Source organism: Lactuca sativa, chromosome 7 (assembly GCF_002870075.4).
Source record: "Lactuca sativa cultivar Salinas chromosome 7, Lsat_Salinas_v11, whole genome shotgun sequence".
Taxonomy (NCBI): domain Eukaryota; kingdom Viridiplantae; phylum Streptophyta; class Magnoliopsida; order Asterales; family Asteraceae; genus Lactuca; species Lactuca sativa.
This window is the reverse complement of record NC_056629.2, coordinates 51247745-51318771: the sequence shown is the minus strand read 5'-3', so window position 1 is coordinate 51318771 and position 71027 is coordinate 51247745. Positions and strand designations below refer to the sequence as shown.

At 37.0% G+C, this 71027-nt stretch overlaps 8 protein-coding genes across 12 annotated transcripts; 3 read left to right on the top strand and 5 right to left on the bottom strand.

The window, feature by feature from the left end:
- Positions 1-35731: 35731 nt before the first annotated feature.
- LOC111905313 (transcription factor MYB1) lies at positions 35732-36904 on the top strand. Its single transcript, XM_023901007.3, has 3 exons — positions 35732-35867; positions 35933-36062; positions 36147-36904. Exons 1-3 carry the CDS (start codon positions 35735-35737, stop codon positions 36631-36633), a joined length of 750 nt encoding a protein of 249 aa, XP_023756775.2. The 5' UTR covers positions 35732-35734; the 3' UTR covers positions 36634-36904.
- On the bottom strand, positions 36678-38053 carry LOC111905293 (mediator of RNA polymerase II transcription subunit 20a). Its single transcript, XM_023900986.3, has 5 exons — positions 37886-38053; positions 37504-37646; positions 37248-37426; positions 37073-37162; positions 36678-36974 (listed from the first exon to the last, which is right to left on the bottom strand). The coding sequence occupies exons 1-5, from the start codon at positions 37897-37899 to the stop codon at positions 36741-36743; spliced, it is 660 nt and encodes a 219-aa protein (XP_023756754.1). The 5' UTR covers positions 37900-38053; the 3' UTR covers positions 36678-36740.
- Positions 38054-45563: 7510 nt separating this feature from the next.
- LOC111905282 (uncharacterized) lies at positions 45564-48783 on the top strand. The gene is made up of 6 exons (XM_023900977.3): positions 45564-47234; positions 47307-47734; positions 47814-47975; positions 48059-48134; positions 48216-48371; positions 48440-48783. The coding sequence occupies exons 1-6, from the start codon at positions 45783-45785 to the stop codon at positions 48566-48568; spliced, it is 2403 nt and encodes an 800-aa protein (XP_023756745.1). The 5' UTR covers positions 45564-45782; the 3' UTR covers positions 48569-48783.
- Positions 48784-52443: 3660 nt separating this feature from the next.
- Positions 52444-54487, top strand: LOC111905257 (pentatricopeptide repeat-containing protein At3g12770). Its single transcript, XM_023900944.3, has one exon. The coding sequence runs from the start codon at positions 52633-52635 to the stop codon at positions 54322-54324; it is 1692 nt and encodes a 563-aa protein (XP_023756712.1). The 5' UTR covers positions 52444-52632; the 3' UTR covers positions 54325-54487.
- Positions 54284-55721, bottom strand: LOC111905262 (uncharacterized). Its single transcript, XM_023900956.3, has 7 exons — positions 55589-55721; positions 55261-55515; positions 55141-55177; positions 55007-55072; positions 54826-54930; positions 54590-54746; positions 54284-54509 (listed from the first exon to the last, which is right to left on the bottom strand). Exons 1-7 carry the CDS (start codon positions 55684-55686, stop codon positions 54367-54369), a joined length of 861 nt encoding a protein of 286 aa, XP_023756724.1. The 5' UTR covers positions 55687-55721; the 3' UTR covers positions 54284-54366.
- Positions 55722-56289: 568 nt separating this feature from the next.
- On the bottom strand, positions 56290-57017 carry LOC111905273 (uncharacterized). Its single transcript, XM_023900967.3, has one exon. The coding sequence runs from the start codon at positions 56981-56983 to the stop codon at positions 56423-56425; it is 561 nt and encodes a 186-aa protein (XP_023756735.1). The 5' UTR covers positions 56984-57017; the 3' UTR covers positions 56290-56422.
- Positions 57018-58724: 1707 nt separating this feature from the next.
- LOC111905235 (uncharacterized) lies at positions 58725-60405 on the bottom strand. Of its 2 annotated transcripts, XM_023900929.3 has the most exons (6): positions 60264-60405; positions 59923-60054; positions 59671-59823; positions 59419-59594; positions 59217-59322; positions 58725-59124 (listed from the first exon to the last, which is right to left on the bottom strand). In XM_023900929.3, the coding sequence occupies exons 2-6, from the start codon at positions 60052-60054 to the stop codon at positions 59062-59064; spliced, it is 630 nt and encodes a 209-aa protein (XP_023756697.1). In that variant the 5' UTR covers positions 60264-60405; the 3' UTR covers positions 58725-59061. The 2 variants fall into 2 exon arrangements, with proteins under 2 accessions (XP_023756697.1, XP_023756704.1); XM_023900936.3 differs by lacking the exon at positions 60264-60405 and having other exon boundaries at positions 58725-59132.
- LOC111905216 (protein FIP1) lies at positions 60281-63432 on the bottom strand. 4 transcript variants are annotated; one of them, XM_052765572.1, is made up of 13 exons: positions 63140-63432; positions 62699-62790; positions 62515-62619; positions 62386-62435; positions 62171-62310; positions 62022-62077; positions 61854-61950; positions 61683-61767; positions 61517-61579; positions 61376-61435; positions 61169-61261; positions 61011-61073; positions 60281-60419 (listed from the first exon to the last, which is right to left on the bottom strand). In XM_052765572.1, the coding sequence occupies exons 1-13, from the start codon at positions 63193-63195 to the stop codon at positions 60390-60392; spliced, it is 990 nt and encodes a 329-aa protein (XP_052621532.1). In that variant the 5' UTR covers positions 63196-63432; the 3' UTR covers positions 60281-60389. The 4 variants fall into 4 exon arrangements, with proteins under 4 accessions (XP_052621532.1, XP_042752245.1, XP_023756682.1 ...); XM_042896311.2 differs by lacking the exon at positions 60281-60419 and adding an exon at positions 60683-60904 and having other exon boundaries at positions 62515-62623; positions 63140-63431; XM_023900914.3 differs by lacking the exon at positions 60281-60419 and adding an exon at positions 60683-60904 and having other exon boundaries at positions 62515-62623; positions 62729-62790; positions 63140-63431.
- Positions 63433-71027: the final 7595 nt, after the last annotated feature.

Here is a 71027-nt window from a genome sequence, read left to right as displayed (position 1 = left end):
TAACAATACACTATCTTAGTTGCAATATCACAATAAGAAAACCCAACTCCAATTACTATAAGTAAAAATCATAACTTTAAGAATGAAACAATAATTGAAATTGACTAGAATAAAAGTAATAATCAAAACGTGCTCATGCTAACATCCTACAACGTTCCCGAAAGTAACCTTGGTGGTTTAGCCTTCCATATGATTAACAAAACACACAACTTCAATATAAACAATGGAAATAATGCTAAAATTCACAAACCAACTTGGAATCATAAAATCAATGAAGTCTAATGATCAATCAACTATGGAACGATGAAACCTTGGGGATGAAGTAATCAAATCTGGAGCTTGATGGAATTGATGTCGATTCGTTGGTTGAACAATCTTCAAACGTTGAATGATAATGAATTTGATGATTTCTTGGCTTTGATTCGGAAATTGATGATCAAAAACGTGTTTGGAGAAGCTTTGAATGTGTTTGGAACCCTCCAAAACTGTGGAAAATCGCAGGGAATAAGTCCTAAGTCGATTAGGGTTTAATCTCCCTTAAATAGGTGCTAAAAACTTATTTCCGGAGCTGTTTTCCGCGTCGGCGTCCTAGTAGGCGTCTTAGACGTCAGGTAGGACGTATGGGCGTCCTTCAGGACGTTTTAAATGCCTTCTTCCGTCCTTGATTTGCACTTGAAAATGGCCTAAAACGGGTAGGCATCCTAGGGGGCGTCTTAGACGCGTTCTAGGACGTCTCTCATCTTTGTTGCCCCTTTTTAGTGATGAAACCGGTAGAATCAGTAAAAATGCAAAACATGAAAGTTGTAGGAAATTTCGTGTAGTTTCTAGATCTTCTTCATTCATGTCAATCGGAGCTCCAGATCTTGAGATATGATCAAAACATTGAAGAGTGGTCAAATTTCTCAACACCATTTTTCTTCATTCCTTTAGCAATTCGTCTCCCATGCGTGTTAGCTTCATTTTGCTCGTTTATCTTGTGGGTTCCACCCACTTTAGCACTAAGTATTTACCTGCATATAAAGTTCAACAACTCATCAAAGTAGTGCCATTCTTGGACAACTATGCATCAATTCAACATATTTAGTATAATTTATTATGTTCGTGAAATAGACTTGTCACTAGTGTCCCTTGAGTAGTATAGTTGCTAGGTCTGGAATATGATTGAGTTTTAAGACTCTTGCATGAGATTTGGTGTCATATCCTTCTTTTGTGCCCTAGTTCGTGTTTGGGACGTGCATTGGACATGCATTTCCAAAATGACACGATTTTTATGATATTCTGGAGTAAATAAGACACTATTGAGGATTTGGTTGCTTGGACAAAAAGGGATTAAGAGCTTCATTAAGAACTGATGATTATAGCGTTCTCAGGACGTGCGCACAAGGGGTGTCATGACGTGAGGAAGGCATTCCTCGACTGTTTTGGACTTATTAGGTCACGCCGTGACCATTAGGGGTCACGACATGACTAGTGGATTGTGGGACTTTTGAGTGTGGATTGATTTTGACTTTGAATAGGGTTTGAACAAGTTTGACATAAGGGTATTTTTGGGTATTTTGAATTGTATTTGAGATTGGTCACTAATTGATGAATAGGTAACCGATAGATCTGATATTCGAACAAGTGTCTTGTTCAGCGATCTTTTCGGATCGAGAGGTGAGTTTTCCTCACTGTACTTGTGGGTCGAAGGCACCAAGGACGGCCCACTGGGTTTGATATCCTGGAAATATTGGATGATGATATGTTGAATATGTAGTAGATCTATATGTTTATTTGATGACTTCTAATAAGCGTTAGATGATTAACTATTTGCTGAAAATGTTTGTTATATGTTATATGTCGACATGGTATGTTTGGGGTTGAGAATGTACTGCTTTGCACTCTCATTCAATAGACCGGACAATCCAACCGGGAGGTTGTGGGTCAAGGTAATCCAACCAAGAGGTTGTGGACCCGGTATGTTATACGTAGGGCAATCCAACTGGGAGGTTGTGGGTCAGGGTAAGCCAACCGGGAGGTTATGGACCTAACATGCAGTATTGTATATGTTATATGTTTGTGTGGTGCTACCCTAGGGTAACACACTAAGCTGTGGCTTACAGTTTCAGTTTATTGTTTCAGGTACTTCAGATGACCGTGGCAAGAAGAAGGCATGATCGTACACATCCTTCGGTGACATGTTTTTGGAGATTTTGTGTTACACGGATCTTGGGAATATTTGTATTGGACACGTAATGGATATGGTTTTGATTTGAAAACAACGATTTCCTTTAAATTAAAAATGAAAAACTTTATCGTGTTTTTGGGATGTTACAAATTGCATCAGAGCCCTAGTTTAAGAGAATTGCACGAGCATTCGTGTGAATCCAGACTCAAACTAAGGATCTGTAAAGTTTTCAAAATAATTTCCAAAAATAAATTCCAAAGTAGTTTTTAAAAGTTGTATTCAAAATTGTTTTCGAAGATAACTAAAGAAGAACGCGATGTGTATGATCAGCCAGAGCAAAAAGTATACCCCAAGTTACCCACACTACTATTTGCTTATGGTAATTATGATATAACTGCATGTTAGTGATAGGTTATGGATCTTCAGGAATTGTATGACAGAATTTCCTGATGTATGATGTCTGATAGCCTAGGAAGACATCTTGTATGAAATTGACATCATTATTGTGGTTTCTTAGTGTATACATCATAGTTGTACATAACTAAGATTCTATAGCCTAAGAATGTTTGATTGTGGCCTTACTTCCTGTTCCTTATCTATACGATCCAATGTTATGTATGATTAGAATGCATGAGTGGCTATAGGGTTGGTGGAAGTTTCATGGGTGGGTAGATGTGTGAGCAGCTGGCTAGATAAAGAATGATTAACCACTCTTGGTAGAGTGAGCATAAGATGTATGTGTATTCTAGTTGAGTACTTGTTCTGGTGATATGATGATCCTTGAGACAAACACATGTAGGTGCGGAAGGTAGTATGGGCTCGTACTTCTGAAAGCACAAGACCCGTACATGTAGCAAGGAAGTCACAAACCCCAAGGGTTTCATTTTTCTAGGATGGTTTTATGGTTTGAATTATGGCAATTCAGATATATTTTGGTGTATTTTTCAGTATGGTGTTTACGAGAGGATCTGGTTCCAAAATTGGAGCGAGTGGTCGAGATAGGTCAACGTTGACTGATAACCAGATACGTGAGATGATTGTCGCTGAAGTGGTTACTGCTATCTCGTGATCGATTCCAGGGTTGTTTGGTTCTATCAAGACTGCCATGATTGAGCTATTTAACGATCGCTACGCTGCTCCTACTGAGGTTGTTGTTATTGCAGCTACCATAATAGTTGCTGATGTGGGGATTCGAGGGGAGAGGGTTTTCCAGTACCGGGACTTCGAAAAAACAAAGCCCCCAGAGTTTAATGGGGTCAGGGACCCGATTATGGTGATGAGGTGGCTGTCTGATGTGGAGGTTTGTTTCTTCACATGTTATTGCCCTATTGACTAGAAAGTCAAATGTGCCCTAAACCTTCTTAGGTTAGGGCAAAGGATTGATGGAGATTGAAGACTAGTGTTTACACTCCTGAGCAGAGATACGTTCCCTTGGTAGAGCGGGAGAGGTTGGCTTAGGAGTATTTGGATATGAGACAGACTACTGAGTCGGTGATGGAGATCACCAAGATGTTTCCCATTTGCGTTTCCTAATCCTCTTTGAGTTCTCACCATGTCGATCCATACACCAAAGCAGGCGAATTTAGATCTTTATTTACGATAGACGTTTATATTCTCCTTGTCTCTCTGAAAAGTTACATGCCAGTTCTAATACCGTAATTGAAAATTTAGAATTTTGTACACATAAAGTTTCCAGATTCGGTCGGCGACAGACCATAGATCCGATCAAATAATAACATATAAGGGATCTTTATAGCTATAACATAAATCACTTAGCACATAAAATCAATTTAGGAATCCTTCCTAAGATAAGCTAGTGCTCGTGTCTAAAATATTGCAGACACTTATCTCACAATCATTGCTTAACATTCTAAGTTAAGTCAAGAAATCCTAAAAATTCCTAGTTCGCTTAAACTAATGCTTTGATACCAACTATGACATCCCCAATTTCATGGCTAGAAAAGATTGGTTTCTTTATGCTTTATTTGAAAAGCAGAGTATTCTTTTGAAGAAATATGTTGCGGAATTTGTTCCCAGAAATATGATAAGTAACTTATCAAAGAATTTCTGAAGAAATGGATTTTTATAATATTAAAAACGTTGGGATGTCATTGTCAATATAGTACATAAGCATAAACAGAAATAATATAGGCCTTACAATATCTATAATTCTAATAGCCTATAATCCATAGATATCTCATTAGATCAACACTCTTGTGCTCTTTTGCCACTACCTGTAATACAAGAAACTGAGTGGATCAAGCTTGGGAGCCTGGTGAGCACATAGGGTTTTCAATCCACAATAATTAAGTTTATTAATTTCATCAAATCAATCAACCCGATTACCCATTCCCGGTATCCTCACTTTATGTCCCTAAAGCATCTAATTCAAGGGACCTAGCCAGATGATCATCATCGGGAAGACAATACTGCTTAGGGGATTCCTCATAAATATATTTCAGTAAGGCAACCAAGATAGGGATGGAGTACACCGGGTGAACACATCATTCACAAAAACCTACAGGTTGCGAGCCTGTCAGCATTCCACTAAACTGTCTAGAATAATCTACGGTCATCATCTATACTCCACTAGGTGACTAAATCAGCTTAAACATCGAGGCCTCTCATCATTTATTTCATCATCTATATCATCTACCCATCTTTACCCGTCATAATTATAGATATAAAATACATATACATTTTAAATCGAATAAAACATGTATATTTTGTTCATCCAGCATAAATATCAAGAATATAGGTAATATGCACACATAGCACATAATTTATATTAAATACTTCATATCTATATGTAAGATGAAAGTAACTATGCACTCACTTGTTAAAGTGACGACTCATAATTCGGGTAGCGCTTCGCTTTTAACAATTTTATTTTCCTTCGTCGAAACCTAGTATCATTATTAATAGATTTTAGTCTAATATTTATTGCGACTAATTATTAGTCAAGATTCATCATTAAATCAGAGTCTACGTCATGATCTATCAAGTAAGGATCAGCCAGGCAGGACAGTTGGGAGGCAGGACCATTTCGGTATATAGTTTTTCTGAAATCCAACAACCAAACCCAACGTGACCATTTTAGACACCTCTCACGTAAGTAGTTCAATCAGTATAACGACTTTGAATCACTTATAAATCTTGTTTATAGGTTCATAATACTAATAATGAACTTAAACATAAGTTATACTTACAGAAGGGTAAGTATAACTCACTTACAAGGTGGTTTAGCTAGGAGTTAGGCTCTACAGGGGTGGAACTTCTTGTGACATCCCCAAAATCACGGCCAGAAAAGACCGATTTTCATTTATGCTTTTAAATAATTTCAGAGTAAATCCTTTTGATTTTGAAAGAGTTGCGGAATTTGTTCCCAAAACAAAACATGATAAAATAATATTTATCAAAGCATTTCATCAAGAGATGCATTTTCATTATATAATCAAAACTCGGGATGTCATGTTCCGATACAGACCATAAAACATAAACGATAACATTACAAGTCATTCAAAAAATATATACATATACAGACTTGTAAACAAAACAACTTGATGATTCAACCATCTTATGCCCTCGCGCCACTACCTGTAATACAAGTAAAACTGAGTGGGTCAGGCTTGGGAGCCTGGTGAGCATATAGGGCTTTCAACCCACAATAAATAAGTTATATTTAATTTCACCAACCAATCACTATCCCGATTACCCATTCCCATTATCCTCACTTTACGTCCCTAAAATAACATCTATCTCAAGGGACCTAATCTAGGATTTTCATCGGGACGGACATCACTGCTAAGGGGTTTCCTCACCAATAGATATCCTAAAGGCAACCATGAGGGGGATAGAGTACACCGGTGAACACATCGTTCACAACACCTACAGGTTATGAACCTGCTAGCGTTCCACTGGACTGTCTAGAAAGAGTCCGTGGTCGTTATCCATACTCCGTTGAATAACTAGATCAACAACAACAACAACATCGAGGCCTCTCATCTGTTTATTACACACCAACTATCTACCCATGTTCTACCCAACATATTAGTAGATAATATATATTTTCATACATAGTTTAAAACCTGTATATCATTTTCATTCAATATATATTCCACATAACAGACGAGGCATACCACATAACACGTATTTCATAGAAAGCAATTCAGATCTATGAGATGAAATAAAGTGAATATCCATTCACGCATACAATCACAAAATATACACATAATAAGTATATCGCATAAAATACTTCATAGTTACTTGTTAGAAGAAAGTAACTGCACCCTTACACATATAAACCACAATTTACTTAATACATTCGAACCATACTTGTATTATTATCGTGTTTATGAAAGGTGGTATACACTCACTTGATCAAAAGACGATCGGACAGCACTACGACTTGCAGAAGTAGTAATCCTCAGCAGATCTGGAAGATCTTCACAAAAATCGAACTTCTCGCGGGCAGAGCTTCGACTCGGGAACCGCAATTCTCGGGATCTTCGAGATCTCGGGACTTGCCTCGGGGCTCGAGAATAATACCGGGGCTTCGGGGTATTTCTGGCACGCAAAACGATGCAAAACGGGAGAGAGAAGAGAAGAAATTGGCAAAAGACTCGGCTGCCTTCGGATTCCTTTTGTAGAGGCTGACCCTCGCCCGTACGCGGGGCGTACAGGTCCGAAAAACGTCACTGCTTACGTATCCGAAGCCACTTGCTGTGATGTCGACACCTTCGGAGTACGCAGGGCGTACACGAGTACGCGGCGCGTACCTCGGATCAAATCGGTGACTACTCTTCGGATAAGGCTTCACATTTTTCAATTAAAAATAAATACAATTTATTTATCAAACTTCGGAAATTCATATCTTCTTCATACGAACTCCGTTTTCGACGTTCTTTATATCCACGCGAAGGTGAGACTACGCTCTACAACTTTCGCTTAGACTCCGTCGGCTAATTTCGAATTTATTTCTATTATTTATTTTTAATAGGCCGCGACAGAAAAACTTCGTTATGAATTCATAACTTCTTCGTTTGACGTCCGTTCTCGCCTAACTTTTATCGCTTCGATACCAACAACGAGACCTTCGATCCTCGTTTAGAATGCTTTGGCTAAAAACCGCTCGATCTCAAATCGAGTATTTCAAGCTGCATACCGCTAAGTCGAAACTTTGATAAATCATAACTTCCTCATACGAAGTCAGATTTGGGCGTTCTATATATATTCGGAAACCTCGTTTCAACTACTACAACATTAACCAAAGATATTAAGTTCATTTTACACTTAAATTTTGACGCTTATTTTTATTCTTAATTAACCAGACCACATAATTAAGCAATTAAGCACAAAACACATAATACTCAAATAATACATTCTTATTATTTCAAAACGGGTTACAAAGGTTAACCTAGACTATTACATTGCTAAAAATGGCAAGCCCGGAAACACTGGCGTTACACTTCTGAGCTGAAAGCTCTTCTTCTTGGAGTTTTCTGGCACTCTGGGCTTCGGCTCTAACACTTGGTATGTGCTACAGAAAGGGAGGGGCTAAGGAGGGTATTTGAGAGAGAAATAATGGTTTTGGTGTGAAGAAATGAGGTGATTTACGCCTTTATTTATAGGCTGGAAATGATGCATATGCGAGGCGTAATTCTCATGTAAGTTGGGCGTACATGGTAAGCGAGGCGTACCAAGCGTGGTACGATGGGCGTATTGGATACGTGTCGCAATCCGGTGGCAAGGCGTGGGGAGGAAGCAACGGTCGTGATTTAGCCACGTGTCACCTCCGAAGTTAATTAAGAAAACTAATTATTTTCTAAAATCCGTAACTTTTGCATCCGAGCTCCATTTTTGACGTTCTTTATATTCATACGTAGGTAACGATGTGATCTACAACTTTCGTTTAGACCCTGTCAGCTAATTTAACTGTATTTTTAAAGTTATGTTTTTAACAGGCTTAGACAGTTAAGGTCCGTTAAAAATTCATAAATTTGTCATCCGACGTCCGTTTTCATCTGTATTTATATTGTTGAGTTCCTATTAACGAGATCTTTAATTCTCGTTTGGGTAGTGTCAGCTAAAAATTGATCAATCTAAACTTCGATTTTCGGGCTGCATACCGATATGCCAAATCATACAAAAATCATAACTTCATCCAACGAAGTCAGATTTGGACATTCTTTTTATGTATGTTCTGGGTTTAACGTATACTACGACTTTCTTTTAGGTTACTAAGGATAAAAAGTATTTTATCGCAAACTCACTTTTTACGATACACAGCGTTGTGCCGGTTTTGTCTCAAAACTTTGACGGATCATAACTTCTTTGTTATAAGTCGGATTTCAACATTCCTTATATCCCCAAAATCCTTGTTAACACTACTTCAACTTTCTTCATAGATATTGGGTCTATCTATTATTTTCTTTTTGATGTATATTTTTATTATTATTTTATTACATAGTTATAAGCACGTACATTGCACATAAATCACATAATACTCAAATAATTTCTCTTCATTACTTCAAAATAGGTTACAATTGTTGACCCTAACTATTACATCATCATACTAATGCTAAGCCAAAAGTGTGGGTGTTACAATTTGATATGACCCGTTGCGGGTTTCTATCGCCAACGAACACGAAATCTCTACATCGAGTGTTTATTAGGGTTGTGTCTTGGAGATTTTTGGGGTGCCTTATCCAATTTATATTATTCCTATCCCTATGGGGGATGTGTGTGTGTGATAGTGGAATGGATTGGTTGAGCATATTTTGTGTGATGATTAACTACGAGGGTCAGTGGGTGATAGTTCGAACCCCAAGTGGGGGGGGGGGGGCTGGTTATTTACAGAAAGGGTACGTGGTACCAAATCAACTTTTTGTTTCGATGCCAGGGCTCGACTATATATTCAGCATGGTTGTTTGGGCTATCTTGCATATGTGTTTGATACTCAGATTGGGAAGGAGGTTTCAGTTTCGGATGTACCTGTTGTTAGAGAGTTTGTTGATGTGTTCCCAGAGTAGTTACCCGATGTGCCTTTAAGAGGCAGGTTGAGTTCAAGAACGATTTGCTTCCAAGTGTGGCTCTTATTGCTAAGGTGACGTACCGATAGGCACCACATGAGATGCATGAGTTGTCCTCATAGCTTCAGGAGTTGTTGGGCAAGCAGTTTATCAAACCGAGAAGTTCGTCGTGGGGAGCACCGATTTTTTTCGTCAAGAAGAAGGATGGTTCACACCGAATGTGAATTGATTACCAGGAGTTGAACAAATTAAAGATGAGTTTTCCTCACTGTACTTGTGGGCCGAAGGCACCAAGGCCGTCCCACCGGGTTTGATATCCTAGAAGTATAGAATGATGTTATGCTGAATATGTAGTAGATATGTATGATTATTTGATGACTGCTTATACGTGTTAGACTGGTAGATCTATAGGACTACCTGTAATTACTGGCTATATGATTAATTGTCTATTGAAAATGTTTGTTATCTATTATATGTCGAGATGCTATGCTTGGTGTTGAGATTGTATTGCTTTGTGCTCGTAGTCAAAAGATCGAGCAATCTAACCAGGAGGTTGTGGACCAGGTAATCCAACCGGGAGGTTGCGAACCTTATACATTATCTGTAAGGCAATCCAACTAGGAGGTTGTGGGCCAGGGTAATCCAACCGGGAGGTTGTGGACCCACCATGGAGTATTGTATATGTTATATGTATGTGTGGTGGTACCTTGGGGGTACTCACTAAGCTTTGGATTATAGATTTAGTTATTTTGGGTACTTCAGATGATCGTGGCAAGGAGAATGTGTGATCGTACACATCCTTCGGTGACATGTTTTTGGAGATTTTATGTTACACGAATCTTGGGAATATTTGTATTGGACATTTAATGTATATGGTTTTAATTTGAAAACAACGATTTCCTTTAAATTAAAAATGAAAATTTTTATTGTGTTTTTGGGATGTTATACCCAATATACCACATATTCCACCATACATTTAGTGCATAGACATAAAGCCCTCGGCTCTAGTGTCGACCTATCAACATGCGTACAACATACATATCAGTATAGAACGTGTGAATGTTGTGGTCCTCCCACAGTCTTATGTATGGTTTCCATGGTCTTTCATACAAGTGTCATGGTCCTCTCATGGTCTTTCAAGCAATTTCCAGGGACCAAATCCTCATCTTTCATACATTACATAAACTTAAACGTAGTCATGGATCAAATAGACAGTCGAACAGATGACCCACTCAAGTGTGAACAATCAGATAAGAACATCGCAATCGGGCATTAGACCAAGAGTTCTGAGGCTAGCTTTCCCTAGTTACCCTGCCATTGACCGCTTCTGAATTAAGTCATTCGCTGGTTAACCATCCATAATACTGATAACTAGCCTTCCCCAGTTTCCCTTCCAACATAACTCCTAACAGCATCATACAATCAACATGCAAGACCCTATCAATCTAGCATATCAAAGTGTTTTTGTTTTTTCTAAGGCAAAATGTATGCAGTCTGCGAACCACATATGCACACCTCTGCAGTAGAAAAGGTAGACCAAACGTCTGTTGTATGAAATAAGAATACTATTTGTTTTTTAACATCTGCAATCTATTAAAATAAATGCAAATCATAATAAACTAGTTTTTTAAAAACTTAAAAAAGTTTTTCAATACCTTTTGACTTTATTATAGATATTAACAAATCGACATCAAATTCTATGTATTATTGTATAAATTGTGAAAATAAAATGATATGAATTAACGTATATATTTAATAAAATCCAACAATCTTTTGTCACAAAGTTATACCTAAATATTGTAACTATGATTCAAAAAATTTAACATATAAAATGGAAGAAATAAACTTTGATATTAAAATGAAATTTTCAAAATTTTTATTTTACAGTTTCAATTAATTCAATTAAACTTTAACCATAAGTATTTTTCCCAAGAACTGGAAATACTGCATTAAATAATTTTTATAAATTTGGCATAAAAAATATAAGACAATATTAATATTTTTTTTCATATCCATATAAACATCTCTAAGACTTAAGCGATCATTATTGTAATTAAATATTTATTTATTTCATATAAAGGTCATGTTTGTGTCATTGGACCATTTTTTCTTGAAGTATTGTAACTTTATTTTTTCCAAATTGTTTATCATAGATGATGTTGGAATAAATCTAAGTTTAAAAAACATAATAAAAAAACCAATATATATGTGTTTTTTAGGCTATAAGATGTATGAAGAGGTTAGAAAACTATGGTCCACATCTGCGCCAAGAAGAGGACACGCAGACCTTTTTAGGTCTGCAGTCTTCAAAAAAAAATAGTCTGCGAATGCTAATGTCTGTGCGTGGTCTGCGACGCACAGACAAAAGAGGCCAATAAAATGTCCAGACAAAAAACTAACAACACCCAAGACACCAAGTGTTCTAACTACACATGCATAAAAGGTAGTTATCCTAGTTAACTAGCATACGTGTAATCTAACAGTATCTCTATCCTACCATGCAAAATATATACAATGGGATACGAGGCACAGTGAAAAACTCACCTAAACTAAAGAATCGTAGAAGCACAACAACACTCTTACACCTTGTACTGCTCAATCCTGTGAACCGACTAACACCAAAAGATTTGAATCCTCAATCAACAACTTAAATCCTCCAAGTTTGACCCCAAGTTAAACTTGTCAAAAGTCAACGGTCAACGGTAAACAAAAGTTAACAGTCAATCAAGTCAACAGCCACCATGACGTGGAGACCTCTTGACCACGTCATGGGCATGAAAGGACATTGTCACGTCGTGGAGCCTCCTTGGCCACATTGTGGGCATGTTCGGACAAAACAATCGTGAGACTAGACTCTACTGCTTCGTGGTCACTCCTTGGTCATGTCGTGAGACTTACAGATCTAAGCCCAAAACTTTAGTCATTCTTAATGACTTAATGGATAAAGTTTTCAACTTTATCCATTAGGACCTCACCCCAAAAGAAGATCCATAATCCTACGTCCAAAATGACATAAATCCTTCACAAAACAAGCATGGCTCTAAGGACAAGATCAAGCTACCAACTTTCCAACAAGACAAGGTCCATAAGACAATCCTTAGTACTTAGAAGGGGCTGGAGTCATCTCAACTCTAAGCATATCGCCAAAAAGGGACCAAAAGATAGATCTAACAAACTAGAAGCAAATATTAAAGCTTATACACACAATGGTCTAGAAATAAAGTCACTTTGCTAGATCTACACTTGAGCTTTTCACTAAAACACCTTGCAAGCAACTTTATCTTCAAGCTCCACACCAAAACATGATAAATGAGCCTTGAAGTGTCCAAGGACACCAAGAACACCTCAATAATAACCAATGGGGATAGGGTTTAGAGATAGGATAGTGGAGGATGAAGAGAATGGCCTGACCCTAAAGTTAAGATCCTTAAATATGGGAAAAACCCTAAAAAAACCATGGGCTTGGGTTGCATCATCTGTCATTTCATGTCCATCAACCCTCCATGTCGTGGCATGTGGTTTTCCCCAAAAATCATAGCTTAGACTCCATTAATCCTTTAATTGATCCGTTCTGGAAAATGGGTGTTACAACAAGAACATAGAGATTAAACCCTTAATGAAAAAACAAAAAGAGCCAAAGTAAAAACAACAAAAAGAAAAAGTGAAGAGACCTCGAGGTTTAACACAATTGGACCCTAATAATTCCACCATAAAGATTCATATGCAATAGAAATCATGTTCGCTTGACCAAAACATATTCATCCTCTTGATTTCCATTTTTATTCTTCCTTAACGATGGATATAACCATCCGCTCACTACCAAGTCAGTGTATACAAAATCATTATTTAATTAAGTGAGTTTGGAAACTCATTTATCTGATTAAGTTCCTCTAATGCAATTTCCATAGAAGAAGATGAAAAGTCAATATTTTTCATGGACACTTTAGCCATAGTAGCTTGCATGTATCTCAAGGAACAAAAAACGTGTTTGTAGCACTAATCTAATGAGTTTTAGAAAATTAATGGTGGAGTTGCCTTTGATGCCAACTGCAGCCACATTGTGTGCCCGGGCAACCATTTATGGTGTAGGGAAATTTTTTAGTGTTTTATTGGATTATAGATAATTGAATAGAATGCATGGATTCGTGTAGGTTGGGTTGCGATTCAGTCGTGGTACTGATGGTACAACCAATAACACCATTTTACCACCGGTTGGTACTGTATAACTAGAGAGTTGTATGATAGATGATTGTCTCTGTGATACTCATCTAAGGTTGCTACTATCTGTAACATGTTTACGTGTTAGTATGATGTGATTATGTGCTATGTGTTATGTGGTAGTAGTAGGGGGTGAAATAGTTCCCAGTGTCCGGTCGTAAGGACCGAAGGGGTAGGTCAGGCACCCAGATATGCCTGGCAGTATCCGGTCGTAAGGACCGAAGGGGTAGGTCGGGCACCCAGATATGCCCGACAGTGTCTGGTCGTAAGGACCGAAGGGGAGACCAGCACCCAGATATGTTAGTCAGTATCCGGTTGAGAGGACCGAAAGGGTAGGTCGGGCACCCAGATATGCCCGACAGTATATGTTTGTTATGTGATTATTTGGTATGTGGTACAGTGGGGGAACTCACTAAGCTTCGTGCTTACAGTTTTCAGTTTTGGTTTCAGGTACCTCTTCTTCGAAGGGGAAGGAGCTGGCGCGGTAGCGGTACATCACACACAGGCTTTATATTCCGCATTATGATATCACCGGGGGATTTGTACTATGACACTTTTATGTTTTATAAAAAATGTTTTCCAAACATGCAATATCTTTTGTGAAATGATATGATCGTTGGACGTTTTATTCTTAATGTTTTGCTAAGTGCATGTTTTAAAAATGAAATTTTTGGCTCGTATTTTTGGGACGTTACAAGTTGGTATCAGAGCCCTGGTTTGAGGGATTCGGACACACCTTCGGGGGTGTTTGAACTCAAATCGAGGGATTAAAAGATTATGGAAAAAGAAAATGTTTTCTAAAAGGCTAAGTAAAGGGTTTTAAGAAAGAACAAAGTGTGTGATGTGCGCGACCGGCCGAGCTCAAGTAAATATTCCCCAAAGTACCCATACAAGCTTATGTTATGTTTATCAGTTTCAGTAGAACAGCATGCTAGAATAGGACTAAGGATCTAGGAGTGATGCCTTATGTGCCTACTTATGTGCTTCAGTGTATGAAAAGTTGCATGCTAGAACTGAGTAGACAGCAGTAGGATAGCCTGTTTAGGTTATGCCTGATAGTACGAGTTTAGCATTGTATGCTAGTTCAGTTTTTCTCTACGAGGATAGAGTTGCTTGAGATTGTTTCCTTTTGTCCAAATGTTGTTTGCTTTTCGCTATGTGGGCTTTGAGTGATGGGAGTTAGCTGTTAGGTGAATACGTTAAGGTCACATGTGATCAGGGTTGAATAATCTCAGAGTGTTGGATTTGACCCTATTGCGTAGCTCTTGTTTGAGTCCTAACTGTTGTAGGGATGAGTCCCTTACTCGAAGGATTATCCGAGCCTCGTCACATGTGATTGTATTCAGGTAATAACTAATTGGCATCACCAAGAGACCTTCAGCAGCTGAGGACTGGGTTGGGTGGAGTCAGAGGTTTCCTAGGGTAAGCCTAGGATAAGAGTAGCAGAGATCAGCGGTAGTGAAAGGGACCTGGTGGAGTCAAGGCAGTCCTTGGAGAAGGTACGGATAGATATGGAAGGTAGTATGGGCCCGTACTACTGAAAGCAGAGGATCCGTACCCGAATCGAGGAAAGCCAAGATAAGACTAGGGAACTTGTAGTAGGTGTGATCCCTCCAGAAGTATCAGTATCGCTAACAATTGTTATTTCTTTTGTATTTCAGAATGGTGGTACTACGCTCGAGGCCAGCAGTTGGCAGTACAGGAGAGGGATCGGGTTCGGAATCAGTTTTCGAGCCAGTAGATGAGGGGCTATGCGAGTTCATCGCGTCAGAGATCACCAGAGGCATCCTTGAGTCGACCCCCATTATCTTCAGGTCGATCAAGGAAGGGATATTGGAGTTGATGGAGGATCGCCTCCGGGCATTCAGGAGCGACATGGCATCTAGCCAGTCGGGATCTCGCACACTGTCCTTTAAGGACTTTCGTGGCAGTGGTGCGCCGGATTTTCACGGGGCGAAGGACCCCATAGCTGCCAGACGATGGATTGCAGACATTGAGTTTGCACAGATGATTAGCTTCTACCCTGAGGGGTCGAATGTGAGGTTCACAGCAGGGTGTTTACGAGATCGAGCTAGGGATTGGTGGGAGTCCGTGGGAGACTCGTTGGGAGCCTCGGCTGTCGAGGCTATGACTTGGTCGGACTTCGCGACCAAGTTCAGGGCAGAGTTCGCGCCGGCTGTCGAGCTTCAGCAGTTGGCCAGGGAGTTCTTGGATATGAGGCAGACGATGGAGACTGTGGCGGAGATCACCGCCAAGTTCCGAGAGAGGGCATTGCTGGTGCCCTAATACACGAGTGATGAGGATATGAGGAGGACCTGCTACCATGATATGCTCCGAGCTGATATTCGGGAGCATGTTAGTTTTTCAGCTTGCCCCACTTTGGACTCTATGATTGCCAGGGCAAGGGAGAGGGAGATGGATCTGGAGCACATCCGGAAGAGGAAAGCGGAGGAGGTGCATGTTATGGGGGCTTCGAGAAAGAAGCCCAAGGGATTGGATGCGGGGCCGAAAGGCCAACAGGGGCGGGGCCGCTGTAAGAAATGCGGCAGGGCGCACGAGGGAGCGTGCAAGATGGGATCGTCAGGCTGCTATAAGTGCGGCAAGTCAGGGCACTTCAGCCGAGATTGTACCGCCCCTGCACCAGTGATGCAGACGTCTGAGTTTCTGTGTTTCCACTGCAACCAGAGGGGCCACAAGAAGGCCAATTGCCCCCAGTTGACAGCATCAGCGCCGGTTAAGGCGCCAGCTCCAGCTACCCTGCGGATTACAGATGGCCAACAGGGCAAGGCAGAGGCTCCAGTGGTGAGGAGTTGGGCGTTTCAGCTGACGGCAGAGGAGGCATGCGCGGCACCCGATGTGGTGACGGGTATGATTCTTTCCCTCTATTTTTTTGTGATGTTATGATATTGATATGTGCTCTGTGTATATGCATTAGGATCATTCCATGTGAACGGTATTCCTATCCAGGTGTTGTTTGACTCGGGGGCCACCCGGTCATTTGTTTCCCTTGCGCTTAGCAAGAGGTTTACTGAGTCTTCAGGCATGTTGGATTGCCCTTTAGAGGTAGAGATTGTCGATGATCAATCGGTGCGAGCATCAGCAGTGTTCAGGGATTGTGTTCTGAGGTTATTTGAGGAGCGCTATTTGGTGGATTTGGTTCCTATCCCGTTGCGGGGGAACAAGGTGATTATAGGCATGGATTGGTTGAGCCCTAATGGGGCGGTGAGAGATTGCACACAGCAGCTAGTGCGGATCAGGACCCCGAGTGGGGGAGAGTTGGTGATTCACGGCGAGAGGCCACAGTGTGGACCTGCAGTATGTTCAGCAGCGAGAGCTAGGCACTACCTTCAGCAGGGTTGCGCGGCATATGTCGCGTAAGTTATGGATACTCGGGAGACGGGTAAAACGACGGTGAGCGAGGTTCCAGTGGTGCGAGACTACGCTGATGTGTTCCCGGAGGAGCTTCCTGGAATACCTCCGGAGCGTCAGGTGGAGTTCAGCATCGACCTAGTTCCTAGTGCGGCTCCAATAGCCAAGGCACCCTATCGGTTGGCTCCTCCCGAGATGAAGGAGTTGTCTACGCAGCTGTAGGAGCTGCTAGACAAGGGATTTATTCGACCGAGCAGTTCACCCTGGGGAGCCCCGATCCTATTTGTGAAGAAGAAGGACGGGTCGCATCGGATGTGTATAGATTACCGGGAGCTGAATAAGGTAACGGTGAAGAACCGTTACCCACTCCTGAGGATTGATGATCTCTTTGATCAGCTGCAGGGAGCATCTTGGTTCTCCAAGATCGATTTGCATTCAGGTTATCATCAGATGAGGGGCAGAGAAGAGGATGCACAGAAGACCGTGTTTCGGACGCTCTATGGCCATTATGAGTTCGTGGTGATGTCGTTCGGGCTCTCTAATGCTCTTGCCGCGTTCATGGACCTCATGAACCGCGTGTGTAGACCGATGTTGGATCGTTCTGTGATAGTTTTCATTGATGACATCTTGGTTTATTCCAAGACGCAGGAGGAGCATGAGGAGCATCTGAGAGAGGTTTTGGAGACCCTGAGGAGGGAGAGCTTGTACGCCAAGTTCTCCAAATGTGAGTTTTGGTTACGCGAGGTGCAGTTTCTTGGGCACCTCGTCAACTAGAACGGGATTTCAGTAGAGCCGGCCAGGGTGGAGGTCGTGATGAGGTGGGAGGTTCCGAAGTCTCCATCCGAGATTCAGAGTTTCCTAGGATTGGCAGGCTACTATCAGAGATTCATTCGGGATTTCTCCAAGATAGTTGTACCCCTGACACGGTTGAGTAGGAAAGTCGTGGTCTTTCGATGGGGGCCTGAGCAGCAGGCAGCGTTCGAGATTCTGAGGCAGAGATTGTGTAAGGCGCCAATCTTAGCCCTGCCCGAGGGCGTAGAGGATTTTGTGGTATACTGTGATGCGTCGATCTCAAGTTTGGGCGCAGTATTGATGCAGAGGGGCATGTCATTGCTTATGCTTCGAGGCAGCTCAAGCCACACGAGGCGAACTACCCGACGCATGATTTGGACTTGGGGGCAGTGGTTTTCGCCCTCAAGATTTGGCGGCATTACCTCTACAGGGTTCGATGTACCATTTACACGGACCACAAGAGTTTGAGGTACCTCATGGATCAGCCGAATCTGAACATGAGGCAGCATCGGTGGTTGGACGTGGTGAAGGATTATGATTGCGAGATCCTTTACCACCCGGGGAAGGCCAATGTGGTGGCTGATACGCTTAGCTGCAAGGCGGCGCCGATCAGGGATATTTTCATGAGGATGACTGTGGTGACTCCCCTATTGGAGCAGATTCGGGAGGCTCAACAGGAGGCTATAAAGGAGGAACATCAGAAGAGTGAGCGAATAGTGGGTCAAGTCACCTCCTTCGATTATGATAGTCGAGGGTTATTGACACTACACCGTAGGGTGTGGGTGCCGTATCATGGAGGCGTGCGCCGGATCTTGATGGAGGAGGCGCACAAATCTCGATTCTCTATTCATCCAGGGGCGACGAAGATGTATAGGGATCTTCGTCTAGACTATTGGTAGCCCTGCATGAAGCGGGATGTGGCGTGATACGTCGAGCGGTGTTTGACCTGCAGGAAGGTCAAGGCCGAGCATCAGAGACCGCACGGCAAGATGCAGCCGTTGGACATCCCGTTGTGGAAATGGGAGCATATTAAGATGGATTTTATCACAAAGCTTCCCCGGACAGCGCGAGGAGTGGATTCGATTTGGGTCATCGTGGATCGATTGACCAAGAGCACCCATTTTATTCCGATTCAGGAAAGTATCTCTGCCGAAAAGTTGGCTGATATCTACATCAGGGAGATAGTGGCGCGGCACGGGGTGCCAATGTCAGTGATATCAGATCGAGATGTGCGGTTCACTTCCATGTTTTGGAAGAAGTTTCATGATGAGTTGGGCACTCGTCTGCACTTTAGCACCGCCTTTCACTAGCAGACAGATGGTCAGAGTGAGGGGACCATCCACACGTTGGGGGATATGTTGCGGGCATGCGTGCTAGACTTCGGTGGTAGCTGGGATACCTATCTTCCTTTGGCTGAGTTCTCGTACAACAACAGCTACCACGCGAGTATTGACCGTCCTCCATTCGAGATGTTGTACGGTCGGAGGTGCAGGACCCCGATATGTTGGGGTGAAGTTGGCCAGAGGGTCATGGGGAGCACCGAGGTGGTGCTCAAGACAACCGAGAGAATCCAGCAGGTTCGGAGCAGGCTTCAGACTGTGCAGAGTCGGCAGAAAAGTTATGCCGACAAGCGTTGATCAGACCTGGAGTTCCAGGTCGGGGATATGGTTCTCCTGAAAGTGTCGCCTTGGAAAGGCGTCATCCGATTCAGGAAGCGGGGCGAGTTGGGCCCGAGGTACATTGGACCGTTCAGGATTGTAGCTCGGGTGGGCAAGGTGGCATATAGGCTGCATCTGCCAGCCGAACTCAGCCAGATCCATAGCACATTCCATGTCTCCCAGCTGCGGAAGTGTCTCGTGGATGATTCAGCGGTGGTGCCCTTAGAGGATATACAGGTGGATGACAGCCTGAATTACATTGAGCGCCCAGTCGCAATCCTCGATCGGAAGTCGAAGGATCTAAGGAACAAGATGGTGGAGTTAGTGAAGGTGCAGTGGCAGCACCGAAAGGGGTCCGAGTGGACTTCGGAGCCGGTGGAAGAAATGATGGAGCATTACCCCGAGCTGTTTCAGGATCGAGCAGCAGACTTCGAGGACGAAGTCTAAAATAAGTGGGGGAGATTTGTAGCACCTGGTTCCTGGTACGTAAAATTTATCTTGGTGTTTTTCATTTTTGGCCTTGGACTCGGCGAGTTGTAGGTCCGACTCGCCGAGTAGAGACGGGATCCGGAACACATTTAAGTTGGCGACTCGGCGAGTCCATATTCTGGACTCGGCGAGTCCCCGCTGTCTGATGAAACCCTAAATTTCAAGGGTTTGCACCCTATTTAAACCCTCTTATCTGCCCCCAAGCTCGCCCCCTTCACCCTCAGAGCTCTATACTTCGTTCAAGCCTTGTTCCTTGTGAGTTTGAAGCATTTTGGTGTGTTTTCTTGAAGATTTTGAGAGGAAGGAGAGTAGATCAAGAAGAAGAGGAGGAGGCCAGGCATCTTTGAGCTATCTCAGTGTTTTCCTTAAGGTATAACTCGATTTCCCTCTATTTTCATGCTTATAGCCCTTTTTAGCTCCATGGAAGTCCTTCTTGAGTTTTTCCCCAAGCTTGATTGTGCCTTATGGTTTGTAATAAGTTGTTAGCCTCTAGATCTAGGTGTGATTGAGCTCCAGGAGTTTAGATCTACTGCCTTTAGGGAGCCATATTGCATGAAAGCCTTAGATCTACTCCTTTGGTGCATTTTAAGCCCTAAAACCTTCATTGGTGAATATTTACACGTAAAGTTGGAAACTTTATGTGTTATTCATGCCCTAGAAACCCAGTTCTATGAATAGCATGAGTTGGATTCAAGCAGAATCGCGTGTATAGTATTTGCATGTGGCCGACTCGGCGAGTCGTTCATCTGATTCGGCGAGTCGAGTCGCGAGTCCCCGAGTTTTCCCCTTTTTCGTGCTTACGGGGTGGAATGGTGAGTCGTGGGATAAGACTCAGCGAGTCGGAAGCTAGACTCACTCGTGAAGTAACCCGGCGAGTCAATGCCATGACTCGGCGAGTTCAAGGCAATCTTCTTGCCTCAAGAACAACTCGGCGAGTTGCTCATACAACTCGGCGAGTCACAGCTTAGAGTGTTCTTCGGATGAAGATGAACTCGGCGAGTTGTTCATACAACTCGGCAAGTACGATGAAGGATTATTGGCCTTAGGTATAGAAGGAAAACTCGTCGAGTCAACGCCTAACTCGACGAGTCGAGACGGACTTATGGTCAGACTAAGGGACAGGGACTCGGCGAGTTGGCAAGCCAACTCGGCGAGTCGGGTCAACTGGCAGTTGACTTGGACTTTGACTCTTGGTTGATTAGTGGTAAATGGTCATTTTACCCTGGGGTCGGTTAGCAATATTTGACTGAGTGTTTCGTGGGAATTATAGTCAGAGGATTCTCGGGGCAGCAACATCAGCAGACAGTCAGTTCCCGCGCAGATCAGCAGCTACTTTGAGGTGAGTTACCTTCCAATAGCGGTGGGTCTACGGCCACAATGTTGGCCCACCAGTAGGAGTTGTATGATAGATGATTGTCTCTGTGATACTCATCTAAGGTTGCTACTATCTGTAACATGTTTACGTGTTAGTATGATGTGATTATGTGCTATGTTTTATGTGGTAGTAGTAGGGGTGAAATAGTCCCCAGTGTCCAGTCGTAAGGACCGAAGGGGTAGGTCGGGCACCCAGATATGCCTGGTAGTATCCGGTCGTAAGGACCGAAGGGGTAGGTCGGGCACCCAGATATGCCCGACAGTGTCCGGTCGTAAGGACCGAAGGGGATACCAGCACCCAGATATTCTAGTCAGTATCCGGTCGAGAGGACCGAAGGGGTAGGTCGGGCACCCAGATATGCCCGGCAGTATATGTTTGTTATGTGATTATTCGGTATGTGGTACAATGGGGGAACTCACTAAGCTTCGTGCTTACAGTTTTCATTTTTGGTTTCAGGTACCTCTTCTTCGAAGGGGAAGGAGCTGGCGCGGTAGCGGTACATCACACACAGGCTTTATATTCCGCATTATAATATCACCGGGGGATTTGTACTCTGACACTTTTATGTTTTATAAAAAATGTTTTCCAGACATGCAATATCTTTTGTGAAATGATATGATCGTTGGACGTTTTATTCCTAATGTTTTGCTAAGTGCATGTTTTAAAAATGAAATTTTTGGACGTTACATCGGGCACCACCCACTGTCACCTCGGGCGGTAGTGGTCGACAACGGCTCATGGAGGCAGCCACCACCTTGTGGTAGTGGTTATCATTCTAGTCCAAATCATGTCTAAGCATCCCAAATAGCAATCCAATCACACACATATGCAAACAGCCACCCAAAACGACGACTGGTGGGGGCAGAAGGCGGTAGCCACCACCTCACGGTGGTGGTGGCGATTTTTGCCAAGAATTCATGCTCTAAACTCTACATGAACAATCCACGCCGAAACACACACACATATAAGCACACAACCACCTAATGCGGTGGTTGGTGGTGGCAGGAGGTGGCAATCACCACCTCACGGCGGTGGTGATGACCTTTCTTTGATTTCCGAACAAGATACACCCATACAACATCATAAATGCTAAAAAAACAATGCATACACGCCCCTTAACACACATGTGCATCACATTACAGCAACACACAAACACCCGATTGCGAAACACGAACACAGTCGCCCTTCACGGTGGCATGCGGCGGACATAGAGATTGGCAGCAGCTCACGGTGACCGCTCGGAGCGGCGGCAACGGCGATGGCGCGACAACAGATGGAGTGAAGAAGAGTAGAGGTGGGCGACTCCCACCGAAAACAGCAACAACAACACCGACGGACTGCTCTTTCATTTACCTAATGTCACGACGCTCCAATGGTAGCCTTCGTCTTCAACGGCGGTGTCACAACAACAGTGGAGCTCAGTGATGCAAGGAGACGAAGGGAAAGATGCTAGCGGCGGCTGGATAATGGTGATACAAGGTGGCGACTGTTGCAGAGCTTCTAGGATTAGGGTTTCATCCGGGAAAATGAGATGGAAAGAAGGCACCGAGTTTAATCTCGTGCCCTCATTCAAACATATGCTTATTTTTCCAAGTTTAGTCCCTCCCCACCAGATCCTTTTCAAACTAAGCCCAATAATTACCAAACATCCCTCAACATTCCAAAATCCTTTCAATTTAAGTTCAATATTTACCAAACACCTCCTAACTTCTAAAAATCTTTACAAAGTCAATCCGGAACTTACACTTTCAACTCCCAAAATCCAAATTATATCTTTTAACTCCCGAAACCAACACCCTAGTAAATATTAAGGATTTAGGTTTACAATAAAATAATATGATTTACATTTCAGGTTTAAAAGTTTATTATTCATTTACTTATCTAATTAAATTTCAACAGAATGTTACATATTGCCTCTACCTTCCAATGGTTATATGTCTTTTTAATCATATTATTTACATATATAAATACAAGACTCAACCACTTTACAATTCACACCTAAATCCATTTTCTTTCTTCTTTTTTACATAAATGGATTCTCTAATGAGTATGTGCACATCAAATATGTTACTGAAAAAATTGTTATCATCTTCATTTGAATTATCCAATAACTCAAACTTCTAGCAACAGTTTCTCGATCTGCACAAGTGCTCCTCAAAGATACTATAAGTTCAAGTATGCCTAGCACTCAGAGAACTCGTGTCAAGAGAGATCGTGAAGCTGTCAAAAGGTGTATGATCATAGATTACTTTGTTGATAATGAAATTTTTGGTAACGATCAATTATGAAGAAGATTTCAGTGAGTAGACATTTATTCAAGTGTATTGTTGAAGATATGTAAAGAAAATATTCATATTTCAAAACAACTTGGAATGCAAAGTATCATCGAAGTTTAAGTTCATTACATAAATACACATCTGGAATACGAAAACTAGCGTACAGGAACATGTCATATGTGTTGAATGATTACTTGAATATGTCGGAAAGAACTTAACATGAAAGCCTCCATCACTTCTGCCTACAGTATTATTAAGACGATTTGAGACAATATTTCGAGCAAACCAACATTTAACTTTTCTACGATCCACATGAATCCATACATGGTTTTTCTGGAATGCTAGGTAGCATTGATTGCACATATTGAAATTGGAGGAATTTTCCAACAACATCGGTTGGGAGCGATGGATTCCCTCCATCTTTAGGAGCATTTTTTTTTGAAAGGATGGGGAAAGGAGGGGCCTACTTGATAACATAAATAATAATAAAATGAGAAAATTATGGAAAATACCAAATTAAAGGCAAACTGGACTTTTTACAAGGATTTAATGGACTAAATTAAGCGATGTTAAAACCAAATACCAAATCCACAACCAAACTACATCAAAAGCAATGTTTGAAAAATGGAAAAAAAAAATTGATTGTACCCAAAAAAACAACAAACTACATGGATCATTTTTGTAGTTTTCTTTTATTTTTATAATTGCTTTAATTAATTATTTAAGTTTTAATAATTTTGAAATTACCTTAAAAGTTTAGTGTTAAATACAGGCTCCAATGTAAGCAACTTACTTACATATTCCTTATGTTTTGGACCTTGTGTTCGGAGTCACTGTAACATGATATAAATTACAATCACCATAACATCAAAAATTACATACTTGGTTACTTCCAACACTAGACAGATTCTTTTTGGACTAGTTTTCTGAGGAAGTCTATTTCCAATCGAAGTAGGAGATTGATATGTAAATATTCGGTTAATACCAATTTGGACAACATGATTGGCAACAAACAATGTCATCATATTCTGAGGCATACTAGTAATAACACTTAAAAACATTTTGGCGTCATTGTCATCAATTATCTACATAACATCGTTTGTTTTAAGATATTTGAAAAACAAACAAATAAGACCCGGTCATAACCGTAACTTGGAAGCAACTAGGTTGACCATCCCACCAAAATTGATATAATAAGTCAAATTCTTATCATAACACTTGTAATCTAGCGTTATATACTACATAAGAATATTGATTTTCTCCTACGACCATCCGGTACAAAAACATCCTTAAAATCTAGTTATTTGAACTGTTACTATATACTTCAATGTATAGGTCCATGTATTCTTGTATACTTGCAAGGCATGGCCTAAATGGCCTATTGTATTTGTTTATATACATTTCGTGCATTTCTTTTTTGAGGTAATGAAAATCAATACCCATTAACATGGTATCAGAGATTTCTTTCAAACCTTCCTGATATACCTCTATTTCCCTCCTATTCTTCGATCATTTCCTTCTTTCATCCTCTTCTTTCTTCTGCTAACCCTAATGACCGGTGAATCTTCACAGCCACCAACCCCTCCACCATGGCTTATGGTGTAACAAACATTAAAACCTATTTCCCATTCGTCCTTAACTTAGCCACCCATAACTACGACCCATGGCAAGATCTGTTCACTGCTCATTGCATCGCTTTTGAGGTTCTTTATCACATCGACGATACCTTTGACCCACCAAAATCCACTCCCACCGATTCCAGTTGGCAAAAAGTAGATAACTTAGTAACGCTTTGGCTATTTGGCTCCATTGATCAAAATCTCACCACCTCTATCTACTCTATTAACGCTACAACAAGGAGAATCCGGTTGAATATTGAAGCACTTTTCCAAAGAAATCAATAAGCTATTGCCATCCAACTTGTGAGTGATTTGTGTTTAATATCCATGGGGTACCTCTCTATACATGATTATTTTACCAAGGTGAAGAAACTAGCAGACCTTCTAGAGGGTAGTGGTGAGAAAGTAAAAGAAAAACATGTGGTTATCCACGCCCTTAACGGGTTATCAACCATGTTTGACAACAATGCAGGTATCATTTGATTTACTAAACCCTTACTTACTCTTGATGAAGCCAAATCCATGCTACAAATTGAAGAACAAAGGCTTCTGAATCAACGTGTACCTACCCCATCTCATACCAGTTACTATTCTTCACCACAATTTCTTAATGTCAACCAAAATCTAAACCCCTCTTTCTCCAATAATCGAGGTGGAGGCCACCAATACCGTCAGAATCACCAAGGTAATCATCACTAGCAAAATCGCCGTCGTGGACAGCCCCCGCAGTCCTTCGGAAACCCATATTTCTTCGTCGAACTACCTCTGGGACAACAGCCTTGTGGCTGGATTTTTGTTCCTCCTCTGGTGTCAATTCAGCAGTTGTCATGGTCTCATTCTACTATGCACCAAACTTGGCATGTTTATTCCCAGCATTAGCCAAGTTCCTCTTATACCACGCCCAAATCTAGCTCTTCTATTGGGCTTCTTGGACACCGACCACAGCAGGCCCAAACTTAACAACATGGCAATCCATAAGTACATTATCAGACCAGCAACATTGAACAACCCCCACGGGCATGGCTTGGCAGTCCATATCAGCCCACTTCACTCCCGAGCATGTTTAGCTCCATGTATTTGACCGACCCATCAAGTGGCGGATGAGTAATGGATACTGGGGACACCTACCACGTCCACGCAAACAAAGGTATACTAAAAATTGTTTCTAATAATGATAATAATCCTTGTTTTATTTTTGTTGGTAATGGTTCTACAATACCTATCAAAACCTCGGGACACACTTCATTTCCTTTGTCAAATCTATATCGTCCTTTACACTTACAAAGTGTCCTTATAACACCCAATATTATTAAAAATCTTATCTTTGTTCACCAATTTACTAGTCAAAATAATTGCCCTATCGATTTTCACCTGTTTGGTTTTACTATTCTTGATTACCAGACACGCCGCCCTCTAATCCGATGTCACAACTTCGGTCCTCTTTACTCGGTTACCAAGCCCACCAGTCATGCATTCATCTCTACCACCTCCACCATGTGGCATCAATGTCTTGGTCACCTCGACAATCCAATTTTGAAGCATTTACTTTCAAGTAGTTTTATTTCTTGTAATAAGGGATCATCCCGTGTCATTTACCAAGCATGTCAACTTGGCAAACACACTAGACTCCTATTTTCTATTTCCAACTCTATTGTTTCTGCACCATTTGACATTGTTCATTCGATTTATGGACTTCCCCTATTACTAGTTGTGGTGGTTTGCAATATTACATATTATTTATAGATCATTACTCTCATTATCTTTGGGTCTATCTACTTAAAAATAAATCAAAAGTTTTTCAGAAATTTCCTCTATTTATCTAATATTTTTCAAAATCAATTTGGGTCAACTATCAAACAATTCCAATGTGACAATGGTCAGGAATACAACAATGAATACTTTCACAACCATTTTTCATCTAATGGTATTTCCTTCCAATTCTCCCGCCCACACACCTCTCAATAAAATCGAAAATTTGACCACATGATTCTCACGATAAATAACATGATGCGCACTCTCTTATTTCACTCACACCTACCACTGAATTTTTGACCAGAAGCTCTACATATGGCTTCTCATCTTCTCAATATTCTCCCATCTGTATCTATTGCTAATGACACACCCTACTTTCGCCTCTTTTGCCAACACCCAACCTATGACCACCTCCGTGTTTTTGGTTGTCTCTGCTATCCTCCCCTTCACACTTCACAAAAACTCCAACCTTGCTCTACTCCTTACATCTTTCTTGGTTATCCCACTCACCATCATGGATTCCATTGCTATGATGTTTCCACCCGCAATATCATCATATCTCGTCACCTCACTTTTGACCAGTCCATATTTCCTTACGGCTCGGTCACTCCAACCAAACCGCCCTCCTATGACTTTCTCTCTGAAAAAAATATATATCCCATTCCCTGTCAAATTCTCCAACCTCTTGTACCTCCACCATCCACTAACAATCAACTTCCAGCTCCTCATACTCCTGATAATACACCTATTCCAGATGAACCCTCTCATATTTTGTCTCTTCCTTCTCCTTGTCCCTCCTCTCGTATGCACACTCGCTCTTAGAGTGGCATTGTTAAACCTAAACAACGCCTAAACCTTCACTCCATTTCTGTCTCCTATGTCCCGAGGTCCCACTTACAGGCTTTGAAAAGTCCAAACTAGCAAAAATCCATGAATAAGGAATACAGTGCACTTATTACAAATGGTACTTGGGTGTTAGTTCCTAGACCCCCAAAGCGAATGTAGTGTGCTCCATGTGGTTGTTCAAACATAAGTTCAATGTAGACGGGTCTCTCTCGCGTTATAAAGTGCGCCTAGTTGCTAACGAACGCAACCAACAGCAGGTGATTGATTGTGATGAGATGTTTAACCCAATTGTTAAACTGACTACCATACGTACAGATATTAGCTTGGCTATTTCACGACATTGGCCATCCATCAGTTAGATGTGAAGAATGCTTTTCTTCACAACCACCTATATGCACCAACCACTTGGTTTCCGAGACCAACAACATCCAAACTATATATATGTCACCTCTAGTGTTCGCTTTATGGCCTCAATCAGGCCCCCCGGGCATGGTATCATCGATTTGATCAGCATGTTACTCATATGGGTTTTCAGCATAACATCACTGATTCTTCATTGTTTACCTACCACCATGGATCTGACACCACATATCTTCTCCTGTATGTTGACAACATTGTCCTTACAGGCTCTTCCACAATGCTTCTTCACTCCATCATCACACAACTCAATAGAGAGTTTATGATCGATCTTGGGGCCCTTAACTATTTTTTGGATATTTCTGCCACTCGTACCTTACATGGCCTCTTTCTCTCTCAAAGAAAGTATGCCTCAAAGAATTTAGCTCGCGCTCCAGTGTAATCCAACTAGGATACTTGCTGAGACCACTCATAAGTTGGATAACACGGGTCATCTTGTTGATAACCCATTTCTATATCGCAGTCTCACCGGGGCTCTACAATACTTGACTTTCATTCGCCTGGGTATTGCTTTTGTGGTTCAGTATATCTGTCTTTTCATGCACGATCCTAGGGAACCTCATCTACATGCACTGAAGTGCATTCTATGCTACATTCGGGGAACCTTAGAATATGGACTTTTGCTTCACGTGTCTCCCTCATCAGACCTTTTTGCATATTATGATGTCGACTGGGGCGGATGTCCCGTATCTCGCCGATCTACCTCAAGTTATTGTGTATTTCTAGGTGACAATCTCATTTCATGGTCATCCAAGCGGCATGGTGTTATTTCTCGGTCGCGGCATTGCTAACGCCATAGTCGAGACATGTTGGCTTTGTAACCTTCTTCGTAAGCTTCGATATCCACCTGCTAAAGCCACGATTGTGTATTGTGACAACATCAGCTCGGTTTACATGTCAGCGAACCCGATCCAACATCAACGCACCAAACATATCAAGATTGACATCCATTTTGTGCATGATCAGGTCGCCAGAAGTCTAGTTCAAGTGCTCCACATTCCATCGTCCGCTCAATATGTGGATATTTTCACCAAAGGCCTTCCGACTCAATTATTCAACGACTTCAAAGACCAGTTTGAACGTCTGAAATACTCCTCCCAATAAAACTACAGGGGGGGTGTTAGTGTATACTTCTATGTATAATAGTTGTAACGCTCGGCCCAAATGGCCTATTGAATTTGTTTATATACCCTTCTTGTATTCTCGTTTGAGACAATGAGAATCGATACCCTTTAACATGAACAACTAAAATCTATAATGTATTCGTATAATTTGTTAAAGACCACGACCCTAAACACATATATAATGAAAACCCTTAAATTACATAATTTACTTGGTCCAAAATATAATTCTGAAATAAAATCTATGTCCTTAATATAATTACTTTGTGAGTCTATGACAGAAAAACGAATTATGAAATGTAGAATTGTTTAAAGGTTTTGGGATTGTTTTATGTCACATCTCAATGGTATTCTATTAGTCTGAAATAAAATTGGTTATATTTGAAAATTTGGGTTTCAGATATCATGGTCATTTCGTTAAATAAATAAATAAAAATTTAATCAATTTGTTAATTGATATTTTTGTGATGATTCCAAGAAATGAATGTGTTATGTATAACTAGATGAATGAGTAATTGAATCTGGTTGTTTTTATTTAGGAAACCAGTTCATGTGGACAATACGTATAATTAAGCAATTGTTGGGCACAAAATTGCTATCATTATGATAAATATAGAAAGATTGTTAGCTTCTTCTTTTCCGAAATTGTTAACCACGGTACATTACTTCTAATTAATTCTCCCAACAGCCACATCCCTTTCAACCTTTCATCATTCAATTACATGTTTAAACCTTAACTTCCAATTCCATTTCAAATATTATATATATTCTTCTTCATGCATGCAAAAATTTCACAAAGTTTTCAAAATAAATATGTTTTGGCACTAGCGGAGCCAAAAATATTGATATGGGGTACAAACGTTATATATATATATATATATATATATATATATATATATATATATATATATATATAAAATAATTTTCTAGGGATGTTGTAGTACCCCTAACGCTCCATGTAGCTCCACCACTGTGTTTTGGACTTATCAAAATCTAAGTTAACGTTTAACTTATCTTTCGCTTTTTATCTTTTGATGTTCTATAAATACTTCAACTTAATTTGGATTTCAATAACCCTTTGAAATCAACGTTTTAGAAACCATGTCTTAGTTGAATCGGTCTAATGATTGGTTCTTGGTTCAACTGTCGGATAAACTCAGTTTTCAGATTTTTCATGTTTTTTTGTTCTTACATACATATATATATACATCAATCAAAATACATAAATAATATATATATATATATATATATATATATATATATAATATCAAAACAAAATATAAATTTAGATTAATACCAATGGGCTAGATTATAATGTGGATTGACAATTATTGTGCGGACGTGTGGACAGTGTTATTCTATGAGAATTACTAAGAGAATAAGTTGTTTAGTAATGCAAATACGTTCAACATTACAAAAATATCGTCATTTTCATGCATTCTCACTAATTATTATTCATTTTTATTTTCACACATCGTTTTTCACTCATTTTCATTCTGACAGAATACGACTCAATAAACATTCTGACAGAATGAGAATAATAATAAAAAGTCTATAATAACCTTATAGACAGCTTAATTAGTAAGAATATGTGATAATGACAATAGTTATGTAAGATTGAACATATTAATATTATCAAACAACATATTTTCTTTGTCATTCTCACATAATAACATTGTCCATACGTCCGCACAATAAATGTCAAGTCACATTTGAACCTAGCTCTAATACCAATAACATCAAAAGTTTCATAAATTTACAATTTTTTTAGTAACAAAACCACACCACTTAAACTATAAAGAAAAAATATATCAAAGATCCAATACAAATGAATTTTTTGTTATTTTGAAGGTCTACAAAGTTGGCAAATATGAGCATCACAAATCAAGTCAAATGTTATATGATTATATCATATTCAATAATTCAAAGGTTCTCATAGTCACTTGCTAGATTTCTAAAAAATGGATATGCAACTGGTTATCAAACAAAATATGTGCACTATGATAAGATAATTTTAGATAGATGTGAAAAAATTCATCAAAGTTTGTTATACAAAAGTCTAATTTTCATGTGTTTTTATTTAATTTAACAGGTTCCGCCATGTTTTAACGATTCAATTTAACTTGTTGAACCGATTTTTTTTTAAAACCGACCGGTGTGTTCCAGTCCATAAATATACATAAAACCGGTGCTAGTTGAACCGTTTCCTTCTTCAGTTCCGGTCCAACCGATTCGAGTAGATTTTAAAATATTTGTTGAAATGCCATTTAGGGCTCTTGTTTTTCTTATTGCATCACGTCATGCCTTAATTACATGTATGATTTTTAATAGGAGGAATCTGAACTCAGAAACATGATGTCCTTTGTGTTGTGCCACAAATTGAAAATTTTAATTACCCACCATATATCGGTTCGATAAATTTCTTCAACTTTCCATTTTCATCTTTGTTTTGTTGTTGTAAATACCATGTTTAATACAAAAATGGGAATTTATTTAAAATAAACCAAAATTCATTGGCTCAAATAGTGTAGTAGTATATGTATATTACGAGATAATCAATTACAATGAGAGACAAATGTTGATGTTCCCCTATCGCAAACATGATTTCTAAAGGATTATGGAAAAGAAAAAAGATAAGATGTATAACTTAATGGTTTATGTGGACATTAATAAAGATTAGACTCTTATTAACTCTTGATAAGAATTACACGAAACGAATGAAAATGACTTTGTTTTCATTAGTTATGTTACCTTTGCTATGAAAAAACTCACATTTGGATTCAAGTATCAAACAAGTGATTGTAGAGATATTGTAGAAAATAAAATGTTCAAAAACTATAGAGTATAAACTATAAAATGATAAGAATCGTCTCTCCACCCTCTCAAAGATATATTATAATTATCTTAGAACTTGACATTCTCATTTTACCCTTACTAGGGGTGTGTTTGGTTCTGGAACCAGTAATGGAATAACCGAGAACCGAACATGAAGATCTACTAGAACCAAAGACATGTACATGACCAGCATAGTATAAGGGAACAAGTTCTTGTTCGGTTTTTGGTACACGAATGGTTGTATCGGGTTTAGAACCAGTTAAGATAGAAAAAGCTATGATGAAAGAATTGGAAACGGAAATAATAGAAAACCAAGACTTTTTTGGTACATAAATGTGTAAAGGGGGTTGTTTGGTATTTGTTTTTAGATTGTAGGGATTGTTTATGTAAAATATGAAATAGAAGAAGCTAAATAGGCCCCTAATAGCCGTAAGGTAATGTGAGTAGTTACGTATTATATGCTATAAGTAACAAAATTTGATCTTATTTCATACATTTATCATATAAGCATGTCATATTATCAATATTTATCGAGTTAGGAAAAGATCTTGAAAACATTAACGACAAGAGTTTGAGAGATATTGTATTAGACTTTGTGATTGCAGGACGTGACACCACATCAACAACTCTTTCTTGGGTTTACATGATCAAGAGACAGGATCATGTTGCAAATAAATTGTACACAAAACTGAAAGTGATTGAGCAAGATTGTGCAAAAAAGGACACATGTGTTTGGATCCTTGTGAAACACAAGATCTTGAATCATTTGACATGAGAACAAAGCAATTTGCAGAACTTATGAGTTATGACTTCGAAATTATTTGCATGTTGTATGCAATCAACGGAAAAAAGGCTTTTGAACTTCTGGTTTTGATTCTTGGAACCATTATACCCGATACACGCTAAGAACGAAACTAGTATAACCGAAAATCGAAATTGAGGGATCTTGAGAACTAATAACCGGACCCTTCAAACCTACTTGGTGCCAATTGGTTCAAGTTTACATTTAGTTTTTTGGTCAGAATGTCCACCCATAGTGTGTATTTTTCTTTTTAATTGATTATGATAAGAATTAACTAAACAACATATCCAACATCAAATTATATGTTTTAAACCAAGGCAAATGACACAAAGTACACTATGTTTTCATTTTATTTATTTTTTTCGATTTTGACAGTGGATTATTTTTTGTATAAAATCGAACATCACAAATTTCAATTTTGTTCAATGTTGACATTTTGATTTCCATTCAATGATACAAAATATACTAGTTTTTTATTGCATTTTCAATTTTTGTTCTAAAGATTCTAAGTTTTCATTTTTTTGACATTGCATTTTCCAACTCAACATGACAAACTAGGTACGGCTCGAGGGTCCGTCAAATGGTAGAAATTAAACGAAATTAGAAATTATGATGTTCAATTTAAAACGAAAAATAATATAATATCAAAATCGAAAAAAATAAAATGAAAACACAGTTCCTTTTGTATCATATGCCCTTCTTTCAGTATATAATGACTATAAAAACTTAACTCAAACTATTAATTCCTATTTATAATAAAAGTGAAACCGTAAAAACTCTTAAGAAATTAGGAAAAATATTCATTATAATAAAATGAAAATAAAATCTTAAAAATGTAAGGAAAAACATAATATTAAGAGTAAATTACATGAATGGTCCCTATGGTTTAGGGTAATTTGCGCATTTGGTCTCTAACTTATTTTTTTAACTCGGAATGTCCCTACTGTTTGTTTTTGTTACGTGTTTGGTCCCTGTCTTACCTAAAAAGACTATTTTTCCATTGATTTTTTAATTTATTTAAATAAATACACCCCCAACCCTAACCCCCTCACATTAACTTACCTACCCTACCAATTTTTCTCTATTTAAGGTAAGACAGGGACTAAGCGTGTAACAAAAACAAACAGTATGGACCAAACGCGTAACAAAAACAAACAATAGGGACTTTTCGAGTTAAAAAAATAAGTTAGGGACCAAGCATGCAAATTACCCCAAATCATAGGGATCATTCATGTAATTTACTCTAATATTAAATAAAGATTTAGGAAACCCCTAAAATGTCAAAATTTCGAGCCAATGTTACTTGATCAACTGAAGTAGTCGGTCCTTTACATTAGACCCCTATATTGATTCACTAGACTAGTAAGTTGGTTCATCAAATCGTTGCGATCTTCCTTCCCAACATGTTCTATAATGGCCTTTGTACGATCTATACAGAGTCTCATATATCCATGTACTATGGACCATATGTATGGTGCTCCATACATAATGTACAACATATACTATCAAAATGTTAAAAAACATGGTTTTTCAAAAGTTGCAAAAATTGCCAAAAACCTAACCCCTTTGACTTGCAAGGTAAATTGGGAAAGAGTTTTTACATCTATTTAGATGTAATTAGGCATTACCAAAGTGTAAAAATGATGCCAATAACATCAAATCCAACACCCAAACATCATCAATTCATCTAACACACCACATGTTCTACATTATCATCATCCATTAGGCAGGGAGACCCTTAAAAAAGTAGGGACATAAAAGTAGTTTTAAAGAGTTTTGAGATGAAATGTGTTATTTTAAAATAGAAAACTTTATGTTTATTTATATATTATCTTTGAGATATCTAACTCATATGTCACGTTCCCAACATAACATATTATTTTGACATTTGTTCAGGTGAGAACATGTGCCATAATATGGATAACTAAGAGGAATATATAGTCAAACAAAACATAATAAATATGAACTTGGGCTTGATATAGCTTAGAGATTTACTATATGCATTTGCATTTGTCTACATATTCATTGAGATTATCCTTCATATAACTTTAAAGAATTAAACCCATTTTTAAAGTTTTCTTGATTAGGGACTTTTGCTTTTATACCAAGATGGTTTGAATCGTTGAAAGTTTCTTTGTTAGAAAACTAATTGAAATTGTTCTTACATGAGTGATGTAAGGGTGGCATGTGGATTGTGGCATTGATCATGGCATGGCATATTCATATTTTACCATCATTCCCCCTATCACCACCATCTAGTTCGCATTTGGGTGCCATGGAAGTAGGCAGAAATAGTTAGTCACCACCATCGTTACAATTGCCATTGATTATCAACTTTCCTTGATTTTACACATTAAGATCGACATATTGTTTGGTCACATGTATTCTCAAGTAATTAAGTTAAACTTATTGTTATTGACCCTTGAATCGGTCTTACACACCTACTTATTATTATTATTGTCGGTTGTTGGATTATCTAAGCATTAACATAATATTGTACACGACATGTTTCACATTCGATTTTGAAAAATATAACTCGCTATAAATACAAATTCACAACTTTTAGAATACTTGGTGTCATAAAACCTTACGAGAAAATTGTTCCTTTTTTTTACACATTTGAGGAGATAAATTCTATTAAATTAATTAGGGGAGTAAATTTACATAATAACAGAAATGGAACCAGTTGGGTCTCAGAAATAGTTGATTTAATTTAACAAAGAAAGGGGTCCTTTTTTCCTATCACATGCATGCATTAAACATAAAAAACCTGTTTGAAGAAATTTTCTTACCCAGCTGACTTACCAAGATGCTTGATTTATCATCATAAAAAAAAGTCACATCCATTCTTATAAATGCATGATACATACGTGGGACCCATCTCCATAATCCACCATCCATATATATACACAATTACCACACCATTCTTACATAAAACCAAAGAAAAATAACTTGTTGAAAAAAAAAATGGGAAGAAGCCCATGTTGTTCAAAGATTGGTCTGAATAGAGGCTCATGGACAGCTTCTGAAGACAAGATTCTTAGTGATTATGTTAAGCTTCATGGTGAAGGAAAATGGAGACAGCTTCCCATCAAAGCAGGTATGTAGTATGTAGTATGTACCCTACCCTACCCCCCACCCCTTAATGTATAAATGTTTTTACAGGTTTAAAGAGGTGTGGAAAGAGTTGCAGGTTGAGATGGTTGAACTACTTGAAACCAGACATAAAGAGAGGAAACATTTCTTGTGATGAAGAAGATCTTATTATCAGGCTTCATAAACTATTGGGAAACAGGTGGGGTGTACATTATGCATTATGAGTTGTACCATGAAAATGTTTTGATGTTACTTGTTTTGGTTATTTTGTATGTGTGTGTAGATGGTCACTTATTGCAGGGAGGCTTCCAGGGAGAACAGACAATGAAATAAAGAACTACTGGAACACCACTCTTGCTAAAAAAGTTCATGATCTTCATCATTATAATCAGAATCATGATAATTCTGGTTCAAATTCGCATTCGAATTCTCAAGAAAACGTTAAAAGGAAAGAAAAGGAATGTGTGAGTGTGAATGAGATGAAGACAACGGAATCAATGTTTCCATTCTTTTACCATGAAGAGAATAACAATATTATTCATCCATCAAGTTTCAATCTTGATGTGAATGAAGGTGGTAGTTGTTCTTTATCGAATGTTTTCAACATGGATTTCACAGATTCCTTTAATCTAAGTGATCAAATGGTGAAAGCAGATGATATGTTATCAGGTTCTTCAACTATTACAACTTCTCCAGATGTTTCAAAGGAAATTCTGGATTATTTTTCTTCTATTCCTGAAATTGGAGGAGAATGGCTATCTTCTCTATGATTCTATGAATTATGTTTACATGAAACTACTGTATCATTCATCTATTATCTTTTAATAAAGCATTTTTATTATAAATAGAGATTCGAATGCTTACATTAGTGAAAACATTAGTTTCTAACTGATTGAGCAGTTGCTATCATCTGAAGCATGATTGTTGCATATTGAACAGCTGTGTGTTGCAAGGTGTATTGTCCAGATAAGCCAAACTCCCCAAAGTTTGGTTCCATGTGGACAAAATGACCTGCTAATGATCTTTTTGATAGAGCTTCTTGCCATATGTCAAAAAACTCACCCATGATTTTGTGAGACTTTTCCCATGAAGAAATTGGTCGATATTCCATCTACATAGTAAAAAAAAAAAAAAGAGAGAGACATTCATTATACATTATACATTATACATAGTCTTACCAAAAAAGATGAAAGAAATACAGCTTATTACCTCCATGACAATTCCCCTTAAACTTTCTGATTGAATGGAAACCACTTTACCCACCCTCAATTGGAAATCACCAAGTTGATATTGAAATCCCTAGATTATACAATATAAGAACATTAATCAAAGCCGTTTTATTGAAATGGTTTTAAGATTAGATGTATTGACTGAAAATGCTGACCTCAAAATTGAGTGCTACTCTAGTTTTGTAAGACTGGAGCTTTTCCATTATAGTCTGGATGGTGGAATCTGCTTCAAGAACTAATCTTTGTCCTCTTAAAACGAGGTAGTATTTGTTTGGTTGTTCTGGTAGTGATATTCCCAGAAAGTCACGGGGGAATTCTGATGGATTCGCTTGTTCTAAGAAGCAATTGCAAATCAATTCGTGGTTACTTGTGAAATTAAGGACCTTTCAAACCAGAAACCTCAAGATTTACCTTTGAGAACGGGTCTGTAGAAGCTGAGTGTAGCTTTCCATTTTCCTTCCTTGACACCATTGATGCTCTCAACACACTGCGAAACTTCAGCTAGTATCTGACTGTTCACGGTGTGTCCCGCATTGGGCTGCCAGTGCAAAATCCTAAATTACACACATAGGGTCGATAATTAGTTCCAGAAAAACACAGATATATACATATAGATAGGATAGATCAGGTCTAGGTGTATCTAGGTGCATACACCTTCAATCATCAACCACGAACAGCAAAGAAACAAAAAAAAAATAAAGCTTTAGAGCAGGTGCACTGTGATGATCTGATAGATTTTGGGGGTGGACTCTAATTGTGCACCGGTGTACGAAGTAGAGTCGAATAGAATTACCACTTTATAGGCATGGGGTTGAACGAGATGCAACGGCGAGGACAATGCCGATAATCGATACAGTGCAATGCTCCGATGTAGTGTTTGATGGAATCAAATGCTCACAATCCTCAATTGCAGGAAAACCCTAATCTTTTAGGCAGAAACTTTTTTTCCCAAATAGTAAATTACTGGTCTGTGGTAGCCACAAATTGTCACTCGGGTGTTTGGCGTGGGGAAAAGTATTTTTGTAAAAACACTTTTTACAAAAGTTATTAATTAAAATGTGTTTGGATTAGTTTTTGAAGGGAAAAAGTTAAAAATTAAAGTGTTTGATTTAATTTTTACATGTAAAATGACAAAAAAGGACATGTTTAGGGTAGATGAGAGGTATATTGGTAATTTAATATTTTTAGCTGGTGAAAAGTTGGGAAAAGTCAGGTAATCGTGACTTTTCAAAAAGACTCAAATTACTCTATGGGAAAAGTCATTTACAAAAGTCATTTTCCCTTTGTCAAACATCTTTTGGGACCTTTTCTAAAAGATAAAGTCAAAAGTCATTTATAAAGCTAAGGTCTCGTTTGATAGTTGCTGATTGAGAAAGTGCTGACTGAGAAAGATCTGTCTGGGTAAGAAATTCTGATTGGGTAAGAAATCCTGTTGTTTGATTGTACATCTGACTGAATGTGCTGAGTGATGAAAAATGACCATTTTACCCTGTTGTTATATATATTGATGGATTAAATTGTTGAATAATTATAAAAACATACATATTGTCATACAAAATCTAAATTACACACAAATAAAAAATGTCATACAAAATGTAAATTAAACATAAATAATTTAATATCCAAATAAAAACATAATTAAATTTAAAATAACATAATTTAATGTAAAGTAGGTGAAAGTAGTCGATTTGCAATCTGATCACACAAAACACGCATATATTCAACGGCTTCTGGACCCCATTCTATGCCTTGTATGTTTTCTCTATCAATTCCCCCACCTTGGACGTCAGGAGTAACCATAGTGTCCTCCTCAAAATTTCTAAACAAGTCATCTTCTATATTGTATTTCCTTATAAAATTATGGACCGCGACACAAGCAATGACTATGTCTCTTTGCACTGTAAAAGGATAAGGAGCCATTTGTTTTAAGATTGGGAATCTCGCCTTCAATACACCATAAGCACGCTCAATAACATTTCTAAGTTGTGCATGAGCATAATTGAACCTTTCTTCTCTAGTTAAAGGTCTACCTCTTCGAAAATCGGCTAACCAATACCTAGTATTGCGGTATGGAGCCATAAACCCACGAGTGTTTGTATATGCGGCATCCCAAAGGTAATATTTATCTGCAAAAGAATGTGACACATTATATAATGACACGTATTATATAAAGAAGATAGATAATAAAAATTATATAAAGATTACAAACCTGGTGGAGGAAATGGAAATCCAGAAGTCGAATTGAATGCAACTTATTTCAAAACTCTTGAATCATGTGCTATACCCTCCCATCCAGCCCAAACAAAGGTGAATATCATATCAAAATCACAAATTCCTATTACATTTTGAAAACATTCTCCTTTTCCTCTTCCTCTATAACGAGTTTGTTGATCAACAGGTACAACCGCATGTACAAGAGTTCCATCTAATGCACCAATTGCTCCGGAAAAAATATTTTTTAATCGTCTATGTCGTTCCGAGTTATGTCTTGTTGGGTTAGGAGTTGTTGGTACTATAATTTCTTTTGCAAAACACATCATTGTTGTTAGGACCTCGTGAAAACATTGATGAATCGTTTGTGTGGAATGATGAAATCTTCCCTTAACCGCGCGAAAACGTTCATTATGTCCTATAACATGTAAGAAGATAGTCATCTTCTCTTCAATGCTTATTGTCCTACTAGATTGCAACCAATTTTTTTGGGTAAAATGATTGCATAATAATGCAAATGCCTCTTGTGTAAGACGCATCATATCGAAACATTGTGTAGGGTCTCCGTACATCAAATCTTGTGTATATGCATACCCGCTTTGAATCGTTATCTCTAATTCTATGAATTCTGATTAGTCTGTGCCGGTTTGACCTCAACCAATAAAACACAAGTAAAAGAAAAGCTACAACTTCACCATCAGAAACCATACTTGATCTGTTACAAACAATTAGGTAACATGTTAAAGTAAAAAAATAATAATAATAATAATAATGCACCAAAAAAATGAGTAAACAACATCAAAAGTAACAAAAGTCATATAACAAAATACTAGTAAACCAAAAAGTCATCAAACATAGGATCCAAAAAACTAGTAAACATCATCCAAAAAAGTCATCAAACATAGGATCCAGAAAACTAGTAAACATCATAAAAAAAAACTAGTATCCAAACTTTTCTACCCGCACCTATCAAAGGTAACCATACTTCCTACCCGCACCCATCACCCACGACTCACAACTACTAAGCGAAAGTCGTAACCAAACTTTTCGAACATCAGCACTTTCACCAAATAGCAAAAGAGCGGTCTTGTGTCTTTCATCTTCTTCTCCCCATTCCATTTTGTTCAATTTCTCCATACACGCATCAACATCCTTATCCATTTCACTTTTTTCAATTCTTTCATTTTTTTCCACTAACGACCTTGCAAGCTTGACGATCTCCTCTTCAACTTCTAATGCCCTTGCATCTCTTTTTTTCCACCAACTCTTTTGTTTCCATCAACATCCTTATTTTTTGAACGCCCCGAAGATTCTTCACTTGCACCTACGTGTTGTGTTGAGGTTTCCATTGGAACATCATCATCAAAATCATGGGGACTAAACTCTTCTACAGGACGAGGGAGTGTAGAAGATGGCCCCCAACTTTGAAATCCGGTTGATGTCGACCCTTCAAATAGTTGGGTGCACAGATCAGGGAACAATAGGGGTTTAGTTTTCAATGACAACACGAACTTGTTCAACTGTTTACAATTTTTATAAATATTAGTATATGTTATAAAAATAATCATAATAGTATTGATTAAAAAAATAAATTTAATCAAATAGTATATGTTATAAAAATAATCATAATAGTATTGATTAAAAAAATATTACCTTCCCCTCTTCTTTCCATTGTTCATCGGTCAAATTAAATTTATTTTTTATAGGATCATATATATTGTCAGTTTTGTTTTTGAGTTTCACCCAAGCAACATACTTTGATTTGTAGTAGTCAAAGTGGTTTCTCATTTGCTTCTGATCAACCTCTTTACCGTGTTCGTTTATCAATTTTTCGCGTATTGTCTTCCATGAACTTGCCTTAAGCCCAGAACCCTCACGACCATTAGTGGTTAGTTCATGGATACATGCATCAAGAAAAGTTTTGTCCTCACTCTCGTTCCAAACCAACATCCTAAAACATTAATATTTAAAGTAATTTATCATAGTTTTTATCAAGTTAAAGAACAATTTTAAACATAAAACAATTTTCAACTAAGGAAGTTAACATCATCCTAAATTATGATTTGATAACTTATACACAAAACATCAATATTCAAGCTAACAATTTCACAAAAGATAACAACCTAACAATTAAGGTCAACAATATCAAATCTATAAAATTAGAAAAAAAAAAAAAAAAAACAGCCCAATTTTTGATTTACAAACCTACTTGTATTTTCCAATTCACAAGCTATAAAATCAAAATTCAGAAAAAAAAACTTCCAATTCACTTTCAATTTCAATTCATAAGCTATAAAATATGAACTGGAGAAACAAACTTCTAATGTGAATTGGAGAAAAAAACTTCAAATTCAGAAAAAAAAAAAAAAAAAAAAAAAAAAAAAAAACAAAACAAAACAAAACAAAACAAAAAACAACTAACAATTCACATTCAATTTTAGAATTCATAACATTAGAAAAAAAAACTTCAATTTTCAGTTCTTATACACAAAGAACTACAAAACAAAACATAAACAAACTTCCAATTCACATATAATTTCGAAATTCATTATATTAGAACAAACAATTTCAGATTTTAAACAAACAATTTCATAATATGAACATACAGCTTATCATATGAACATACAAAAAAAAAACAGCCCAATTTTTTATTTACAAACAATTTCAGATTTCTTGTACACAAAGAACTATAAAAAAGAACAAAAAAAGCTTATCATATGAACATACAGCTTAAGAATTCATAATATTCTAACAAATACTAATTTGATTTCATAAAGAACTACAAATTTCATACCATCAAAGCATAAATGATATCTGATTTTGAAAATTATTAACAGAAAAATCATGTAACCTGTGTGATGGATCGAGAAGGCGTCACTGATGGCGGTGGCGGAGGTCCGGCAATCCAGCGGCGGAGGTCCGATCCGACTGTTTGGCGTTTGTTGTGGAGTTGTTCCTGGCGGTTGGTGTGCTTTTAGGTAACTGGAAGGGAAGCGAAGGGGGACGAGACCTAATAACGACGCAGGGCAAGATAAGGGCAATATTGTCTAATTTCCAGTCAGCAACTATTTGAGGCCTGAGCCAGAAAGCGATTTGGGTCAACAATCTTACCGAGAAAGCTAAAATCAAACACCAAAAGGTCTGACCGAGTCAGCCCATTTTGCTGAATCGACCCAGTCAGACATTTATCAAACAAGGCCTAAGCCAAACACCCTCTCAAAGTCACTTTCAAATTTTTAACAGTGTTTTATTTTCGGACAAATTATATAAAAGTTGACAGAAATATATGTATTTACTCGGTGAAGTTTTATTTTCGACAAATATATCTATTTATTGTTTTACGTATTTTATGTTCATTAAAACTAGAGTTTTGCAACTTGTTTTTTGATTTTATATTTCTTAGTATTTCCGAACAATTAAAACACTTATGTTTGACATAAATTTTCGATTTTACCATTTTTTTGGTTCGTTAAAGTCCTTACGTTTGTTAATATATATATATATATATATATATATATATATATATATATATATATATATATATATATATATATATATATATATATATATATATCGTATGAATATGTTTGTGTTATTTAGACCGGTTTAGAATAGATTGATCCAATTCTGTCCATCTTTGATCCGAGTTGATTCGATTTTGTGACATCCCCAATTTTCACGACCAAAAAAGACCGATTTTGTTTATGCTTTGTAAAAATCAGAGTACTTCAATTCATAAAAATGTTGCGGAATTTGTTCCCAAAAAAACACGATAAATACGTTATCAAAACATTTTCAAAGAAACGTATTTTATTCATTTTAAAATGTTTGTGATGTCATCGTCAATACAGAAACATAAGCATAAACGGAACTTACATTTATTTACACTAGTGATCTACATCTCTTTAATCTCTCAGTGTAATATGACTTCGTATCAACACCTGTGATATAAATAAACTGAGTGGGTCAGGTTGGGAAACCTGGTGAGTACATAGAGTTTTCAACCCACAATAATATAATTATTATGTTTAAACAATCAAACAATCAACCCAATTACCCATCCCCATTATCTTCTTACTCTTAAGTATTTAACCTAAGAGTCATCTATCCTGCATTCGTTTATTCCTAAGTCCCTTACTTCCTAGGTTATAGGACTGACACTAAATCCATAGCTGTCAATGCTCGTTCGTAAGGCACTAATTCCATAGTTGCTATAGTTTATTCATCGGGTACTAAATCCATAGCTACCAGTGTTTATCTACTGGGTACTAAGTCCATAGCTACCAATTCCTAAGAGGTACTAAATCCATAGCTACCGTTGTTTGTCCAATAGGCACTAAGTCCATAGTTGTCGAGGTTATTTATTAGGCACCAAGTCTGTAGTTGCCTATGTTTACTCACATCATCTTTTATCTCTCATCATTCATATACCCATGTCATACCCAACATATTCGTATATATATAATATGTATACAGTTTAAATCATTTAAAACATGTATAAAACGTTCATCCAGCATAGACAACAAGTATTCAGATAATATGCACACATAGCACGTAGTTTATATAAAATAATTCATATCTATGTGTAAGATGAAAGTAACTATGCACTCACTTGAAAGGTGGTGACTCAGCACTCGGACAACGCTTTGATACTCTCAAAACGATTTCCTTCGATAAAACCTATTATCAATACCACTAGGGTTTAGTCTAACGATAACCGCGACAAATTAATAGCTTAGCTATTATTTTTATTATATAAGTGTTAAATAACACTCAATATAACTCATAATAATAGCCCAAATAATTATTTTAAGGACCTAATAACATTCATATAATTATTTGGAAGCTATATTAAAAATTGCGTAAGCTTAGCTCACTTACAACAAATTTTATCGAAAACCGGAACTTTATTTGGAGCAGCATTTCGAAACCGAAAGACCCTTTTTTTTCGGGACTCTGGGAGCCTCGGGGCTTCCTTTAGGTGCTAGGTATTTTTCCTAGGGCTTAGGGGTGGTTTGGGGAGCTAGAGAGAGAAAATATTTTAGAGAGAGAAGGAGAATGGTGAGGAAAATGAAGGCTGCCTCGCCCCCTTTTATACCTAGCGAGGCCTCGGAGTACGTTGTGCGTAGTCCTTAGCTACGTTGGGCGTAGTGCTCGGATAAGCATGCCACCTTGGACCAGCTGTCTTGCACTCCGTCGGACGGATAAGAACCGAAGTACACGGGGCGTACTCCGGACGCTAGGCGTCTCTTCGCTATGCTGGGCGTAACCCTCGCACCAGGTGTTACCATCCGAAGCGATTTCATCCGACGGTTGGGAGTTCGGCCACGTCATCATTTCATGCATCAGCTTCACAAGTTCACTTTCCAACTTTAAAATTCGTAACTTTCGCGTACGAGCTCCGTTTTGACGTTCTTTATATCCACGCGAAAGGCGGGAATGTACTCTACAACTTTTGTTTAGACTCCGTCGGCTAGTTTAGACTTTATTTTAAAAGTTGTATTATTAACAGGCCGGGACAAGATTGGTCCGTTAAATTCTCATAAATTCTTCATCCGACGTTCGTTTTTGCCCATATTTTTCTCGTTACGCTACTCTTATCGAGATCTTCGATTCTCGTTTAGGTCGTGTCGGCTAAAAATCACTCGATCTAATATTCGAATTTCGGGTTGTATACTGCTAATCCGAAACTTCGAAAAATCATAACTTCCTCATATGAAGTCAGATTTGGGCGTTCTTTTTATCGATGTTCTTAGTTTAACGTATTCTACAACTTTCGTTTATATTGCTAAGGCTAAAACTCGCTCTATAGTAAATTCACTATTTACCCTTCCCGGTGCCGTGCCGGTTCCGTCGCGAAACTTCGACGGGTCATAACTTCTTCGTTAAAACTCGGATTTCGGCGTTCTTTATATGTACGGAAACCTTGTGACATATTCAACAACTTGGTTGAGATTATTTATTCTAAATAATCTTTTGTCGAAAAGTCGTTTTCGACACTTATTGTCTCTAACAATTTAAATTAACAAGGGATAACATGTGCAACTTTTAACTAAATGACAGAAAAAATCTAAATTAATTTTTGCAAATATAAGTCAAACATGTTTTCTTACAATTATTATGTAATTTACCCTTAAAACTAAATGGAAACAATTTGTATTGAAAATAAGGGCCAAAGCCCTAACCTCTAACCTGAATTGGGTTTCAAAAGCCCAAACTCAGAATCAACGACCTTGGATTTGGCGGGAATGCAATCTTGCCCTACAAGCTCTTTACGACTCATCTCCCTCGATTTAAACACCTAAAACCCTCACTGTCTTCCTTTCACCTTCATCTCAACATCACCAGACGCTTTTCTCCAATCAAGTAAGTCTAGGATCTCTCTATCTTTAGTTCCACACCCTAATTTTTATCATCCATACATTTTAGCACACTATCAACCAATCGATCTTGATTTTACTAGAAAAAAATTCATAGACATGACGGTTTTAAGGTCAAGGAAAGTTGTTTCTGTAGCTCAGAACGAACATTCGCATAAACCCGTTAAAAATGGGGCTCAAATCGAACCATCAACACCTGCAAAAGAAGTTGAGTCGACGAATAAGTCGTCATATGAAACAACCCCGAGCCCGCATATGTTGGTTCAAAGTTCCGACAAGCTAGGGTCAGGGTCTGTTTCGAACCAAGAGTTGAGAAGGAGTGCAAGACTCTCCTCGAAGTCAAGTTCGTGTAACTTTGTCGAGATTGTCGTTTCTAGAAGGAAGAGAAAGACTTTAAATCAGGGAAATGGTGAATCTGGTGGCTATGAGAGTGATGTAAGTAATGTTAGGGCTCCAAGTGAAGCAAATAGTATGTTGGTGTCTGATTTGGGTACTGAAGAATGTGATAAAGATAAAGAAGAGATCCCGAGTGCAAAGAAGGTGAAGAATGGAAGGCTTCTGAGTCAAGATTTTAATGTCTTGGGTTCTGAATCAGTTCAAGAAAGTGATGTAGGAAATAAAAGCTTAAACTTAAGATCAAGTAAGAAGCTTTTAAACCCAGGGAAAGAACTGTCTTCTTGTCAGGATGAAAAGGGAACAGAAGAGGTAAAAAGTGAGACAGTCGTTAATGGAGCAAGTCAAGCGAGTCTTACTATTGAAGATAAACAGAAAGGGGTGTTGGTGGATTATGGTGAATTGGGTTTAGAGAAAAAGATAAAGATTTCTGATGCTGAAGAAATGAAGATTGATGATATAAGTGATACCATGAAAATGAGGAGCAACATACACAAGATTGAAGAAAAAGGGAAGGGGAAAGTAGGTGAAGCTGATTCATCATCAAATATCAGTAATAGTAAGGATGATTCACATGTAAGCCTCCAACAGGAAAATGTTGAAAGAGCTGAAACTAGCACTAGAAATAAGGAAAGGTTTAAAAACATAGCAAGAGAAAATGCTTCAAGATTTGCATATTTCTCAATTCAAGAAGAAAAACAAGAAGATGAAGATGAACAACTTGAACCACAAACAGAAGAAAATGGGGTGGTGGAAGATTGGCCTGGTCCTTTCTCAACTGCCATGAAAATAATCAAAGATCGAGCAGCAAACACAGGTCAACAAAACAGTTTGACTTCAGAGATCCTTCCTTCTATTCCATTGACATGGGTTCCAAAAACAAAACCTGTGAAGAAGAGAGTAGCCCCATCACTTCAAGAATTATGCATGCCAATCATTGCTGAAAATGTAGATGCAATAACTTCCCTTGAAAGTGTCCCTGATGTAATTAGACACAAACTTACACAAAAACTTTGTGACACTCGCAAAATGAACCCTCATTTTCTTGACCTATTAGCAAGTGGGTCCCCTTCTGAGATACGTGTACATGAATGTTCATGGTTAAGTGAAGAACAGTTGACCAAAACCATTAACAAGACTGATATCAGTAAACTCAATGTAAATTCATTCCTTCCTTTTTAAAACCATATTTCCATCATTCATTCTTACTAAAAGTTTGTTTAAATTTAGGTACTACAACTGGATCAATGTGGGAGATGTTTACCAGACTATGTTTTATTCACAACCTTGGCTCACTTGAAGATGTCTGAATTGACTAATTTATCCCTGAGAGGTGCATGTAGGCTTTCAGATGCTGGACTTAATGTTCTTCTTACTTCAGCGCCTTCTTTGAGATCTATAAATCTTGGATGCTGTTCTTTGCTCACTTCTGAAGGAATCATAAACTTAGCTGATAAATTAGGATCGATTCTTAAAGAGTTGTACATTGATGAATGTTTTGGTCTTGATCCTATTGAAATTCTTCCCGCTTTATTAAAGTTACAACATTTGGAAGTTTTGTCAATCTCCCGCTTTGAAACTGTGAATGATTCTTTCATCAAACAGTTGGTGGGCGTTCGTGGCCACAACATAAAAGAGCTTATTTTGGCAGATTGCACGTGAGTTTTTTTTCTTCTTTTTTTTTACCAATTTTAACTCGTATTGATTTTTTCAATTTCTATTTTTGAATTTGGTCAGGAAATTGACAGATAAGTCGTTGAAAGCAATTGCAGAAAGTTGTCCAGGGCTATGTTCAATTGATTTGACAAATCTGTGTAGATTGACTGATACTGCAATTGGACATCTTGCAAATGGTTGTAGAGGAATTCAAACTATGAAATTTGGTCGCAATGTTTTCAGGTTTTTAATTTTTTTTATCCATGTTTCTTATATTTTATATTCATAAATGAATTTTGTATAAGTTTTTGATATTTTGTAATCAGCGATGAGGCTGTAGCTGCATATATTGAAGCATGTGGACAATCTTTGAAGGAACTATCACTCAATCATGTTGATAAGGTATCATTTTGGTCTCAATGAAATAAAAAAAATCGTGTTTTTTTAATGCTTGTTGTCACTAATGTTATAAAAAAATTTCAGGTTGCTAATCACACTGCTTTATCACTTGCAAAACATGCAAGAAATCTCCAAAGTTTGGATTTATCATGGTGTAGGAATATGACAAATGAAGCTGTTGGATTGATTGTAGATAGCTGTTTATCATTAAGAACACTCAAATTATTTGGGTGCACTCAAGTATGTATTTTTTTTATTTTTATTGTGTAAATATATGAAATAAAGCTGATGTGAGGTTTATTTTGCAGATTACGAATGTGTTTTTGGATGGACACTCGAATGAGGAGGTGAAAGTGATTGGTTTAAAAGAGAGTGAAATAATAAAAAACGTTGAGATGGCTGATCTTCTACCATTGAGATATTCATCAGCAACTTGAAACGTTTGATGCCAACAAAGTTGTCGACCAACATGGTTTTTGTTATACATTTGTGAATGTGATATCATGTTGTTGTCTTTTGGTATGAATGACTTGTTGTTTCATTTGTAACTTGAAAAGGTGAGATGGTTGATGTTTTGGTTTGTGACTTGTGTTTATGATTGTTTATGTATTTGATGTGAATGTGGTTATAGTAAATGATCATTTTAGTAAAAGTTAATGATTGCATAAAGAAAAAAGAGAGATTTAACTAATTTACTTCATTTTTAAAAAGACATACTTAGATATACTAAATAATAATTTACATAAAAAATGCATTTTCTTTATATATAAAAAAACATACTTAGATATACTAAATAATAATTCATTACATAATCAAATGAGTTATTGGAGTTGTCATAAAAAATTATTAGAATTTCGGAAATTGTATAGGATATTTTGATTTTTCGTCATTGATAAGATTTTGTTGAAATATCATTGTTTTTTTATTGAAATATCGTTATTTTTTTGCTGAAATATTATAAAATCTTGTTGAAATGTCATATATTATTAAATTTTCGTTATTAAAAAAATTATTTTCAGTATATAAAATCAGTTTATTTTATTTTTTTAATATTTGCAGCATGCAGATGCTAAAAAACAAACACACTTTTTATTACAGTTTGCAGCCGTTTGGTCCACCTCTTCTGCTACAGAGAGTTGCAGAGATGGTCCGCAGATTTCATGAATTTTTGTTTCAAAAAAACAAACAACACCTTAATATCCTTAATATCGCTATTACAAATGAAGGGTTTCTATAATTTTGTCTCAAATATTATTAGGTCAATTCCAATGGACCTCTAAAACATCAATTTAGAGGCTAATTTTACTCTAATCAACCTTCAAAAGTCACAATATTTTTGTGTTGCATCATTTTTAACACCAAATATAGAAGTCAAATGTAAAAACATCTAAAAACCATCATTTTAGAGGTTGGTTGGAATGAAATCACTAAAATAGAGCTAACGAATCACAATTTTGGTGTTTATGGTTTGACAAGCTCTTACATAATTTTATAGGATCATTTATATAAATTTCCTAAACATAGAGACTATTAAATAAAATATAACTTTGTAAAGTCCATTTACTATAATTTTCTCAACAAAATTGCAAGAATGGTCCATGTGTTATGTCACAATTCGTAAGTTTGGTCCAAAAAGGTTTGGACTCGCGCCAGTGGTCCAAAAGTTTGATTTTATTGCGAGTTTGGTCTAAAATTTTCAAAATTTTTTATAAAGAAATATTTGCCATTATTATTTTACCTTTTTTCAGTTTTTTTTATTACAAAAATCAAAAAAAGAAAAAGATAGAAAAGGAAACACTCAACCTCTCTCTCTCACTCACTCTCTTTCTCTCTCTCTCTCTATATATATATATATATATATATATATATATATATATATATATATATATATATATATATATATATATATATATATATATATATATATATATATATATGTTTGTGTGTGATAAACACCCAATAACATAATCATAGATTCAAGAACACTCATCGTACGTCACCACCACCGTCCACCGCTACCACCGTCGTTTGTCATCACATCTCCACCTAAACTTTTTCTGCCACTTCATCTCCGTTTGTCACCACCATCTCCACCTAAACTTTTCCTGCCACTTCATCTCCGCCAAAAAATCATCTCAAAAACATATCTTATGAACACCCATACATACATACATACACATAAAATCAGATCATATGTACATGCATACATACATGAAATCAGATGAACACACATACACGAAATCTGATGAACATACATACGAAATCAAATGAACACACATACACACACATAAAATTCGATGAACATACACACACACGAATCAGATGAATACACACACGCGAAATCTGATGAACACACACGTATGCAATTAGATGAACACACACACACACAAAATCTGATGAACACACACCCTAACCAAACCAGAACCTATCAATGAACATATTTGAAGCAAATATGGCAACGAAAAGAAGCTCGAACAGAATAGAAGCAAATCTACTTCACATTTTTCTCATGTCTTTGCCGTCATCCCCCTGTCTCAGTTCATCACTCTCAACCATCATCGAAATCTCAAAGCGACATATGTGGCGACGATGTTAGGGTTTCAGAAAACGAGAAGGGCGGCCGTTAGCCACATCCTCTCCTTGTTTTGTTGTCGGTTTATGTTTCAGATCAGTAGTTCATCAAGCTAACCTTCTTTAGCTTCGTTTCAAATCGATGGTGGGTTTTCACTTTAGGTAGGATTTTGTGGATGGTTTTTATTTCAAATATACCCTTCTTCATCTTCGTTTCAGATTTAGAACCAAGAACGTACCCACCTTCAAATTTTGGATTTGAGTTTTATTTCAGATCCATAATCAAGAACCAAGGTCACCCATTGTATGTTTATGTGTGTGTTGTGTTCTACACTCACTAAACAATGTTCATCAGAGGGAAAAAGAAAGTTAGACACACACACACAGTTCGATCTTGAAAGATTTCCCATCTACTCCAATCTTAAAAGTCGATTTCATCTGGGTTTGCAGGTTGAAGATTGTTCTTGAGTTCTTGAAGTTCGTTATTGAGTTCATGAAATCGAGTTTGAGTCTTGATTTGTTAAGAACATACAAAGGGGTTTAGAAATTGTTTATTCATCAAATTTTTTTGTCCATCTTCATGTTTGATCAAGAAGACCCAGAAAACCCAACAAATTTTGATCATCTTCATCATGTTTATGCTCGGGATCTGCATCCTCATCTTTTCATCTTAGAAACATGAGTTCAAGAACAAATAAGAAAGAGAGAGCTGTATTTTATTTTTAATTATTATAGTAAAAGAAAATTAAAAAAATAAAATAATAAAGGGCAAACCCATCATTATAAAAAAGTTTAAAACACTTTGGACCAAACTTGCAATAAAATCAAACTTTTGAACCATTCGTGCGAATCCAAACCTTTTTGGACCAAATTTGCAAGCTGTGACATAACATATGAACCATTCTTGCAATTTTGTCAAATTTCTCAAACATACAAACCATTAAATAATTTTGCAAAAAATATAGACCATTAAATAGTTATACTAGAATCATTTCTATAGTTTGGTTAAATTGCAAACAAAAAAATCATGGATGACTTTTTTCGTTATTAAGGTTAAAATTTAAGGGTTTTTCTACAATTTTCTTTTTATATATATACTAAATTTATTTGAAAAAATGTGTTTATTAATACCTTACATTTAGGTAAGGCATTAATAAAGTAGGTGAACAATAGTGATGATGGTGGGTCGGTGATGAAGAATGCAAAAGGTGGGTTGGAGATGGTGCTGGTGGGGGCTACTGATGACGTTCGATTGTCAAAGGATCTTTGATAAGTGATAGTTTTATGGTAAAAGTTTTACACTCGAAACCTAAAAATTCAACAATAAAGTTGTATTTGACTTAAAAAATGCAATTTTTGCAATAAATCAACAAGATTCTCTTAAGTTATATAAGATATAAATGATATTTATTAAAAAGTATCACAAAAATTCTAAAAATAACATAGATTATCATTATTGTGTTTTTTGATAAAAAGAAGTTATGTTAATATTGAGTTTTTTAATAAATTAATATATTTTTGTAAATAAATTTAATATATATAAAAAAGAAAATCAAAAACATGCATTAACCCGTTATAAAAGTTATTTTGCAAGTGTTTATTGGTTTTAATGGTTAAATTGCCAAAAAAATGTTTTTTTTTGGTAAATAGAGCTAAAAACTACTATTAGACAATATTGTAGGACTTCCTAAATTTGTAGTAAATTAGTTACATTTTTATAATTTAGAAAAAAATTAAAATTTCTTCTTAGATTGATATATTTCTCTATGAATCCCTAAATTGTAAATTACATAACAATCTAATTTTGCGTAATCTGCTAGCGGGTAGCTCTTTAATTCTAGGTGTCAAAAGCTTAAAGCTGGTCTTCTTGTGCGAGCAAAAGGGCTATGATCTGGTTTTGGGTATTTTTAAACTAGAAGGTGATACATTCATGCTCTCTCATTCTTTACGTTCACTCTTGGAAAAATTTCAACCCCTTTTCTCCACCCACTTTCGTTTCAACGAACTTCTTGATTCTTGTTCGTCCCTTTCACAATTGAAACAAGTTCACGCTCTCATCCTCACTAATGGATCCCACAAAAGTCTCCCCGTATCCACCAAACTCATCAACAAGGCGGTTTCTTTATCGCCAACAATGGACTATGCCCGCCAGATGTTCGACGCAATGCCCCATCGAGACGTCTTCCTCTGGAACACTTTGATTCGGAGTTACTCCCATCTGGGGCCTTGTAAAGAAGCTATTTTTACATACAGAAACATGCATCGGAGTGGATTATCACCCGATACCTACACTTTCACTTCCGTGGTGAGATCTTGTGCCATGCTATCTGCTTTACAGGAAGGTAAACAAGTGCATTGTAACGTGATTAAAAACGGGTTCGATGTAGATGTGTACATTCAGAGCTCCTTGGTGACAATGTACGCCCAAAATGGGGAACCTTTAGATTCAGAACAAGCTTTTGACGACATAGTTGTAAGAAATGTGGTGACTTGGACTTCAATGGTTGCAGCTAACGTACAAAATGGATATTTAATCAAGGGATTGAAGACTTTCATTGAAATGGTCACTTCTGGAACTAAACCAAACGCTATAACTCTTGTGAGTGTTCTTCCTGTTTGTGCAAGTTTACAGTTTTTGAACATGGGAATGTTGGTTCATGGATTGGGAGTCAAACTCGGGGTTGACTCGTATATTTCTCTTACTAATTCTCTGATTGCATTATATGGTAAATGTGGTAATGTTACGATAGCTAGAGCTTTATTTGATCAAATGGAAGCTCGAACACTGGTTTCATGGAATGCAATGATTGCTTCTTATGAACATAATAATTCCAATGAAGCAGCAATACAACTCTTCAATACAATGCAAGAAAAGAACATAAATTTTGACAATATCACAATGGTGAGTGTTATTTCAGCATGTGCGGGTCTTGGATCACTGGATATGGGTAAACGGGTACATGAGTTAGTGAAAAGAAACGGTTTGGATTCCAATGTTGCAATTACAAATGCTCTCATAGACATGTACTCAAAATGTGGGAGTTTGGATTTAGCTTCAAATGTGTTTTACAGTTTACCTCATAGAAGTGTAGTCTCATGGACTTCAATTATTTCGGCTTATGCATCTCATGGATATGGGAAAGAAGCAATGTTTTTGTTCTCAAAGATGAAAGAGGAAGGAATTAGACCTAATGGTGTTACATTCATGGCTATCTTAACAGCTTGCAGACATTCAGGACTTATAGAAGAAGGAAAAAAGCATTTCAAAAGCATGTCAGAGGACTATTTTATCATTCCTGGAATTGATCATTGTGTTTCCATGGTTGATCTTCTTGGGAAAAATGGGGAACTTATAGAAGCTTATGAATTCATTCAGAATATGCCAATTCAGCCAGATGTAGATGTTTGGGTAGCTTTACTTAGTGCTTGTAGAATCCATGGGAATCTAGAACTCGCTAATAGAATTTACCAAATTACCCCTCGAAATGTTGGTTGTGATGTCATTATGATTGATATGTATGCTGGAGCTGATATTTGGGGACATGTTGCAAGATTGAGAACATGTTTGGATGAGAAGAAGATGAAAAGAATATGTGGGCATACTTTATTAACTGGTTTTTGATACAATAATGGAGAATATATTTATATATATGTATACATTTTTTTATGCCATGTAACAAAGTAAGTATGTTTTATCTCCTGATAATTGAGGGGTGGCTAAATCAACAATCTTGAATCCTATTTTTTTATAAAGTTCTTGTGCAGCTATGTTCTTCCTGTGTACATGCACATACACTTGTTCTACACCTGTAAAGAAAAAAGAAAAAAAAAAGATCTTGGTCAACAAGTCAAACCTCTTTACAAAGTTTATGACTATGAAATCTGACCATCTGACATGGCAGTGTTAATGGCGAAATGTAACATGTTTCTTGCAATGCCTTGTCTGCGTGCTGACTTGGCGACACATAAGTTGGCTATATAACCGTATTGTTTTTTTGGTTCTTTTGTTTCTGTGTTGAAGAAGATAGTTGCTTTCACTTTTTCCTAAGTTTCAAGATTGTTGTTAGATTATCTACAGTTGGAATTGGTGTTTATGAATCAAAATGGTATTTTACCAAATTACCCCTGGAAAGGTCTCTCCATGTAAGAAGGGTCGGATGCTGACATCAAGGGTTCCAACTACACTTTTCAGTACAGTATGTCTCTCATTCCCATTTTCTTTCTTTACCTAATATTATTGTAAGGAATAATAAGTTAAATAAAATAATAAAATAGGAAGCAAAATTATATGAAAGATTATATACCGTGACAATGCATGCACTTTTTTGTCCATGTTTTGTTTCACACTGTCGTTTTAGCGCATTAAACTCCTATATAAATGTGAATGAAATATTGTTAATACTTATAATTGAGGGCAAAAATGTAATTAAGATGTTACCTGCTCTGTAAATTTCCTTCTGTAGCTATCAGCAAATCTGTGTTATTGAAAAGATTTTAGTGTCGGTTGAATTCATGTCTTTTTTTTAATAATTTTTTTTATATGTTTTCTTATTGTTACCTATCATCTTTCCTATCTTCCAAGTGGGTTTCTGCCCTAAGCCATGCTGCTGCCCAATATTCTTCATCGAGAACTGCCCGACGTGCAACAAACTGCCCGAATTCATGTTTCTTGTCTTGAACAAATAGTTGATCATGGTGTTGCAAGCGATCAAATTGAAGATTTGTAGTTTCTGATTTACAAATATAGTTTTCTTGAATCTTTAATGATAAATCTTGTTTTTTTATGCCATGTGAAGATCCTGAGTTCATTGACCTGTTTAAAGAATGTTATGAGTTTGATATCTCAATAGAAAGAAAGAAAGAAAGAAAGGAAAAAAGAAACTGACATTTTGATGATTGATGGGTTGGAATGGAATTGATGATGCCAGGGTCCATAGCCGGTTGGAATTGTGAAATGGGGTTTGTGGATTCCGATTGTTGTCATTCCTTCAAGCCCCAGGTGAAGAAGAACATAAAAGTCTTCAACTTTATTGTTCTTGAGAAAAGATGAGACAAACCCACAAGCATAAAACCATTAAAGAATAATGGTTTGTTGGTTAAGAAGATTAAAATACAAGAAAAACATACAAAAAAGATACTAATTTGTTGCTTAACACAATCTCCTACCTGCAAGGTGGGCCCTCCTGGAGTTTAAAAAAGAAAACTTGCTGTTGACCAATTCATTTGTATATATAAAAAGGGTTTTTTTACTATAGAGAAAATGAAGTGTATATTCTGCAACACAAGAATAAAAACAGACCCTGTAGCAGATTCTTGAAAGAGTGTTTATTTTGGATAATTACGAAATTGCCATCTGGGTTTGATGGTTATGGATGTTGAAAAACGAGAAACATTGTTATATTGTGGTGTTGGGGGTATTTTTGACTTTTTGGTAGGCAATTGGCATTGATTGGATGTCATGTGGAAGGCTTTTTAGCCACCACTTTTCATCCTTTCTTAGGATATTATTTTTAGGGAAATTCACAAAAAATTCCCCAACTTTTAATTGAATTGCAAAAATGACCATCATACCATTTTTTGCAATGAGTTTTATCAACTTACAAAATAAATACTTAAATATTAAAACATGACAAATAAATAATGTTATCAAAATGATTCGTTACATAACCAGTAACAACAACCATTTGATTCGATTTCACACAATCACAAACAAAACATTTTTACGCTTCAAAATCCACTTTCATCTTCTCCAACTCTTTCCCTTTCATCCCTACACCACCAATGACCACCGGTTCCTCCGCCACCCTTCTACTCCTGCTCCTCCTCATCGCCGCCTCCATTCCTTCATACTTTCTCACCCAACACCAATGCACACCACAGCTCAAACAGAAAACACCCACCTGCAACACAAACATCGCCACCAACACCCCACACTCCACCCTCACCAACGCCATTGCTTCTCTCGGGTCTCTTGGTGATTTCAGCATCGAAAGACTGGATTTTTCCTTTGTGAAAAGGGCTAAAATTGCAAGCATTTGAGCAGCCATGGAAGCTATGAGGAGGGTGACATGAGTCATGAAGCAAAAGTGAGAGAAGAAGCCTATGAAAGATGAGAGGAGAGAGATTGAAGAAACCATGACAAGTGCCCAACCCATTGAAGTTGGTGATGATTTGAGGATGAGTGTTGGTGCTAATGAAGCTGCGGAGAGGATGAAGAGAGTGAAGTTCAGGCATGCCAGAACAAGATATGGAAAAGATGAAGATGAAGAAGAAGAAGCCATTTTCAAACAAGATCTTGTGTTTTTGTGGTTTCAAGATTTTGAATTTTATACATGAAGAGATTTAGCCGTTGTGGATAAAAGGGTCCCTTTCTCGTGTTGAACGTTCAGATTTCATGATTATATTTCTTCCTTTATGTCTGTAATACACACAGTATTTGGCGAAATGCTAAATTCAAATTTTGAAATCCTGAAAAGAGTGAATAATTGTTCATGTTGTAATCTTGGGATAACTACAAAAAAATACTACTAAAACGATATGATTTGTTTAACAAAATGACAATCTTTTAAACAAAACAATCATAGATTTTGGCATAATGTCAATTGCGAATTACAAAATATTTTACCATTTGGCTTTGAATAATCTGTCCTCATACAAGTAAATTACTACTTTACCGTTTTGTTATAAAATGATGCTAAATAACAAATGAATATTCATTTCAAAACTATTATAATAAAACCATAATTGTATCTACAATTACAAAGTTTTTCAATGAGAATTTTCTTGTAGCCTCAACAACCCAAAAATCTTTAACATATGTCCAGTATAATAAAGTTTTTCCATTAAGCTTATTTGTTGGTGTATTTAATAAACTAAAAGGAATAAACTATATTAAATATGAAGAGAAAAATCATATCTGCACAATCAAGGTTGTCAAGATAGAGATCTTATATAAGATTGTTTTTTGATTTTCAATATCATGATCGTAAAATTGAATCGGCATCATAAAATTTTACAAAAAACAGTTTAAAAAAAATATATTTTCATCCACCGACTAACAACAAATAGTTAAAAACCTGAAAAATACATCATATTTGATTCACTTAGTTAATCAAAGACACAATATTAATTTTTTTTAAAAAAATAACAACAATCTTATTATCTTACGATTCTACCTCCAATCTCACCAAAAAACGATTTAAGTATGATCGAGATCAAAATACATATCCAGTATCATAGGACTATATAATTCTACAAATATGATCGTAATTTTAACAATCTTAAACTCCACAAACTTATTGAAAAAATTTACGGATAAAAAACCTTCCGCAATAGGAGATTGGCTTTTTGACGCAAAAAGATTTTAAAAAGCTCCTACTATGGCTGTGTTTGGCATGGAGCATTTGGAAGCGTCCAGTTTTTGACAAAACGCTTTAGTTTAAACAAAAAGTTTTGTTTGACAGTACGAACATTTAGCTTTTAGTTTAAACGAAACGTTCAAAATTTAAAAGCTACTTCATGTAACGTTTAACAAAATGCTACTGATCTTTTTAAATCAATTTCCAGAATTGCCCTTCAAAATGTGTTTACATATTCAAAAGTTTCTCGCTACTTTTGTTACTCATAAAAAAATAAAAGCTACAACTTTCAACTACCAGTTACTCTCACCAAACACACCCTATGGATGCTCTAGTAGTTGTTCATTTGATATTAATGGATGCTCTAGTAGTTGTTCATTTGATATTAATGTAATTATGAAAGAGTCTCAATGTATAAAGTGGCCAACCTTTCACTTAACTCACTAAGATATATTGTTTGTATTAAGTAAGAAAAAAACAACCTTTTATATATATGTATGTATAAAGTTTTGCATCTATTAAGTTCATTAAATTAAGAAGAAACATCACCTAAATGGTTATAAACTTTTAGATTTCAGATGTTGCTTTTTCTCCATTAAATTATGTATGGATATGTCGGAACATAAAGTTGTTTTATATACAGAATAAACCATGTAAATGTGAGTAAAGGATCAATTTAACCTTGCATTCAATAAACCAAATTTCACAATATACTAACATGAGAGGAGTTAGAAGAAAGAAAAAGGACTACTACATAAATGAATACCATCTTACTACATTAAGCCGAGTTTTTTGCTTAACCTGTTAAGTAAGTCATTCACTCCAGATTAAGTCAAAAAAAAAAAAGGTATAGCTGTTCGGATTAAATGCTCAACTCATTAAACCCGTTAAGTCAAAAAGAAACAATCCCTTAGTGACCTAAAATTCACAGATCTCACAGTTTACCTGAATTTGACTTTTAACCCTTTTCTTTTCAAGTATCAAAACCTATACAAACACTACTATTCTTCCATATCAGATTTTATAGTTCCAGTGACATGTTTCTCCATTTCCAAATCTTGCATCTGCAAATCTTGAATGTCAACTTCAATCATGGAACTGATGAACTCTCCTAAAGTATCAAACATTTCAAAAAGATATATTTTATACTTTATACCTCATCACCTGAAGATCTGTGAGTTAAAATGGTCTCAATTCTGTCAAGTGAAGCTTCTAATCTACCAGAGTTCATGTTAATCAATGGTTCACCAGTCCCCACACCCCTGTCAAAATCCCACAAATTAACTTCACATCCATAATTCAAATCTCAAGAAAAAAAAAAGATCAAGTAGAAGGAATGTATTTAAATGGATACTTGCCCTGTGAATTCTGGAAGCACATAATCTGCCCTCCATCCAAATTTCAAATCAACACCAGGGAACAACCCTAGAGATGTCTTGTTCCTGATACGAGATATACCATCTCCACCTAAACAAGTGGTAAGCTTCCATTTCCAACCAGTTGCATGCAACTGAAAGCTGTGTCCGATTCCTACCTGTGATTTATTGATTGATTGAAGTTTTTTCAGAAGAAATTGTATGATGAGACTTAAGAGAGATGTGTGATTAAACCTGGAGATTTAGGAATTTGGTTAGAGGAATCTTCTTGGAAACAAGGCGTATGTCATGATGTAAAGGCTCGTATATGAACTTCCATCTTCGCTCGTTTGACAATGGCTTCACAACCAGCTTTGCTTGGCATTCGTTCATCGGGGCGTTGTAGAACTGGAACAGAATCACAGTTTTCGAATAAAAACTTGATATGATGTGAAATTTAAGGAAAATGGAAATTAACAAGTGTACGATGAAATACAAATACGATACCTCCAAATTAAGACCTAATCGAAATCCTTGTAGTTCTTCCCTGAACTTCAAAAACAACTCTGAAGGCATCAAATCTATGCTGTATAACTCATCCCATGATTTGGGTTCTTCCCCGTTTGAACCCGCATCCATCTTCAAAATCTAATTTACAATCAATCACCAAAAGTAAAAGCAACTATTCCTATTTCCCCAGTAAACTATTTGTATTGATAAAACATAAGCTCAAAGGGTAGAGTTTCATAACAAGTTCCCCAAATTAAATCAAATCAAATCAAAACCCAACGACGACTGTGGAATCCCAGGAGATTCAAAGTTGAAAGGATATATATATGTATAAGTACCTGCTGATGACGAACAACTGTGTAGAATAGATGATGAAAACAACGAAGTTCGTAGTGAGGAACTGAGGATACGAAGCTTATCAAAAGATTTTGTTTGTCAATTGCGGAAATGGGCTTCTTTAAACTTTAAAAGCCATAAGCCCCAAAGGCCCAAACCTACATATATCCATTTGGATCCAAGCCCATTGATTAGCATTTTCAATTTTTTATAGAATGTTACTTAACCATTTGGTTCTTTTTTTCAAACATTGTATGTATAATGTATTTGTCAAAGTTAATATGAAAAAAAAAAAAAAAAAAAAAAAAACGTCCACGCTTTCCAAAAATGTTGTTCTTTTGTAGATTGAGAGAGTTTACAATTTGATCGCCATGTAGATGCCAAGGTGGACAAAATATGTGTGACGTAAGCAATTGGAATGTTAGTGATCAGTGTCCAAAGGACATATATTTCATTATAAGTTTATAACCCTAAAAGATGTGTTACAATTTTTGTTTTTTTTTTTTTTTGTTAAACTACATACTAAATCAAAATTATACATGTATAATGTATTCTAGGAGGGCGGGCTCCTTCCTTTTGGTGCTGATGTCCTTTTTTGTAATTCCATGTTTGACATCCTCTCAACCTCCAATGCTCGTTCAAGCTATATATTTTTTTATATAATATAATATATATATAAACAAAATCATTTTCAATTTTCACACATAAAATATATATATATTAAAAATAATAAAACAAAAATAAACTACCTTAGCTGCTCTGCTACTCCATTCTCCTAGTATGCCTCGTAGCCTTTCATTCTCCTCCACATACTATACATATACATACACATACATAATACATAATACATCATTAGCATTAATATCTTTACAAAAATTAATTATATATTTAAAATCAAGAAACTCACCTGATTGTTGGTTATATGTACACGTTGGATCTCAGAGTCTCTCTCAGCAATCAAAGATCGTGCAAGTTTTAACTCAGATTGCATTTGATTCATCTACAAAAAAAACATTCTTTATCTTTTTCATATATAAATTTCATATTCCATAACACAAAAGTAAAAAAAAAAAAAAAAAAAAAAAAAACAAAAAAACAAAATATCAAGATTCACCTCAGATGAAAGTGTTCGTAGTTCCTGATCACGAGCTGCTAATAAATAAGCAAGATCAACCTGCAAATTACATTCAATGGGAATTTAATACAACAACAAAAATAAATAAATAAATGACAGATGGCAATTGGCAAATATTACCTGAGGTGTCACACCATCACTAGATCTTTCATATTTAAGTAAACATTCTTGTAACCTCAGAATCTACAAGTTATAAAAAAAAAAAAAATTAAAATATATATATAAATGAATATAGCAACTTTTTAAATGCAAAAAACATTTTATATTTTTTTATTTATAGTTATACCTCTTCACTCAAAAAATTAAGGTTCTCTTGCTGATATTGTAGCAAAGCCATTTGCTGATCAGAGAGTCTACCACCATCATAATAGCTGTTATAAATAATAATATTAGTAATTAATTAATTATATAATTCATTTATGTAAAAAGATAAATATGGAAAATATTTAACTCATACCTCAACCCTTCTAAGGAGCTTGATTGCTGTAGAGGAGAATACAAAGATTTTAAAACATCTGGTTGGGTATCCAATGAATTATACTGGTGAACATTTCCTGTAATTAATTTAACATTTAAGTAATAATACCAAAAAAAAAAGTGTCATTTTTCATATTAATAAACTAACCGATATAGATACTCATGAAAGAGGCAGCAAAGATAGCTTCAGCCACCATGATAATCCTGAAATTTATTATAACAAACTTAAGTAAGAAAATCCCAATTCCCAAATTTTAAAATTAGGGTTTCATTTTTAAGATTTTAGTAATGAATTACCTGAGTAACATGGAAATTGGAAGGATACTTATATGGGGTTCCCAAACCATCACCAGTAGCATTGCACAAGTACCATATGACATAGTGGCAAATGGTAATCGAATAATATGCTTCAATTTTTGACTAAATATATAGTAACCCTACACAATGAAAATCAAAATCAATCTTATGATTATGTATCAAAAGAATGTATGTGGTTGTGAGCTAGTTGTTACCTGTAATCTGATTTTCTTGACTTGATAAACCATGTATTGTTGGAATATGCCTGCAAAGAAGATAGCTATCATCATACTTGATGTCAATCAAACTATCAAAGATCAGCTTAAATAGAATTCAGTAAGAACCTGTGACAACTAAGAGAATAATGGTGGATGTGCAGAGCCACTGTGATAACAGCTTTTGCTTGGATCTGAAGATCCATGGAGCTGCTACAGCTAAAGCGGCATAACCTGACTATATGAATCAAAGAAATTAGACCTTTTACCATTGATGGTGATGTGCTTTTATTGAAGAAAGAAGACACTATACTTGCCAAAAGTAAGCAGTAAAAAATGCTACCCATGATGCCTGTGCGTTTGCGTTGTCCAGATAAAGGAGCCTCGTTGGATATATCAAGAAATCTATGGCGAATGAAGAACAAGTTAATGTCGTTGTCAACCAATTAAGTTTAAACAAGCTCGTTAGGGTTGAAATTTGGGGAAAAATAAGTTTCGTATTTGATCAAATTAGCTCTAATTTTATAGATCTTGGACTCCAGTTGACTAAACAATACTGTGTTTTGGAAGAAACAATTCTATGGGTTGAAACTGGAACTGGTGAAGTTGAATTTTGATCGTAAGCTCTGGTTTTATACTCCCATAAACAGAAAAAAATGAAATTGCAGAGTAATTCATGTGATTTCAAATTGAACACAGATTATTAGTCGAATAAGCAATCAAACTAAAAAAAAAAGGAGAATACACAACTTACAGATTGCTGTCTTGGGGAGATGCTGAATTGGAGGCAGCATGTCGATCCGACGACATGATCGTGTAGGGTTTTCAGATTTATAGTGTTGAGAGTTAACACACCTTTCTTTCAGATTACGGGAACACCTTTGTACAATCGACTGTGATGAAGAATAAATTGATGGCGATAGTGAAACAAAATGGCTATTTCCTTTGATGTCAACAATCAAAGCATGAGGACTGGATAACCTAGTCTAAAAAGAGGTTGGTAGGGGCTTATTGTCGTAAATATCAACGACTTTAGCAAATGTTTTGTTTCATTTTAGGCTGTAAGGTGTGAATGTGGTTACACTACATGGAGCTTGGCACCCACCATGTTGCTCCTGCCTAAGGACGAGATTTAGAACCGGAAAATCGGACCGAAATCGGAACCGGAATATATAAAATCGGTTTCGGTTTCAGATTTAAAAATTGGCTTTATCCGGGTTTCAGGTAATACGGGTTTGAATTCATCGGGTTCGGATAAACCGGGTCTAAAAACCGAAACCGGTGTTAGGAACTGGAACCATTTTTAGGGACGGAACTAGTTTTTGTGAAACGTTTAAAAGATGCATATCTCATTTTTTTCAACTTTGATTGACATGTAGTTTTTTCCAACATGTAGTTTAGAGTTTGTACATGATTTTAGACTATAAATTTGTCATTTTTAGTTTTATATTCATTGACTTATAGTCCCCCAAAGTCGAGATATTAAAGTTGGAAGTTTTTAGTTTTTCAATTTTTTTGTATTCGGTGAAAGTTTTAAAACATACATATCTAATTCGTTCGAAGTCGGATTGACATGCGCTTTTTCCAACTTGTAGTTTACACTTTGTACATGAGTTTAGACTATGTTTTTGTCATTTTTGGTTTAATATTCAATGATTTACAGTCCTCTGAAGTCGGGATATCAAAACTGAAAATTTTTAAACTTTTTAGCTATTTGTTTTTGTACTTTGTATTCTGTGAAAATGTTAACACATGTCTCGTTCGTTTAAAGTCAGACTGACATGCTGGTTTTTCCAAAGTGTATTTTAGAGTTTGTACATGATTTTAGACTATAATTTTGTTAATTTTGGTTTCATATTCAATGAGTTACAGTCCCCTAAAGTTGGGATATCAATATGAAAAATTTAAAAGTTCAACCCACTAAGTAGTGAGTAATTACCAAAAAAATCCGATTTTTCCGGGTCTACACCCACTTTATCCGGTTCTAGACCCACTTTACCCGGAACCGATTTATATATATCGGTTTGGTTTCTGGTTCTACAAAATCTCGTTAACCGGTTCGGATTTGGACCCACTTTCATCCCTACTCCTACCAACCTTATATAATCATTTTCATATCAAAATACTACTAAAATTATATAAAAATGATTTTTATATGATAACCATTTAATCAAAGCCCAACTTCAATCCTAGCCATGGAGATTAAGGAAATTTATGTTTATGTAACCAAGTTCTAAAGTTTTAGCTATCACACAACATATATAGAGTTAAATGCTAATGTCTTGTAATGCATATAACACGATTATACAGTTAAAATATTTATAAATATATGTTATTTAAAATAATTATGTATTTGTTATTAACTTCAAAATAATAATATTTGTATTAAAAATATATAAAACATTGTAATTATTTTAAACTACATGATAATTTATACATATATTAACAATATATGATGCCAACGGTCTAGATCCATAAAAGCATCCATAATGCAAGTAGTATAAGAGTTGAATGAGTGATGATTATGATTGAATAAAAGTTGAATGGAGTGTGGTTGATGACATGGTGTAACACCCAAAAATTTTCAAACCAATTTAAACTTTAAAAAGACATGTCAAGTTCATCAAAACATTACAACTTTGTTTTCAAAATACTAATTATCAAAGTTTTCCCAGAAACATAAATATAATAGGAGGAGTTGTACGATCACGCATTTGCCTTGCCGCGATCCCCTGATGTACCTTAAACAATAAACTGAAACTGTAAGCCCGAAAGCTTAGTGAGTTACCCCCAAAATACCGATACACATACAGTCCACATAACCATGTCAATAATAACATATCATAACGAACTGAACAGAACAGCACGTAACGGGTCCACAACTTTACAGACTGGAATACCCCTGGGCCCACAGTGTGAGTCTGGAATGCCTACTAAGCCCTCAGCTCACATATGGATTGCCACCAAGCCCTCAGTACGAGTCTGGAATGCCGACCGGGCCCTCAGCTCGTATCTGGAATGCTCCCGAGTCCTCAGTATGAGTCTGGAATGCTTACCGGGCCCTCAGCTCATATCTAGCTTACTCCCGAGTCCTCAGTATGAGTCTAGAATGCCTACCGGGCCATCAGCTCATATCTGGCATACTCCCGAGTCCTCAGTATGAGTCTGTAATGCCTACCGGGCCCTCAGCTCATATCTGGAATACTATAGGGTTTGTTGGCTACCGCATGGAGAAGTACAACCTCAACCCAACCCACATAACATATAACATAACTACTGAGCATGCAATAATCATATAACATCACAGGTAGTCCTACAGGTCTACCTAACTGGCATAACCACTAGCATGCAACACTAACTCATACTTAACATTTAACACTACTAGGATAACATATCCAATGGGTCGGCCTTGGTGCCTTAAAACCCTTATTATAGTGAGGATAACTCACCTGCAACTGCCGACTTGAAGAAATAAGACCACGCTGCTCCGACCACCAGCACGAACTCCACCACTGATCATTACCAAATAAACAAACCAATAAACATCAATGATTACCAAAATACCCTTGGAAGTCAAACTGGTCAACCCTTGGTCAAAGTCAAAGTCAAAGCCAACCTTCCTGGTTGACTCTACTCGCCGAGTCACCCCAAGACTCGCCGAGTCCAATGATCTCTGAGTTCCATCCTGACCAACTCACTGAGTCCCCAACCGAAACACTAATCCAAGGCTTTAACTGAAAGAGATCGGGGTTTTGCGACCCGACTCGCCGAGTCCAAGACAATCTTCATCAGACTCGCCGAGTTGTTCTTCCAACTCGTCGAGTTCCTGCCCATCTTCATACAACTCGCCGGGTTACCCATGTGACTCGCCGAGTTACTATGCGACTCAAGTCTGATATCAAGCCCAACTCGCCGAGTCATCTCCCAGACTCATCGAGTCCATACGTAACATCTTCATTCAGACGATTTCAGGCCATTTCATTGCTTCCAATACACAGATCTGGACTCCTAGGGCCAGATTCACACGTAAAGTTTCCAACTTTACGTGCATGCAAGGCTCAACAAGCTCCAATCAAGCTATAAGGAGGTTTTTAGGACAAAGATACTCTAAATCAAACCCCATGGCTGATGCTTTAAGCTTTCATAGTTCACTATTAACCTAGATCTAAAGTTGCAACTTCAGATCTAATCTCTAAACCCGAAATGGGTTCTAATCAAGCTAAAATTCCCAAAACAACAACCAAGAATGGATCTAGAAGGAGAAACTCAAGGTAACGACTTGTTACCTCAGAAATGTGCCCAAGAAGGAGTAGATTTCAGATCTACAATGATCTCCCGATGCTAGCCTCTTGATCTTCTAACTTTCTCCTCTTAAATTCTTCTTCCAAGCTCAAACTTCAACAATGGAGGCTCACACACACTAACTAGGGTTTCTGGAACTCAAATGGGCAGTAAAGAGGCTGAGGGTGGCTATAATGTGCTTTATATATGGCACAAACCCCGGATTAGGGTTTTTCTCCCTTCAGCACCAACTCGCCGAGTCCAGCTGCCGACTTGCCGAGTTGGTCACTTAACATGCGTCCAGAATCGCGACCCGACTCGCCGAGTCTATCCATCGACTCGCCGAGTCGACCTTCCATACTTACACCTAGAACCCTGAACTTGTACTTCTGGACTCGGGGTGTTACACATGGAGTAGAGTTGAATGATCATTGAATGGTTCAATAGAAGAGATAAAGTGGTGATTATGATTGTATAAGTGTTTTAATGGATTGTAGGTGGTTTTGTATAAATGTTTAATAGATGATGTGACAATCCATTAAACTCTATAGAGTTCAATGGATTCTGGATGCCCTAAATTATGAGCAAAACTTTCAACATGGTGTTATTTTTAATTATTTGTATGGTTAATTAAATTATATTAATATATAAGAATCAAATCATCACAATAGTCTCAAAGGTTTCACGTGAATAAACATAAATATAATATTTAGGTTTTTTTTAACTATTGATATAATTAATTTATTTAAAATAATATATCCATCAAACATTATAATTTTGATTATTATAACTATTTAAAAAAACGTTATTATTTTTAATGTAACATTATTAATTTTAATTTAATGTTACTATTAATTATTGTTATTATTAGTTGTTTTGAAAATTGTTATTTTTTTGGAAAATTTCATTGTTATAAAAGATATTTTTTGCCAACTTTTTTGTTACATTGACATTACAATTTTAGTTTTAAAAAATAATAATTTAAAAGATAGTCTTTGTATTATTTCCCTTAAGTTTAGCTGCAATTTATTGAAGTTTTTATGACATCCCAAAAATCATAGTAATTTTTTTTTTCAAAGACCATTTTTATAAACCGCAAGTCTTAAAAATTCATATCTCCAAACAAAGTCATAAATTAGAGTGTCCAAAAACATTTGTCAATATTAATCCTAGGATGATGTGTATAATCATGCATTCGCTTTGTCATGTTCATCTGATGTACCTGAAACCATGAAATCAAACTATAAGTCAAAGCTTAGTTAATTCCCCCAAAACATCCGACACAACAAAGATGGTAAAAACATGCATATTGGGTCCACAGTCTCATGAATGGATTACCCCTGACCCATAGTCTCCCAAATGGATTGCCCCTGGCCCACTGTAACGCCCAGATTCGCCAGGTAAAAACTTTTGTATTTAAAACTCTTTTAATCACTATCCTCGAGTACACTAAGCGTACACAAAGGTATGCACGATGTACTCCCTTTGCATGCGCGGATCAGGGTAACCCCTACGTACGTAGGGCGTACTCAAGCCATAGGAAAACCCTAATTTTTAGGTTTTGCACCCTATTTAAGCGTCTTAATCCCTTCACCCTCTGTACTTTATCAGCCCCCATTTCCCTTTTAGTGCTAACCTTGAAACCCTAGCCATCTTGAGTGAATTTTGAATTTACAAAGAGCTTTTGGATGTTCCTTTGTGATTTTGAAGAAGAAAGAAGTTTGAGGAGAAGCTAAGGAGAAGAAGAAGCTTGTAGATCCATAGTTTGTGCATCATTTACAACTCATTGGAGGTATAAAGTTTGGAACTTGTTCATTCTAAGCTTAGATATAGATTTAGGAAAGAAAGTTGCATATTGGTCCCATAACTTGGTCTTTTAGAGTATGGACTACTCCGGACCATTTAAATTGTCCTTATTGACTCTTGGAGGTTCTTAAAGTCATAAAAATCATATCTTGAAGGTTAAGACTCAACCATGCATAACTTGGTGACCATTTAAGAGAGTTAGAAGGCTTAGTTCATGGTTTGAGTCCCATTAAGGCATGCAAGAGCATAAAGTTTGCAACTTTATGGCTTAAGACTCTTTCAAGAGCCTGTATCTAAGTTTTAGACGTTAGAGCTTAGTGGATTAAGACTTGGGAGCATGTTTGCGATGACTGACCAGTATGTCATGTGTACTCCTGTGTACACTGCGCGTAATGGGCCAGTGCCCTATTTTCGGATCATCAGCGTACACTGGGGCATACGATCCATGTACGTCGCACGTATGCAATCTATTGGGCTTAATAGATTTTGGGGATTGAGTTTGTTGGGCTTTTTGCCTTGTCTAGATTTGGGCCTCAACCCTTTATGTTGTAGTAAGGCATTTATGGGCTTTAGGCCATTTTAGGAGCTCTTGGGCCCATACTGGGCCTTAGGGTCTTTTAGTTTGACTTGGAATTTCTTTTGGGCTAGGATGAATTTGGGCCTTTGTGAGGTTATCCCATCAAGGCAAGGGTTAAGCAACCCTTTGTCTTTAAGTCAAGGATTAGGGTTTGGACTCTCGAGTTAGACTATTAACCTAATTCCTAATTGGAGTTTTATATTTGTGATCTAGTGAGAGGATTTCGCAAGTTAGCAACCCGAGTGTGATTGATAGCTTCATTCTGAGGTGAGTTTACTTCACTGTATCCGTGGGTCGATGGCACCAATACTAGCCCACTAGTTTATGTTTGTAGTAAGATGATTATTTTTGTGATAATTGTCTGGTATGCCTGTGTTTGTTTGAGAGCCTTGGTTTAAGGATGTGATAACTATCTGTACTTTTAGGATGTGACAAGTTGGTATCAGAGCCTTGGTTTAAGGGATTCAGGCATACTCTCAGGTATAATGCATGCAATCAGCCGAGCTCGAGTAAGTATTCCCAAAATACCCATACATGTTTTATGATATGACATGAAAGTTGCATGCTAGATTAGGGGCTAAGGATCTACTCCGAATTTGCATGATAGAATGCTAGGAGAGATGCCTTTATGTGCCTATTTGTTTGAGCTTGTCAATTTGTATGCTAGTATCAGATCATTTACTTGTTAGGATGACATGTATGGTTTATATTCTGAGTTGAATCCCCTGATGCTCGAATGTTGCATGCTTTATGTTGTAGGAAATTATGTTGGTACTAACTAACTAGTGGATGAATGCGTTCTGTTACATATTATTGTGATTGGATAATTTCATAAGGATAGGTTTAACTCTATTGCACAACTCTTTTTTGAGTCCAAACGTTGTAGTATGGGACCTATCATTCGAATAATTATCTAGCATGGTAGTATGTAATTCTATTCATGTGGTAGTTAGGTAGGATTAGTTGAAGTTCCTTATGCAGCTGATGGTACAAGGGGGTGAAGAAGGGAGTACTATGAAGTCCCTAAGAGATGCATTGTGTGTAGGACGCCTTATAGTATGAGAAATGTACTAGTTGGGAACAGCGACTTGGAGGAGTCGAGGTAGTCCTGGAGCAAGGTATAAATAGGTGTGGAAGGTAGTATTGGGCCCGTACTACTGAATGCACAAGATTTATACCCGAGGCCAGGAAAACCATGATGAATATGAGGAACTCGAGAGTGTGAACCTTCTCAAATGTTTTGCTAATTGTTTATGTGGTTATGTTTCAGTATGGTGATGACACATCATTGAGCGGGGGGTTCAGGATCTAGATCTGGTTCGGGCACGGACTCTAAACCAATTGAAGAGGGCTTACAAGAGTTCATTACATTTGAGATTACTAGAGGCATCTTTGATGCGACCCCGATGATGTTCGGGTCGATCAAGGAAGGTATCATGGAGCTGATGGAGGATAGACTTTGGATTTTTTAGGCCTATCTAGCCGCTAGCCAGTATGGGGCCAACACTCCCTCCTTCAATGATTTTAGGGGATGTAGAGCACCATATTTATTTGGGGTGAAAGACCCCATTGCAGCCATACATTGGATAGCTGACATTAAGTCTGCCTAGATGACGAGCTTTTGCCACGAGGGGTCGAATGTGAGGTTTGTTGCAGGATGTCTGAGGGAGCGAGCCCGAGGTTGGTGGGAGGAGGTTGGCTACTTTGGGAGCCCCAACCATTGAGGCCATGACCTGGCCAGACTTTATGTCCTGGTTTCAAGTAGAGTTTGCACCAGCTGTTGAGGTGCAACTATTAGCTAAGGAGTTTCTTGACATGAGGTAGACGACCGAGACTGTGGCGGAGATCACTGCCAAATTCACAAAGAGAGCTTTGTTGGTTCCACAGTATACGACATATAAGGAGATGAGGAAGAACAGATACCATGACATGCTGAGATCTGACATTAGGGAGTTTGTTAGTTTTTCTGCTTGCCCGA

Excerpts from the sequence above, each read along its gene's own strand:
- LOC111905313 (XM_023901007.3), top strand. The coding sequence starts at position 35,735 with ATGGGAAGAAGCCCATGTTGTTCAAAGATTGGTCTGAATAGAGGCTCA. Across the intron at positions 35,868-35,932 it reads ACAGCTTCCCATCAAAGCAG|GTTTAAAGAGGTGTGGAAAG; the intron begins GTATGTAGTATG and ends ATGTTTTTACAG. Across the intron at positions 36,063-36,146 it reads CATAAACTATTGGGAAACAG|ATGGTCACTTATTGCAGGGA; the intron begins GTGGGGTGTACA and ends ATGTGTGTGTAG.
- LOC111905282 (XM_023900977.3), top strand. The coding sequence starts at position 45,783 with ATGACGGTTTTAAGGTCAAGGAAAGTTGTTTCTGTAGCTCAGAACGAA. Across the intron at positions 47,235-47,306 it reads CTGATATCAGTAAACTCAAT|GTACTACAACTGGATCAATG; the intron begins GTAAATTCATTC and ends GTTTAAATTTAG. Across the intron at positions 48,135-48,215 it reads CACTCAATCATGTTGATAAG|GTTGCTAATCACACTGCTTT; the intron begins GTATCATTTTGG and ends AAAAAATTTCAG.
- LOC111905293 (XM_023900986.3), bottom strand. Across the intron at positions 37,427-37,503 it reads CTACAGACCCGTTCTCAAAG|AACAAGCGAATCCATCAGAA; the intron begins GTAAATCTTGAG and ends ATTGCTTCTTAG. Across the intron at positions 37,163-37,247 it reads GAGTAGCACTCAATTTTGAG|GGATTTCAATATCAACTTGG; the intron begins GTCAGCATTTTC and ends TGTATAATCTAG.
- LOC111905216 (XM_042896310.2), bottom strand. The coding sequence starts at position 63,195 with ATGTCGTCGGATCGACATGCTGCCTCCAATTCAGCATCTCCCCAAGAC. Across the intron at positions 62,791-63,139 it reads TCTCCCCAAGACAGCAATCT|ATTTCTTGATATATCCAACG; the intron begins GTAAGTTGTGTA and ends CATTCGCCATAG. Across the intron at positions 61,580-61,682 it reads TTAATTTTTTGAGTGAAGAG|ATTCTGAGGTTACAAGAATG; the intron begins GTATAACTATAA and ends TATAACTTGTAG.
- LOC111905273 (XM_023900967.3), bottom strand. The coding sequence starts at position 56,983 with ATGGCTTCTTCTTCTTCATCTTCATCTTTTCCATATCTTGTTCTGGCA.
- LOC111905235 (XM_023900929.3), bottom strand. The coding sequence starts at position 60,054 with ATGGATGCGGGTTCAAACGGGGAAGAACCCAAATCATGGGATGAGTTA. Across the intron at positions 59,824-59,922 it reads GATTAGGTCTTAATTTGGAG|TTCTACAACGCCCCGATGAA; the intron begins GTATCGTATTTG and ends ATTCTGTTCCAG. Across the intron at positions 59,595-59,670 it reads CCAAATTCCTAAATCTCCAG|GTAGGAATCGGACACAGCTT; the intron begins GTTTAATCACAC and ends AATAAATCACAG.
- LOC111905257 (XM_023900944.3), top strand. The coding sequence starts at position 52,633 with ATGCTCTCTCATTCTTTACGTTCACTCTTGGAAAAATTTCAACCCCTT.
- LOC111905262 (XM_023900956.3), bottom strand. The coding sequence starts at position 55,686 with ATGACAACAATCGGAATCCACAAACCCCATTTCACAATTCCAACCGGC. Across the intron at positions 55,178-55,260 it reads GAAGATAGGAAAGATGATAG|ATTTGCTGATAGCTACAGAA; the intron begins GTAACAATAAGA and ends TCAATAACACAG. Across the intron at positions 55,073-55,140 it reads GAAGGAAATTTACAGAGCAG|GAGTTTAATGCGCTAAAACG; the intron begins GTAACATCTTAA and ends ACATTTATATAG.